Source organism: Strix aluco, chromosome W (assembly GCF_031877795.1).
Source record: "Strix aluco isolate bStrAlu1 chromosome W, bStrAlu1.hap1, whole genome shotgun sequence".
Classification (NCBI taxonomy): domain Eukaryota; kingdom Metazoa; phylum Chordata; class Aves; order Strigiformes; family Strigidae; genus Strix; species Strix aluco.
The window spans coordinates 39,120,335-39,192,423 of NC_133970.1; positions in this window are offsets into that span (position 1 = coordinate 39,120,335).

Consider the following 72,089-nt stretch of genomic DNA (forward strand, 5'->3'; position numbering starts at 1 on the left):
CATAAAGGGCAGAAGGGTGCGTGAACAAGTAGCTTTAGCCTATTAGCAATTAGATAGCGGCATGTGAAGCTTGTGATAGAGTATAAATTGCTGTGTAGCCTTTAATAAAGTGGCATCAACTTGATCAAATTGGTCATCTAAGTTGTGTCTGAGACTTCCGCGTCGGCACAATTCAAGTGCCTCCTTGATTGGGGAAGGTTTATAGGGTTGGCCTAACAATACCAAATCTAAATTTATAGGCTGTTAAAGCTTGGAGATTTTAACTAGGCCCTCTCAATTGCAATAACTGGCTAACTCCCTCTAAGTAGGCATACCACTTACATACTGTGGCTTTCTGAGCTACCCCTTCAGGGGGAGATGATCCTTCAAGAATTGAATTTAAAAGGAGAAAAGGGCCTTGTAGTACAATATCCTGCATGGTACATAAACTCTGTTTCCTTAACTGCCCTAGTAAGTGAGAGGAGTCCCTTCTCCCACTCTGAAAGCTGCTGTTCAGTTTCCGTAAATGAAATGGAAGAAAATAAGAGAGTTCTAACTGGTCCTCACAGTCCCTTCTGGAACACACTGCAATAGGAAGCATGTTCTGCAAATCCCCACTCCACCCTCAATTGATCCTGTGGGTGTAAGGGCCCAAACCTCTGATAGATCTTAAGTTCATCCTTCAAAATATTCAGAGCCTCTGTATGCCCTAAACTACAATCCCATTCTCTGTTTCTCCAAAGCAAATCATATAAAAAGACAAGCAATTACAAAAACCCTGGTATATGTTTTCTCCAATAATCCAACACACACATCAGCTGCTGTAGTTCTACCTTATTACCTGGTATCTGTCCCTTCTCAATAACTGATAAAGTATCATCAGGTACTGCAATTGCTCTGGCCACCCACTGCAGGAGAAACAGACATGCGGATGATCACACTGTGATTATGCAATGCCAATTTTATTATGGTGGAGCAAGCCTTTTATAATGCAGGTGAAAATCACATGATACAATCACATGGTACAATTCTTTCTGATTGGACAGTTAGCTTTGCACATGCTCCTTAGGCTCTCTTCTGATTGGATGAGAACTGCCACATCGACATTGTACAAACTTCTTTCTGCGCCCAGACCCACACCCTGAATTGTTTATCTTCCTGGGTTCTTCCTCATTCTTCCAGGGTCATCTCCTCGTCACATCCTCGTCGAAGCTGAGGCTTTGCCAGTCTTGCTCATATGCAGGATTGCTCACATGCCGATTTCCTAGCAGGAAGTCCTTTAGAATCCCCACATATCCCTCTTTTTGTTTTTGAGCAATCCAAACTCCTTGTAAGCCTTTCTGCAACGATTGTCTAATACAAGAAATTAAGCATGGCAAAATAATAGCAAGCACAATAGTCACAATAATTACAATGATTACTCCTTTTAACAATTCTTTGCTCATAATAAGTTGACCTTGCCAAAAGGTTGTGGCGTTGGTGCCGGCCTGGGTAATTTGAGCAATGTCATTGGCCTGTGAAAATTTCATTTTTGCCCAACTATCGTCTGACACAAACCCAATGAATTCTTGTGAGTCAGAGTAAGGGGTTCTCAATAAACATGTTCTGAATGGGTCCGACGGAGTAGCCATCGAAAGGCAGAAGGATTCTTGACCTGTCTCTTTAGCTATAGTTACCCATATATTTGGTCGGGGAAACACTACTTTTGCTGGATGAGCATTAATCACTGTCAGAACCATCACAAGGCTTAGAATCACAAACTTGATCTCCTTTCCAAGGCCGCACCCAGCGAGATGGAGCCCCTCTAGTGCCGGTATCTGTAATAACGCAGGCATAGCCTCGACCCGTCATTTTTAGTTCCACAGGTCCTTTCCACTCTCCTATAGCAACATCTTTGTACTGAGCAAAAGCACCATCTCTACACCGGCTTATACCGGATTTCAGACCCATACTATGTATTACTACTGGTGGTTCCTCCCTATCACCCGTGAGACGTAATTTAACACATACATCGCTTTTGCAAGTCATTCTGCAACAGCCAAGCTCTCTCCCCCTTTTTGTTTTTGCAAAAGCGCTTTTAAAGTTTTGATGTGCTCTCTCCACTATGGCTTGCCCCGTGGGGGAATGTGGTATACCTGTGATGTGACGTATACCCTAGAGTTGACAAAAAAAACCAAATTTTTGAGAGGTAGAGGCTGGTCCATTATTAGTTTCACGGGTCAATTGAACTAATTTCCCATATTCTCTGGCGCATTCCGCCCTACCGCGATGGTAACTTCTCACAGCTTAGTACTTTTTCGCAGTTCAGAGTTGCAGCTGTCTGCTGTTTTTGTCCGCTACCTTGGCACAACTCAGCAGTTTCTTATCTATCTTCCAAGGCCTGTTCTTCCTAGCTATTGCTCAGAGGCTGTGTAAAGCTGCACCTGCAAGACTTATTTCGAGACTTCATCAATTAAGGGTTAGGCAAACTTCAAAAAAACCACAGCATACTTAAAATAGTTTCACAGAACGCTAGAAACAGTACAGCAGTTACAGTTACTAGAGTAAGCTAATTGCAGTACCCACAACTAAGAGATATGACGAAATACTACAAAAGTAAACAGTAAGGAAAAATATGAAATAGCACACTCACTTAATGGGGTACTAGCATTCAGATCCGCAATTGCTGGGGAACCCTGGATGCAGCGAGAATTTAGAGTGCCCTTCCTCGTAAACCAGAAATCCTACGCGATGCGTCCATCCGTAGGTGAAGCATCCAACATCGCTGCAAGGAGGTCCAGCCTCTAAATCAACAGGCCAAAATAACTGGCAATTTCCTTTGAGCAGAAACATCTGATTTCATCCTCCTGTTGTGTTCCACCCAGAGCCTGGCCAGCACTCAAGGGAGAAAACCAAGGGAGTTTCTAATAAGGTTATACGCTTGAGGTCTTAGTTCTTAATACTGGTAAACAAGGAAAGTTGAATACAGACATTCTTACAGCATTTCATCCTTATTAATAACTACATTTTGTCTAAGCTACATCATCTTTCACTAGTGACTAGTAAGCCTATATATTTTATCAAGGAATTGCAATTACTGTTAGCATTTTCTCTGAAAAGAATTGGCAACGGTAGTGTGATTAAGGACAGAGATATTTTGTCCTATTGCAGTAGCAAGCATTACCCATCCATTCTGCTTAAATGATCAGTTGAAGAGATCATGAACTGTCGGCACAGGGGTATCCACAGCACCCACAGCTAGCTCCTGAGTGTCTACCAACAGCTGCTTCTCACGCCTCAGGTGTGGTTGCACACAGCTTGCTGGTAATCACCTGTGGGGACTGTGACCTGTGAAGACACAAGCATAACCTCTTCCCCCAGTTAATAAAGGATATGGTCCTTCCCAGTTAGCACTTCCCAGGTTTTTTGCTAACACTTGAGCCTTATGACACTTGAAACACTTAGTTCGATCAAATAGGCTGCACCGATGACCCAGCAGGCACTTGGGTGCTCTGTCAGAGAACTCCACACTCCGCAGCTGGATCTGGGCTGCATCTCACACACAGAAAACAATCATAAAAGGAGGCCTCTTACACTTATCACTCACACAACATAAAATGACAAACACTACAAACATCAAAACACCATTAAGAATATATAAAGCCATTGCTAGTTGATTATGTGGTGCGTCCAGAAAATTCCCCCTTCTTTGTTTTATACCGTTTACCTATTTCAGCCCATTTTGCTGGCTCAAAGGCTGTGAGGATATCGGCAGGACAGCCGTGGTTTCTGCACCATTTAAGTAACCTTCGTACAGAAGTTTCATTATAAGTTATCCTTCTCTTAGAGAGTATATGCAGCAGGAGTCTGACAGTGGCCGTCCCCTCTGCGGGCTTGTTCTGCCCCATGCTCTACCGACTGAGCTAGCCGGGCTCCTAATTAATAACTAGGCTCATAATAAGTTGTTAAAAAATGGTGCAACCACTTCACGCACTGCAGCGGCACAGGCCGCAACATTAGCCTGTTGCATTCCTCTGTTGGTTAATTCAATCATGTCAGCTACAGATGCTCCCTGTGGGAGGGTCACTAACAGTCCTTTGGTAGATGGATTGGCATTTTCGAAGGCCATTAACTTAAACATATTTTCCTTCATCTCTTGGGTCATGTCAGGTTGTTGTTCTAGAGACTCATAAAGACGATCTACAAATTTTGAAAAAGGTTCATTAAATCCCTGTTTACTGTTACAAACTTGTCCTGTTTCTTTCCTTCTGTATCATGTACAGACGTTAGGGCCTGACTGGCTATTGACTGTGATAGTCGTAACACCTAATTAGAGAAATTGACCTGTAGATCTACTGCAGCGAAGGGCCCTGTACTTAATAGTATTTGTGCTTGGACAAGATAAAGGGGATCACCCTGTGGGCGCGGACAAACCTGTTCATCGTTAGCTAACTTCGCCCACGCGCTTTCAAATAACATTTTTTGAGATGGAGTTAAAATAACTGCCGCTATTTGTCACAGATGAAAGTACTGACACGGTAATGATTTAGTAAGAAATCTAGATTTATTAATAACTAATAGCAATTTATTATTATTACAAAATAATTCAAAAATGCTGAAAGAAAGAAAAGCAAATTATTCACAGATTCTAAAATGACAAGATTCACACTAACTTACTTAATGGTACCTTAATTTATACATATATACATGCGCATACACAAAATGTACAAACGCACACACAGAAACAAAAGTATCTGGATCCAGTAGAATGAAGTACGTACCCACACACCAATAAGCAGAGAAACAACAGGTGAAAGAGAAGCTAGCTCAAAAGAAAATTTCCCTCTCGAGTTTAGAGTAAATACTCACAATGCCTTGGCATTCCTCAACGGGCGATAATTGAGACTTGAGCGGGTGGACTTCGCCCTGGCCTTCCGTCAGCTCTGGCAGTAGACGACACCTTAAGGGTTTGGTACCTGAGAGGCGTCCCAGCTCAGGGGAGGTGCTAGTCACAGGCCCGCTGCAATCCAGGAGAGCTCAAAGGGTCTCCCTTGTGGTCACCATTTATAGGGTCCAAGATACTTGACTTTTGTCAGATACCATCTGGTGCCTTCCAGCAGTTGCACAAGAATTTGATGAATGTGCAACTCTGTTTTTGTTCCCATTTGACCACATCCCAGGCACAGGTGTGCCAGGCCCTTAAGAGATGATGGGCCATTTTAACCATTTCCGAGAAATCAGGAGGGGCAGGAGCCAGGCTCGTTAACGTTATCAGTCCTTATCTCCACAGATTGGTGTATAGCTCGGGGGATGTGGGTGGAATCACACGTAGCACCAAGCAGCCCAAAAGGAGGGGCGGGGAGGGGTAAGAATTGCACCACCACACTATTTGATCAATATTTTTTGGAATTAACAATGATGATGAGAAGATATAGTTAATGATTTGTTTGGTTAATTGATGATGGAGACCATTTTGTACTACTGAGGCTCTAGCCTTTTCAAGCAGCTTCCAATCTAAGGGATCTCACTCATTGGCACCAGTAACAGTATTCAAAGAAACTGGAAATGCTTGTACGCTTTCTGGGATAAAAGATCCTTCTACTATAGCATCTCTAATAATTCCTTTCCATTGGCTCATAGCTACAGAGGCACTCTGCATCTGTGAAGAGAAAAGATGTGAAGTTGCAGGGTGAGATGGTGGGGGCGCAGTAGCAGGCACGGGAACTGAATACTCAAGCGATGGATCAGGAGGAGCAGATGGCTGTGGTCCCGTGTTTGACGAAAAGGTATATGGTTTCTGCTCCATCTTATCTTTCTGTGTTGCAGCCAATTTCTCAAGGCTGTTTACAAGCTGCAGGAGTAAAGTTTCAATGTTTGAAGAGCCAAGTTGTGAGGCGGGGGTGTGTTCTTCTGTGGTGCTGCCTTGTGAGGGTGGGAGGGGCGGGCACAAGTCCCTGCCCTCATCTGTGTCCCGCCCAGTATTGGAGTGTTTAGTCTCTTTCGGTTTCTCCTCAGTCCCTTTCCGGTTGGCATCAGATACACTTCCGGTGTTTCCAGCCCCTGATTGCGCAGTTTTGGGTTTAGCCCCCGCTGCTCACCGCGGTCCCGGCGGCACAATCGATAAGGCAAACGGATTTTTCGGCTGACCCAGCATGGTGGGAGCCTCAAGCAGCGTAGAGCACCCCCCACCTCCCTCGTCGCTCCGGGGCGAGGGGGCCGAGGGGGGGGGGGCGGACCATCCCTCTGGTCGTGGTGTTTCTGCCCACTTCTTTTGCCGACTTTCCTCCATCACTAACCGAGTCCCATAGCTGTTTCCCTATGGCTTCCCAGGTAGCTGCTTGAAACGCAAGCCCTGCACTGGGGACAAGTCCCTTCTCTCGGTTCCACTTTAATAAGCCTTCTAACGCGGACTTGTCATATTTTATCCCTCTCACAGAGAGGATAAGTTGGAGGAGTTTCACTACTGCTTGCTCGTCTCTAGTAAGCGTAGACCCCATTCATCCCCGGCCGCCACCTTTCGCGGATCCTTAGCCACCTCTCGCGGCTCCTTAAAGGGACAGTGCACTGATTCTCACCTTCAGACACCGGGGCAGTGTCTGGAACAGTTTCGACCGGCTTTCCACCCGTGATTGCACCTCACCAAGTCCTCATCGGACTTGTGCTAATCTGATTGGGCCCCACGTTGGGCGCCAGATGTGGGAGAAACGGACATGCGGATGATCACGCTGTGATTATGCAATGCCAATTTTATTATGGTGGAGCAAGCCTTTTATAATGCAGGTGAAAATCACATGATACAATCACATGGTACAATTCTTTCTGATTGGACAGTTAGCTTTGCACATGCTCCTTAGGCTCTCTTCTGATTGGATGAGAACTGCCACATCGACATTGTACAAACTTCTTTCTGCGCCCAGACCCACACCCTGAATTGTTTATCTTCCTGGGTTCTTCCTCATTCTTTCAGGGTCATCTCCTTATCACATCCTCATCAAAGCTGAGGCTTTGCCAGTCTTGCCCATATGCAGGATTGCTCACATGCCGATTTCGTCGCAGGAAATCCTTTAGAATTCCCACAACCCACCAAGCTCCTAAAAATTTAATTTCTTGTCCAGGACCTTGACACTTAGAGGGCAGAATATCTAGCCCATTCTTAGTTAACAGGTCCCAAATGATTTCAGCCACTTGCCCTACCTGTTCTTTAGTACCTCCACCAACCAAAATATCATCTATATACTGATATATGCAGACACCTGACAGCACCTCCACTATATTGAGAAGCTTGGCCAAAGCATTATGAGCAATAGTGAGGGAATGTTTATATCCTTGTGGGAGTCAGAAGTGTATTGCATCCCCTCCCAAATAAAGGCAAACTGAGGCTTATCCTTATCCCTTAGTGGAATCATAAAAAACATCCTGTATTGCTGTTACTACTGATTATATATTTGGGACAGCAGCTGTTAAAGGTGGGGTATTATTGTTCAATCTCTGATAATCAATTGTTATTCACCACTGCCCATCTGGTTTGCAGACTGGCCAAACTGAAGAATTATAAGGGGAATGTGTGCAACTTATCTCTTTTTTCAAGATCATTAATCACCTCTAAAATACCCTGTTTGGTAGCAGTTGGCAATGGATATTGAGACACACAGGTCACTTTAGATTGCCGTAATAAAGAAGCAACCTGCAGAGTTCTTACATGAGCAACTTCTGTCCCCCTGCCTCCAAAACTCCACACTCTGCCATCTGGTAAACACCACTGTTTACCTGCCAAAACATCAAACCCCAATATATTTCCTTTATAAGGACTTAAAGCCACCTCCAGCACTGTCATACTCTTTACCCCTGGTAGCCAAACCACATTCTCACTACAGGAGATTTTTGTATCGCCCCTGTCACACCTACTATATTTATGAACTTCCTCAACAGTTTAAGTCCTAACTCAGTGTTTTAAACAGACAACAAGCCACTAATTTTGGCCCCTGTATCAATTAAAAACTCTAAACTTATCCATCTAGGACCCACAGGGATATGTAAGTAAGGTTCCTTGTCAGCAGACCATTGGCAGGAATTCACCATGCAGAGTGGGCAGCCCGACCCCCAAACCACAGCTACTAGTTTTTTGACTACCTCAACTCCCCCCTTGATACCACAAAAGGGTTAAGTTTCCCTTCCTGCGGGATAGGTTGTCTGCATTTCCTTTTATTCTCAAGTTTTCCCCTCCAGCAATTCCACCAACATTAAATATTATTGGTGAATTGCCCAGGGGACTCCCAGTGTCAATGCCTTCTGCCAAAGATGATTCCTTCCTGAATCATAAAATCGACCTGACTCATCCCAGGGAAGTTCAAACTCTCTCCAGGGAGGCTTCTGGGGAGGGGGAGTTTCCAACTGACTTGCCGAAACCTCCAGCTTCCATCCCCACCCCCACTTAGGTCAGTCCAGCCCATCTCTCACCCATAAGCAACTAGATCATGTAACACTTCTGCCCACATAGACACACGCACATGAGGGGCAAGGGGTTTTCACTGGTTGCATTCAATAGCTCTTTGCACCCTTTCTCTGAGGGACTGGATGTTTATCTTTAAGGCATCCAGGAGCCCTCTAATAAGAGGTCTAAGGTGGCTGGGATCCACTGGCACAGCAAATGGTATTCCATATCGCCCCATCTCATCCATCACCTAAATGCAAGCCACCTTTAGTACTCCCTCTGCCAGTTCCAACAATCCCTTCACCTTAATGGTAACAGGTTCCCTTCTCTCCTTAGGGTCCACACCCCCAGCCCAGTAAGCCACTCAAGATGTTATTGACTAATTACTGGCTGGTCCGTCACTTCAAAACACTCCAGGACCTTGTCATCACTCAACTGAATTCAAGGGCTCTGAACCTCAAGTACCTTCTCAGGACAACATCCCAAATCAAGTCACTTGAAGTTTCCTTGGGTAGCATGCCAAACCAATGGAAAAATCCTCAACCACAACACACAACTCCAGAAAACAAGTTTAAAATGGCTCCCCTAGGGGACTCCATTTATACCCAGGCTGAATCTGATCTGTAGTCAATAGCAGCTCCTATTGGCTGAAGGCCCCAACTACCGTGAAGCCCTGAGAACAAAGGCAATCAGTAGCTGCTACACTTCAGCAGCCAAAAAGCCCTATTTTCATTGGGTTGACCAAGGACCTCAGAAGAAACACAGCTGCAAATGCAGTTTTAACTCAAATCAAGGCACTGGTGAGTAAAGGCGGCTGTTGTGTGCCTTAGTAGATTAAAGGTGCCTATCAGGGTTTTTTTCTGAAGGATCAGAGTTTTACAATACAACCAGTTTCCAATATACTTGGCATTGTTGTGATAACCTGTCAAAAAGTCCCATTATACCACAAATACCAAGGATTAAGCTCATGTTTTTTATACCTTAGGCCTTTTCAACTCCTGTAACTGGTCATGTTGTTCTTTTTGTTATGAACTTGCAATCTCTTTTTGTTCCTTGGGTTCTGATTTTTTCTTTCCTGATGTTTTAGTTGGGAATATTGTAATATTTTTAGAGTTTATTCAGCTGAAACAAATGTGAGCACAGCTTTGGCTTTTTTTTTTTTTTTTTCAATACAGGATATCATTACTGTGTGTTAAAACATGTGCAGGCAAATTGATGTGCCCAGCTATTTCATTTCTGCTGTGTGCATAAACTACTAAGCAAAAATGCTACTCGTGTTATTGCTTGTTTTAGAAGAAAACACAGTCAGTGTCCATTAGCCTATTAAAGCAGCTGATAGCTAATTCTGATGTCTGCAGAACTCTTCAAAGAACAACTAGCAGTTCATTGATGTGCTAATATAAGCAGAATAGATAACACCTGTGATTTTTAAGTACAGCATGATTAGCCAACTGTGTCCTTAAGTATCTGGTTCTCCAGCTCTGACTTGGAGAAATAGCTTGGGACTTGATTATGTACTGAATAAAATTCAATAATGGAGGTATTACTAACAAAATGAGATGCTAGGTAAGTGTGAAAATACTGTGCAATCTTACTACTCTTTCTTGATTTTAAGAAATACAATTTAAAAGTATTTTCCTATAATAAGCTCACAGTTTGAATAAGCATTTTTACTTCTCTCATCTCTAGATTCTGTTATTTATTTGTTGTATTACAGCAATGCAGAGGCAAGGTGATCTTTCTATACACACACACAAAAATACAAAGCAATTTGAAATATAGATGTACTTCATTCTATTGCATGTGATAGAAACATAGACCTTTGAATAAGCTAGCACACAGAGGTATCTGCCCTTTGAAATTAAATGTTATCCTCAGCTTCATGTGGTCAGCTGGCAAAAGTTTATCAGAAAACAGACAATGAGCAAAAAGATGTGTTAAAAGGGAGGGGAGAGTCACTGATGTGGAAATAAGAAGGGAGTTCCAGCTGTTTGGACACATATGCTGGGTAAAAGATGACTGGAGTGTTAAAGACTGCTCTTTGGCTTGAGAAGAGGCAGCAGTCACCATGGAGGAATAGGTGTCCTGGCTTAGCCAGGATAGGGTTAAGTTTCCCCAGCAGTGCGGGGGGGAGCTCTAGCTGGGTTATTCGTATATCATCTGGACGTCACATCCTGGCGCCGAAGTGAGATGGGTCAGTTAACACGTGTGTTATGCCATTGCGCTTCTCACTGCTGTATTGGTAGATATTTTGCTCTGTTCATTATTATTATTGTTACTGTTATTGTTGTTGTTTGTTGTGTTGCTGTTGTTCTGTTGTATTAAACCTTTCCTTATCTCAGCCCCGGGGCTTTGCATTTCACTCCCTTTGTGGGGGAGGGGCAGCGGCCACGTGGTCTCAGACCCTGGCAGGGACTAAACCACCACAATAGGCTAAGTCATAAACCAGAAAAAAAACAGGGATTTAAAGATACTGTATGTCAAAGAACGAAGAGCAGCTCACTATGGAGCTGGTAGAATTTGTGAGCCTGATTCATGTATAGGACAGGGGATGAAGGTTTATAACAGTGCTTGGGGCTCTTACCACTTGATGTCACACAAATATAGTGTGAAGTTGAGACAGCCTCACAAAGATTATGGTGTTGAAATTAAAAAGCCAAACCCTCAGAATCTCTACTTTATGGATGAGGAACTGAAAAACAGTGGTGACACCTAGATTCCTGTGTTTTCTTGGGCTTGGTCCTGAATTCAACATGAATGCTCAGATGGTCTGAGCTACCTAAATTTTACTCATGTTCTGCTTTGGATGGGGAGAAAGTAGAAGGAGACTCAAAAAAAGGTGAAGATTGATTCCTGCTCTTGCTCTGCCTCTGCACACAATATAGATGCAATGAGCTTGAGCCAGCTAGCTCTGAGGTATTTGATACAATCTCAGTGTACTTGAGCAGTGTGTTTCCAAAAGAGCAGAGAGCCAAAGAGACTAAATCACTGTTCTTTATATTTCAGAAGACACCCTGTTGACTAAGGATGTTTAACTGAGGGTAGTTTTAACTGAGAAACTAACAATTTCTTACTTGATTAACTTTAAAGAGTTAGCTCCAGATTAAAAAAGCCAATGTACATGTAGATGTCCACATGTAGCTCCTGTTATGGTCAGTGGAGATTTAGAGCTCAGTTTTTCACACACAGTTATCCAGAGCTACCTGAGATGTCTTCAGGTGTTGTCTATCTGACTTTCAAGTGCTGCTGAAAAATGGTGGAGGCTCCCACAGGTCCCATATTGTTACCGTAAAGCTGGAACAGGAACTCTCTAAGACTCATTTTGGAGTTTTAGAAAGCAGACATTCTTTATTGCAGCGCTGGGCACACACGCGAATAGCTTCACAAAGGTGAGCGCGCCCCCATATCTATAAGCGGCAGCTAATATACAGAGAGATTATGCATATTCATAACTTTTCCAAGAAATGAGTTACATATGCATTAGATTTCCTGGAACCAATTGCAGTATCTGCATCCTAATTACACATGCGCTTTCTTGCTGGGTGGTGGTCTCGAGGGGTCCCTGGTGGTCATTGGTAGTCTTCATCACCGTGTCTGCTGGTTGACCTCAGTGCTCACACACGCTCACAAAGGTCTGTTTAGGAGGTGTTGTGCAGCTCTGTTGTGTCTTGAGCTGGCTTGTTTTAATTTGTCCCATCCTTGTTCCTGTTATCTTCAAGAACAGGCCCCAGCTGTCTTATTTATTACTGTCTTATCTTCAAACCCCTTTCTTCTTCATGAAAGCACCAACCTTCAGCTGTCTGCAGATTCCAGAAGCTACATTGACGTTGACCTACTTCATTCTCACTAAAAAAATATTTAGCAAGATGAAAAAAAAAAATGTTACCAAGAGGTTTTGGCTTACATTTCCCCCGCTTTGAGACTTATAGGAAAATATAATATCCTGTAAGTCTCATTCCATATCAGTCTACATGTTTGATCCTAACAAGTGTTAGAACATTAAATCATGATACACACTAAAACACAGAAACAGATTATCACTATGATCATTATAAACAAGTTTTTCAACCATGTCCAGTTTGGTAGCCAAGACTTAGATTTTCTTACTACTTGCAAATATTTTTCTCAATGATTCTTTTAGTACAACTTAGATTCCTATAATAGCTATAATTATAACTACACAAATCATCCCTTCCAACAACATGGCTAGCCATCCTTTTAGAGACCATTCATCTAATTGTTGGATCTGCTGCTGCATCCCTGATTGCCCTGCTATCTTCCACTACTTTTTTCATCTTAACTATTTGTTCTTGCAGGTCATCAGTGATGTTTGGGATGTGGATTGTGTTCTTTGTCTAATTCAAGATATCCACAGGCTCCTTGTTTGTGGGAGAGAGGCAAGTCGACATCGGCCTGTCAGCCCTGCGCAGCCCCTGAGAAGCATCAAGGCTTTGATGAGAAACAGGCCTTGGAAGAAAAATAAGAAACTGCTGAGTTGTGCCAAGGTGGCAGGGAAAAACAATGGACAGCTGCAACACTGAACTGTGAAATGTTACCGCTGGGTGAACAGCACGTGAACAAGAAGTTGATTGGTCTGCACAGCGTGTGTTAGAGTAGTCTTATGCTGATAGGAGAAAAGGTAGATAGCTGTCTAATTGCTGATTTGCTAATTATGAAGTAAGAGCTTTAACCATAGCATAAATATGTACTGTTGTAAGAAGAGAAAAAAGAATAAAGAAAAAAGTCAGGTCCCTGCCCTGCAGAAAGAAAGAAGAACACTATGACTTGTTATTTTGGCCGCTACACTTGTTCTTTAACGAATAGCAAGTCTAAGGCTGATCTGTTTTGTAAAGTCATTTTAGTATTAGTTTGGATCTGTTTATTAATAATTTGGAATCCCTTTTGAGTGGCTCTTGACAGAGTTTCCACCTGCTAAGTCAAATTTTCTATCAATACTCGATTTTCTAAAGCCATTGGTCCTGGTAATAGGAAGCTTTGGAATCCCCATTCAAGTTGTACAGCTGTGGAAGGCCCTGTCCAAGTATCAAGGTCTTTTTCTGTTTCAATATCCCTTTTAATGCGTCCCCAATATTGGGCTTTACTTGGACTCCTTTTCCATGTAGGACACAGAGTCAGTAATCCTAAAGTTACTTGTCTAGTTACAGCCATACTAAGCTGTAGCCGGGTAGCCCAATGTCCATCCGATGTGACCCATGTTGTGTAACCTGGGGATGGAATTTCTTGTTCGCGATCTTCATTTTGTTTCTTACAGTTTTCCATCATCATTAGGGTAGAATTTAGGATTTATATTTTACTATGATTTAGGACATTGGGGCACCTCCAATTCCCTCTATTAATGTTATAAGCAGGCTTTGTGCCCCAATTAAAGCACCACTCTACATTTCCTGTATATTTCCAATACTCCTCCAAAGGTCTGGTCCAGGTTCTGAATTTTTCTTTAGGACCATGCATTCCGGAATGGTGGGCACATCAGGCACTTCATTAGTAAGAATGCAGAGTTTCAATAATCCTTCAGCCTGTCCACCGGGGGCAGCTGATGGTATTTGTAAAAACTGGGTGTTTAAGGGTTGTGATCCTCTGGCACATTGTTCTGCTGAACCCCTTCCGAAGACTGTCCTATTATCTCTTGATCTCTAGGAAGTAGCATCTTGTAAGACATCACTACCTCTTTGTCTGCACTTGTTCCCTTTGTCTAAATAATAAGAGATGTTAGCCTGTTAAAAGGCTTTTGTGATGTTATCATATTCCTCCACTAAGGATGAATTCATTGGTATAATACTCCATGGGATAGGCTGACTAGCTGAATGAGGAATTGGGATACATGCTGTAACACTGGTAAGATTACACATTCTACCAAATCAAGTTTTCGTTTAAGTTTTGGTCCCAATTGGTATGTTGAAGTGCTAAGGCTTGGACAATAGGCCCAAGCCAGAGTTGACCTATAGATGAATCCTGTATATTTTATAGCTGATAACCATTGTCCTAACAGGTATTATACTAAGTTATAACAAACCACCTAGTCTGATGTAAAAGGTGGAAGTATTGAAGCCTGAGCAACAGGCCCTGAACCGAAACTGTTAACTCAGTATGTAATCCCTAATGAAATATGCATGGAGGATGTAGCTATCTTGAATATATCTTTCCCTTCCTTTGTATGTGAATAGAATAACAGAGTCACGGAGGCAGGTGTCTGTCTCCGAGGCATGATGTGATGTAGCTATCTTGAATGTATCTTTCCCTTCCTTTGTATATGAGTAGAATAACAGAGTCATGGAGACAGGTGCCTGTCCTCGAGGCCTTATGTGAGACCTTGCGCATAATCCGATCAGATATGCAGAGAAACTCCCTTAGCTTCTTCCTTGAGCCCTGGCCAGGCTCTGGGGGGAACCTAATGTGAAATTTAAACCAGATATTTCCGCTTAAAACAAAGGTGCCAGCTATTCTGGCTTGCTGATTTTTGGGTATATAAGGCTGGACCCGCTCACAGCAACTTTGGAAGCCTCACCTATGGGTGGACACACCGCGTAGGATTTCCCACTTGCCGGGACAGGCTCTCCAAATCCTTGCTGTAACCAGGGCTTCCCAGTGAAGTGCTAAGGCTTGGACAACAGGCCCAAGCCAGAGTTGACCTATAGATGAATGCTGTATATTTTATAACTGACAACCATTGTGCTAGTAGGTATTGTACTAAGTTATAACAACCCATTTATGCTGGTGTAAAAAGTGCTAAAGCATTGAAATACTGCAGCCTGAGCAACAGGCCCCAAGCTGAAGCTGCTAACTTAGCATGTAGTCATTAGTAAAATATGTAAACTCGCTAGTGAAAAACAAAATATAATCAGTAGTGAGGAGAGAATGTATTCAACTTTCCTTCCGCAGCCTTGTTCAAGGCTGAGAACCCAAGTATTTGGCCTTGTTAGAAACTCCCTTGGTTCCCCCGCCGAGCCCTGGCCAAGTTTTGGGTGGAATCCAACAGGAGAATGAAACCAGAAACTTTCCGCTCAAAACAAAGGTGCCAGCTATTCTGGCTTGTCGATCTCTGGTATATAAGGCTGGGCCCGTTTGCAGCGACTTTGGATGCCTCACCTATGGGTGGACGCACCGCGTAGGATTTCCCACTTGCCGGGACAGGCTCTCCAAATCCTCGCTGTAACCGGGGCTCCCCAGCGTCTGCGGATCTGGATGATGATGATAATATATGCAAGTGGTGATGTATTTCTCTTAATTACTATTCTCTCTCTGTCGTGTAGTAATGATTTGATGCATTACCCTGTATTTTCCTGTTTGTTGCTTTAAGTGCACTATTCTGCTTCTTCTTACTGCATGTTCTCCGTATTACGCTGTTACATTACTTGGTTATCACCAGTAAAATACGCCTACTCTTTTCACTCTGGTGTCTGAGTTTAATTGGTATCCTTAATCAGCAAAACATAAATTGGTGTCAGAAGTGGGATCTGACAAAAAATGCCATTATTTAAGTTCAAAGGTAATTTGTTAAGTCCACCTTATACTCCCGGCTGGGAAAATCCTCCTTATAGTTCGCTGGCCCAGGAGTTTGCTTAGGTCGGAGGGCCATGCGAACAATGGGAGAGCTGGCTGAAAGAAGCTGAACCATTAGATGTTCTAAATTGTATGAAAAGGATACCTATTGAAAAGGAAAAGAGACTACAGATTCAAGTAAACGAAGATGGATTTTGTTAACTGCATATAGAAAACACCACCAGAGTAAAGAGAGGCTGTTGTTAGAGCGCTCCCAGATGGAGCGACAGATATGTGATTTGCAGAATCAAATAGTGATGTTGCAATGCCAGAATAAGTTGCTTGCTGATAAGCTGGATACTTATCAGACAGTGGTGGAGAAAGCCACAGTGCGAGTAGCACAACATAAATATAGGAAAAGGAGAGGGCGAGTTAATCACAAAAAGGTGCATGCGGTGATTGCGGATGCTGGTGCACAGTGGGACCCAGAGAAATGGGATGGTGATATCTGGGATTCTACGGATTCTGACGAAGTTGGTTCCACAGATGAATTCGTAGATGCAAAACCTGTATGGAGGCAAAAGATAGAAGCATATCCTAATCATGGGCAACTTGTGAGGAAGGATACAATAGAGGATTATACACAGCATGAAGTAAATGATTTAATTGAAAGATTTAAGCAGAAACCAGGGGAACCCCTGCTTGCTTGGATGGTGCGTTTGCACGATCAGGGAGCTGCAGGCATAATCCTAGATGCAGGAGATTCTAAAAAGTTTTTGATTTTAAGTTCAGATTCTTTTGTGCAAGATGCATTTCGAAACAATGCTCAGGATAGTAATTTGTTAGCATTGGCTGCTCGGGGATGTAATACCAAATATCCTACGGAAGATGATTGGCCAGCCTCTGACCGTCAGTGGTATACTTTGTGAGATTGTATACAGCGAATGAAAGAGGAAGGGATGAAAGCAGCTATTTTTATAGGAGATGCTGACATTATGATGCAGTGTCCTTTGTCAGTCACTATGAGAAACAGGGTGATTAAAACTGCTCCGCTGGCATATAAAAATGTAATTATGACCCTTCTCATTAATGAAATGGGGAACCCCCTCAATGAAGTAATTGAAAAAGTTCAACAGTTACATGACCTTGGAGAGTGGGGCCCCCGGGGAAGTGCAGGGAACCAAGAGAATTCCTACAGAAATGATGACAGCATCTCTCGAAAATAAATGTTTACTGCCTTACTAAGGGATGGTATGCCCTGTGATAAAATTGATGGCATTTCAACCCCAGAACTGTGGAAGATATATAATCAGAGAGGGATGAATAAACCCAACAAGAAAGTACAAAATTCACAGGCCAAGAAGGCAGGGACAACTCAGCCTACGGCACCACCTCTCGAGCCTCGAAGGGACCCTCCATCTGCTCGTGGAGGGGCCCCCGTGAGTAGATCACCGGTTCCGGGGGTGAAGGAGGATTGGGCACCCTTCTCTGACTTGTACCCTTTGCGGGAGGCAAGGGAGGTGAGTCAACATTATGATCAGCACAAATAAATTAATGGCCAAAGTCCAGGGCAGTGGGTATGGAAGGACCGACGGCCTCATGTGGAGCTTAAAATCTTTTGGAACAACTGGTCCCCGCAAACTGTAAATGCCCTAATTGACACTGGAGCAAAGGCCTCTTTAATATTTGGAAACCCCAAGAAGTATAGGGGACAATCTGTAGTTATTACTGGGTTAGGAGGGAAACAAATTGAGGCAGTGCAAACACAAATAGAAATAAAGATAGGGAACCTCCCAAAGAGATTATACCCAGTAATGATTGTTCCTATTTTGAATATATAATTGGTATAGACATTTTGAAAGGTCTGACTTCAAATTTCTCTGACGGTCAGTATCAATTTGGAGTCAGACCCTATATTGGTGCCAGACCTGTTACAGTCAGTAAAGTAAAAATGCCTCCTGTGCAGATCCCGGCTGCAACAAAGTTAGTCATAATGAAGCAATATAGAATTCCAGGAGGACATGAAGAGATATCACAGACAAGTAGAGATTTATTAGATGTAGGAGTTTTAAAGCCGACCATCACAGCATGGGACAATCCGATATGGCCTGTCAAGAAAAGTGATGGATCCTAGAGAATGACGGTGGATTTCAGAGAACTAAACAAACATACTCCACTGCTTGCAGCAGCCGCGCCGGACACTGTCACTTTAATACAGAAGGTTCAGAAACATCCAGGAACTGGGTACACTGTAATAGATTTAGCTAATGCATTTTTTACCATCCCGATTGCAGAAGAGCATTGGGACCAATTTGCCTTCACATGGCAGGGTCAGCAATACGCTTTTACTAGATTACCACAGGGGTGGTTGCATAGCCCCACTATCTGTCATAGAATTATAGCTGAACACTTAGATGAAATACAACTGCCTCCTCACACACAATTAAGTCACTATATAGATGATATTTTGATTCAAGAAAATGATGATGAGGAGGTACAACAAGTTCTTGAATTAGTGGTAAATCACATGAAACAGAAGGGTTGGGAAATTAACCCTGGAAAAAATCCAAGGACCGTCTCAGACGTTGTAGTTTCTAGGAATTCAGTGGCACTGTGGGCATCGAGAAATACTGCCTAAAGCCCGAGAAAAAAATTTTGGATTTTGCTGTACCACAAAATGAAAAGGAAGCTCAAAGATTTATTGGGTATTCGGCTTCTGGAGACAACATATTTCCCATTTGGGACAAATTTTAACGGCTTTGTACAAGGTGACAAGGAAAAAATATGAATTTGAATGGAGAAATGAACAAGTTGCTTTTGAGTTAGCTAAAGAAGCCATTCAAAAGGCTTTAGATCTATGGCCCCTGCAGGAAGGGGAGGTAGAGTTAAATGTGTCAGTAAATAAATCACATGCTAACTGGAGCCTGTGGCAGAAACAAGGGAGGAAGAACGTTCCTTTAGGATTTTGGGGAAGAAAGCTGCTGGAGGCAGGAAACAATTATACTCCTTTTGAGAAACAATTATTACCATGTTATTGGGCATTAGTTGAAACGGGACAACTCACAATAGGGCATGAAGTGGCTCTTCGCCCTGAGATTCCTATCATGCAATGGGTAAAAAGTTCTCCAAAAACTCATCACATTGGGCATGCTCAGGAATCAAGTATTATAAAATGGAAATGGTATATACAAGATAGAGCTAAGGTGGGAGTGGGTAGAGTAGCCACCCTCCATGAGCGAGTGGCTACTACTGCCATGGAGGATCAAGAAATAAACCTGGATTTTACAGCTGAACAGGAATCCCCGATACAATGGGGAAAGGCTTTAAACCAATTAGAACCCTCTGCAAAGGAACATGTCTGGTTCACCGATGGATCAGCGAAGTACAAAGGAGGGAAAAGGTTTTGGAAAACAGTAGCCTATCACCCTCATTCAGGAAAATTTTTAGAAACTACAGGAGAAGGGAAAAGCAGTCAGTATGCTGAATTGTATGCAGTGTATATGGCTTTGAGACAAGAAGACTTAGGAGAATGTCATTTATATACTGACTCTTGGTCAATAGCTAATGGATTAACTACTTGGATGCCAACATGGGTAGCCAAGGACTGAAAAATATATTCCAAAGAAGTTTGGGGAAAGGAACTGTGGAAAGATATTTGGGAAATAATACAAAGAACTAACGTCACTGTGTTTCACGCTGATGCTCATAGTAATACTGACACTCTAGAAGGACTTTAAAACTCTGTTACAGACAACCGGGCAAAGATTTCCCAAGCTGGATTGGAATTCCCTCAGAAGGAGGATCATGAAGGCTTGGCAAAATGGGCACACCAAAAGTGTGGGCACTTCGGGGAAAAAGCCACTTATAGGTGGGCTCAGGATCGTGGCATTGTAATGTCACTTGATATGATTAAAACCATAATTGCTCAGTGCCCCGTTTGCCCGCACACTCATAAACACCCGGTACCACATGTTGTAAAGGGACAATTGGGGAGAGGGAAGTTGCCAGGACAAATTTGGCAAATGGATTATGTTGGGCCCTTACCTCAAGATCAAGGGTGCAGATACATTTGCACAGCTGTAGATACCTACTCTGGATATCTGATAGCTCATCCCTGTAAGAGGGCCACCCACCATAGTATTATTTGCACCATAGACCTAATGATTTTATACTATGGAATTCCACTGCAAATTCAAACTGACAGTGGCTCTCATTTTCGAAACAAGTTTGTACAGCAATATGCTGAACAACAAAATGTTCAATGGATTTTTCATATACCGTATTACCCACAAGCTGCTGGATTGATTGAGCGAATGAATGGGTTGTTAAAAGAGCAATTGAGGAAATTGAGAAATGGGAACCTATCCCGATGGAGGACCCATCTCACAGATGCATTGCACATTCTCAGCAACAGGCCCATTGGGGAGATGGAAACCCCCTTAATGCATATGACTACCCCCAATCTGCAAATAAAACCTTTGACAGTAAATGAGACTTTAACTTACTGGGAAATTGTCCCAGGTGCCCTGGCCCCTTATTGGGCCACCCCAGAGGCTGCAGGATTAGACCTTTATGCATTAAAATTGACAACAGTAAACCCAAAACAGATAAGGGTTATAGATATCGGTATAGGAATTCAGATTCCTACCGGCATTTTGGATTAATAACAGCTTGCTCGAGCCTAGCCCTGAAAGATGTTCATATCATGGGAGGAGTGATTAATGCAGAATATCAAGGTGAAATTAAAGTAATCTTGTTAAACAATGGTGAGCAAGATTTGACTATTCAACCCCGTGACCGAGTAGCACAATTGTTGATACTACCGGTTTTACAAGCAGGGGTAAAGAAAGGGGATCCACCCCCAGTCACCACAGTCCAAGGAAATAAGGAGTTTGGATCAACAGGTAATAATGGAGCCAAAGTATGGGTCCAAAGGCCAGCTGCCCCCCCTGAACCGGCTGAAGTAATAGCTATGGGGAAAGACAATACCATTCTGATTATGAAACCTGGGCAAGAAAAATGGGAATATGTCCCCGCCACAAAATGTTATTTGCGAGAGTAACTAGATGGTATAGAATTTTGTTTCATAGGTTCTACACGATTGAATCTACCTGTCTACCACAACGGCCCCTTCAGGAGAGGATGCTATCCACATCACCTGATCTAAGAAACTGATCTTCATGAAGAACAGAGGATATGAGGACAATGGAACTATTGTTGGTATTACTAATTATATGTTATCACTTTAATCAGATTGCAAATTGGGAAAACAGATTCTTATCCCTTGGGGAAACAATAGCAAACATATTCGTCCTCCACAACTGTTGGGTCTGTGGGAGCCCAACTGGATTTGAGGATTGGCCTTGGATAGCCCAGCCAGTGTCACCTAAATGGTGGATCAGCACATGAAGTGATGTAAATGAAACAACAGGATTTTGGACTGACGATAGCAACCCTTGGCGACTGCACTTTCCCGGAAAGGGTCTTTACTGTCTCAGTCGGACACGAGAACATGGTGTTCAAATGGGCAAAAGTGTTTGTGAATGGACCTTATCTCTAGGTTTTGATTGTTGGACTCCTAATTGTCCTCCCTATGATTGTTTCAAATATCAGAACAGATGGAATCAAACACATGTTAAACTCACTAATGGTAGCTGGGTAAGGTGTTCCTACCACAATTATAAGCAAGATTTTGAAGGTTGTAAAGCAGCAGGACGAGATGGCTTCTTTGACCATCTATTTTTAAGCTGTCTCAGAGATAACTCTACAAGTAAGACCCATGTTGTCCGCGATTATCAGTGGAAGTGGCAACACCAAAATGGCACTTGAGCTCATTTTAGCAAGTTCTGGTCCAAATCTAACAAAACGTCTTGGGGATGCGATTGTAGATGGAAGCCCCATGTGGGAGCCTGGAGATGCACCTATTGTGATTCTTATGGTGCATCCACTGTGGTCGGAGAACCACTAGGCCCAGGAAACACATTATATTTTGACCCACCAATTGATGACGAAACCTGGGAAGGTCCCTTTGCCAATGGAGCTTGGGCTTTAAAGGGACATTATTGGATTGTGGCCAACATGCTTATTGGAGGCTACCCCCAAATTGGTCAGGAATATGCTATGTAGGATACATCAGACCCCTATTCTTTTTACTATCAGAAAATCAGGGAAAGGGGCTTGGAGTCAAAGTATATGATGATTTGGTTAGAGAAAAATGGTCCATTGACACTTCCCTAACTAAGGGGAGTGTGCAAAAATGGGGACAAGATGAATGGTCACCTGAAAGAATCATAGAATATTATGGACCAGCCTCTTGGAATCCCAACGAAATAGTGGCAGGTGCCAGAGAATCCATTTATAATTTAAATCGGATAATTCGGTTACAAGCCATCTTAGAAATAATAACTAACCAAACAGCTATGGCTCTTGACCTTCTGGCTGACCAATCCACTCAAATGAGGAGTGCGATTTTTCAGCATCACATGGTCTTGGATTACCTGTTGGCAGAAGAAAGTGGAGTCTGTGGGAAAATAAATGAATCCAATTGTTGTTTGCAAATTGATGATAATAGAAAAGTAGTAAAACAAATAACACAAGAGATGAGAAAATTAGCTCATGTACCGATCCATACATGGAAGGGCTTGGACCTGGACCTGTTTTCATGGCTGCCAGGGGGTCCTTGGATCAAACATGTCCTTTTCTTTTTCCTTTGTGCTGTCGCTAGCCTAGTGTTTATTCGTTCCTTAATTCCCTGAGGTATACAGTTGATTAGGCAGGCAGTAATGGAAAAGCAATTTGTAGTTGTACCTGATGGGAGATCCTCAATTGATGAACGAAAACTAATGTCACTAACCATAGAAATGGTTTGACAGCCATGATTAACCTATAGGTCAAAGGACCGATTGAAGTGCTAAGGCTTGGACAACAGACCCAAGCCAGAGTTGACCTATAGATGAATCCTGTATATTTTATAACTGATAACCATTGTGCTAGTAGGTATTGTACTAAGTTATAACAACCCACTCATGCTGATGTAGAAAGTGGTAAAGCATTGAAATACTGCAGCCTGAACAACAGGCCCCAATCTGAAACTGCTAACTTAGCATGTAGTCATTAAAAAAATATGTAAACTCACTAGTGAAAGATGCAGCTTAGATAGAATATAATCAGTAGTGAGGATGAAAGGCTGAGAGAATGTATCCAACTTTCCTTTCTCAGCCTTGTTCAAGGCTGAGAATCCAAGTATTTGGCCTTGTTAGAAACTCCCTTGGTTTCCCCCCCGAGCCCTGGCCAGACTTTGGGTGGAATCCAACAGGAGAATGAAACCAGAAATTTTCCGCTCAAAACAAAGGTGCCAGCTATTCTGGCTTGTCGATCTCTGGTATATAAGGCTGGGCCCGTTTGCAGCGACTTTGGATGCCTCACCTATGGATGGATGCACCGCATAGGACTTCCCACTTGCCGGGACAGGCTCTCCAAATCCTCGCTGTAACCGGGGCTCCCCAGCGTCTGCGGATCTGGATGATGGTAAAGTATGCAAGTGGTGATATATCTTTCTTAATCACTATTCTCCCTCTCATGTAGTAATGATTTGATGCATTACCCTGTATTTTCGTATTTGTTGCTTTATGTGCATTATTCTGCCTTTTCTTACTGCATGTTTTCTGTATTACTCTGTTACATTATTTGGTTATCACCAGTAAAATACGCCTACTCTTTTCACTCTGGTGTCTGAGTTTAAGTGGTATCCTTAATCAGCAAAACAGTACAGTAACTGCCTTCCAGTTGTTACCGAAAAACTCGGAATAAAACTTATCGACACCAATTTGATGCAGATAAGCAGACACTTCTTTATTGACGGCCAGGTGCACGAGTGAATGCTTTCACCAATGACGCACACCATGCACCAAAATCATACATCATATATAGAACTTATCCATACATATCCATTAAGTATTCATGCATAAACATAGCAATTCCTGGAAATCATTATCATACTCCCCTCCTATTTCCGATTTTGCGCAGTAGAGTCCATAAGCGCCTGGAAATGGGTCTGGGGTGTAATGTGAGTCGGTGGTCGCGATCTCCCTCTGCCGGAATTACCTATTGCCTGAGGACACTGTTTCTTGGCTTAAACTTACATGTTGCTTCAGTCGATTTCCCCATTTTCCCATTAATCTGGATTCTGACATCTCTCTGCATTCTTTTAGGTTATAAAATACCTTATAAGTAAATGCTATATCCAAATTATCTTGAATCTTAAGCCTGTTATCTATAGTTCTAAATGTTCCTACTAGGTGATTCTGACCAATTCTTTCGACCTTGGTACAGGGCTGTACAGGGGATTTCGTAGTAGCCTCAGTTCCTGTATAGAGTGCAAATGCAGCATATGATTTCTATAAATATCTCCTATAATTCTATATCCCTATTAAAATTAAAGAAATTAATACTACTCTATATTAAATCAATGACATATCAAATCAGTAACACAGTCACTGAATGCTAATGTAATGTGCAGTGGTGCCATTTGGAAATTTAAGTTGGAGTCAATTTTAAAAAAGCCATTTCTTCTTTCTGATATGAAGGTTTCCTTTCAAAATGGACCTATTTGTGTAAATTGAAGACTGAACTGTTTGGAGTCTGACTATTTTACACATTTGAGGGAAAGCAGGCTAGTGCTTTTAATGGAGTGAGCTATCAGGTAGATACATACACATTTGACATAGAGTGCACTGAGTTATCAATTTTTTCCAAGGGCAATCATATATCTTGTGTATCCAGAGCCAAATAATATTTGACATTTCATTTAAAGCCTTAGACATCCTGATGCTAAAGCAGAGCATGAGCGGTAAGAGTAGCAGGGCATTCAGTTTGACTGGATGGATGTTTCTGTTCCTGCTCTACTTGTCTGAGTTGGAGATGAAGTCTAATTGCCTACCATCACCCTATATTTTAGCCATATGAAAATCTCAGATTTAATTCTTTTCCAGTGACACTCCTTCCTATGTTAGTTGTTGCCTGCCGATGTTAAAGGGGACTAATCTGAGCTAGCTTCAGATGGCATCGCAATCAGCATTATTTATGAAGAGGTTGTGAAGATTTCATTGATTATACCCACAACTTCCACATCAAGCCTGGTAGTTTGCAGATGGAAATGCAGTACTTGCATGTCCCAGTCTCAGCTTGTTCAAAATCTTTTTATCTTATTATGGATGTTCCTTGCAATCAATCTTTTCATGCTCTCAACCTCAAATTAGAAAACAGACTTACTGAGGTGATGGATGGGTAAAGTTCAATGGGATGGGTATGGCAAAGGTGGCATTAACCACTTTTATCTTTCATCACAACCATGGAAATATTCAGTTGCTGGGCTAGTTTGTGACATTTATTGAAATAGACTGAAAACTTCTCAAAGCTTACATGGTATCACCCTAGAGTCACAGGATATAATCTATATCTATGAAACTAGGTTGAAATTCTGTGTTTGTTTCACTTTTATTAAATTATTTTCCAGTGAAACCTGGATCAACTTTGATGACCCAGTCCCAACAGAAACATCCACCACAGGAAGAGGCTCGGGATGTAATTTCCTAGGTATTTTACAGCAAAATTACTTCTCTATTTTGTTACATCCTTAGTCATGCCATCCTGGGTCTGTTGTGAATATCATTGTATGCAGCATGATTATTATGAAGGACTATTTTTTCTGATTAAGAATATTGTTCATGGCAGCAAATGCTATTGCTGAGAGTGAGGAGGCCTTTTATATATGCTTGCATTGTTTTCTTCATTACATTTTTATTTCACGTGTCACAAGCAGGCACATCTCATACATCCTAATTTATATGATTATCTTCCAAGATGGAGACATCTTTCCTGCCTCTAAGGTGGGGGAAGATGCAGGGGAAGGAGGATCTTGTATAAACAGGAATAGAGGAAGTCACACCTTATATCAAATTGTTTTCACGTTTTCTTCCCTATTGATTTTCAAAAGATAATTATTGTGTGTGTAGTGTGAGCTGCTCTCATTAGGAACCCATTGATTGTTAGCCACTATTATTGCTTCAAATGTTGTAACTGGGAGAGAATAGATAAAGGGAAAAATTAGGGTCAATATTTTATTGCTTTAATGTTTGTTAATTGCACACTTTGTGCACTTCCTTTACCATTTTTTTTCCTAATAAAAACCCTGGAAAATTAATTATCTTTTTTACACAATGATCTCCTTGCTTTTATTAATCTCAAAGCGGGAATGTATATTCCTTCATACAAAGCAACCTTGGATTGATTGAAGACAAAATCCCATTCAACTCTTTTTATTGCAAAATAGCCAGTCCTCCAATTGCATTTGCACTAACCTGTGATGGAAAGAACAGAAGCACTATCGTTCATTTAGCAACATCACACACCACTGTATAGTCTGTTGGAAAGTGCCTGTTAGTTGTGAAGTTATCCCTTCACATGGTTTCCTAGAAAGATCAGGGAAACCTGTGAAGGGCTGCTAAAATTACAAGTTCTCACTTTTCCTGTGTAAACAAAATTTTTCTGAAGCCTCTCTTTCAGTCTAAGGAATTTGGTATTGACTCACTCCACAAAGCCTTTCTGCCTATTCTGAAGGACTCTCTTGCATTTAAAGGTTTCACTGGCTGTTTTGCCATCATTGCAAAGGACTTGTAGTTGGTAACATACTAGTATTACAACAGATCCTGAGGTAAAATAAAGAAATAATCCCCAGTGCCCACATGGGAAGACAAGAGAAGCTACTAGGCAAAGCCTACACATATACCTAGGAATTATGTGCCCAGCTCCATGGCAGAGTTTGTAACAGGGTTCATCGTTTCATATGAAGGTCATGGGAAGGGTGTCACGTCCCGCTCAGACGAGGGAGACAAGTGACTCAGATTCGTAAATCCCCAATGGAGCGGACAACAAGTCTCCAAGTCCAAACATTTATTAACTACCCACAATGTACTAATTGAACACACGATAATTGGCTAAGTATATAGCAAGTTGTGGCAAGCAATACAATATGCCTTGCATTTCTTAATGGGAAAGGGAAAAGAGGGAGATAGAGGGAATGGGGAAATACAGATCACCGGTCTGGGTTTCTGCGCTGATCCTGCCGACGAGGGTTCCGGGAGGCACAGGAGGCATCTGTCTTTTTCACTTGCATCCGTCTTCTTCACTTCACTGCACTCTCCAGGGCCCCCCCCCCCCCCCCCCTTTCTTCCCCCCCCTTAATTTATACCCACTTTCCTTGGGACCGTCCCCTAGGTTGACCCACATACCTACGTATCCCATGTATGAGGAGGGGTAAGGTGTTTCATGGGATGATGTAATTAGCATGATCATGGTAGCCTTCGTTAGCATATTGAGGGGTGTTAACTCTAATATGCATTTCGTGGATAATGAAGCAAAGGTCATTCACTGGACAGATGGCCCTTGAAATTTGTCCAGGTGCACCAGAGCAGAGCCGTCCTGTCTCCACAGGGCTCCCTCCTCCAGCTGTATCTTGTGTTATTCGGGCAGCCTTATCAGCTTCGACCTCCACAGAATGCACCCTGTGACTCATAGTTTTGTCTTGCGAGTGTTTGAGGCATTTCTTCGATCAGCATCAACTTTTGCTTTCTCAGGCTGTTTTTCTTAGTTTCTCGCAGGCCTGGTTTCTCATCTCTCACAAAGGGTTAGACCCCTACAATCAGGTTTCCTAGCAGCCAGTGCAGAGGCTGAAGACATAAAGGACACCTCATCCATGCCAAAAATATATTTGTGATCTCCTCCCACTGCTGGGTTTGAGAGACAAAGCCTGGAGACCTGAATGAGATCAAGACAGGCTTTCCTAAAATATCCCAGCTCCCCAATTCCATCCCTGACCAGGAGTTGCTCATGTTTTTTTTTTTTTTACCAAAGCATCTCTACATAAATTTGTTTCCTTGCTCACTGACACCTGAAATCTTGGCTTCTTTGTTACAAATATGTACAGAAAGAACAGGCTCCCCCATGCACATCACCTTTTTGATCTTCCTGGGCTTGTCAAAAGCCTGGCATCTCCTAGGAATAAGGAGTTAAGGGTTTGAAGCCCTTCCACAAAAAAAGGCATGGAAGCTCATTTCTCTTCTGTCTGAGTGTGCAGAGCACAGAGCTGGCTCAGTCCAGGAGATTATGCTCCCACCAGCCTCATTAATGATGGAAATTACCGTGGCTACTCAGCTCAGTGCTTGATGCATGCTGGAGGTGTATTCTGAGTCCATCTGCAGGGCAAAGTTTTTCAGTGGATTTAAGCATGAAAAGGTGAAGAAGTTCTATTTTGAGTCTCCTGGTAACCTTTTTCCTACTTTTGTTGGTCACGACAGGAAGAAATGAAATTACCTCATGTCGCGGATGAAAGTATTGACACGGTAATGATTTAGTAAGAAATCTAGGTTTATTAATAACTAACAGCAATTTATTATTACAAAATAATTCAGAAATACTGAAAGAAATAAAAGCGACTTATTCACAGATTCTAAAATGACAAGATTCACACTAACTTACTTAACAGTACCTATATATATACATGCACATACACAAAATGGACAAACACACAGAAACAAAAGTGTTTGGATTCAGTAGAATAAACACAGAACGGACATACACACACAGAAACAAGGGTCCATACCCACACACACACACACACACACCCCAGTAAACAGCGAAAGGACGGGTGAAAGAGAAGCTAGCTCAAAGAAAATTTCCCTCTCGAGTTTAGAGCAAATACTCACAATGCCTTGGCATTCCTCAACGGGCGATAACTGAGACTCGAGCAGGTGGACTTCGCCCTGGCCTTCCATCTGGAGCAGATGACACCTTAAGGGTTTGGTACCTGAGAGGCGTCCCAGCTCAGGGGAGGTGCTGGTCACAGGCCCGCTGTGATCCAGGAGAGCTCAAAGGGTCTCCCTGGTGGTCGCCATTTATAGGGTCCAAGATAATTGACTTTTGTCAAATACCTTCTGGTGCCTTCCAGCAGTTACACAAGAATTTGATGAATGTGCAACTCTGTTATTGTTCCCATTTGACCACATCCCAGGCACAGGTGTGCCAGGCCCTTAGGAGATGATGGGCCGTTATAGCCGTTTCTGAGCAAGCGGCAGGGGGCAGGAGCCAGGCTCATTAATGTTATCAGTCCTTATCTCCACAGATTGGTGTATAGCTCAGGGATGTGGGTGGAATCGAACGTAGCACCAAGCAGCCCAACAAAGAGGGGCTGGGGGGGTGGGGGTGGGGGTGGGGGGTGGGGTGTAAGAATTGCACCACCACACCTCAGTGCTTGTTTACTCGGGCAATTAAATTCTATGTAAAGCTGAACCCTGGACACCTTCTGTGGATCTGGTGCTGATATGTATTTTTCCAAGGCCACAGAGACTACCTGCAATGGATCAAGAGATTTCATCTGGCATTACTCACTCAGCCCTTGTCCTTTTCACAACAAAAGCTGCCACTGCCTCTCTGAAGCTGTCCATTTCACTTCCTTCTTGAAGGATGGCCTGGCTTTTAAGGGCATGTCTACATTGTCAGCTGCAGACAGACACATGCTGTGCTCTGAACTAGAGCTACCTTTCCCTAGGAGCTGTGCAGAGATGTAAATACAAAACTGCTGCCATGCTAATGAACCCAGCTGAGTGACATTGTGTTCTACCAGGCTTTAGGCACATTCATTTCCTCCATGGAAAGCAGTGATGTAGTGATCACCATCCATATGACTTGCAGAAACAGACTCTACAACTCGAATGGAGTTATAAAACAGGTATGTTTACTCTGGCGCCAGGGTGCAAGGGGATTTCTCCACAAAGCTTGCACACCCACCGCACATTTTACCAAAAACTTATAGAGTGTGGATATACATATTCATTGGATTACATAACACAAACATACATATGCATGAGTAAGGCTGGGTTAGTTCGAAAGGCTGATGTCAACAGTTTATGTTATCTCTGCACCTGCGAATTGCCTCCTGGTGGGCGTCTTCGGGGATCTTTAGGAGGAAGGCTCGTAGTCTTTCTCACTTTGTTTTTTTCCCGGAGCATGCGCAGATTCTCTTGGCCAATTTCTTGAACAACAAAAATGTTTTTTCAGCCGGTTTACTCATCCTATCTTATTTAAGGGAACCAATGAAACTTCTACAATCCGTATATGGCTATCTTTACTCATTACCGAGGCCCAACTAGTTAGAGCACCCCTGTTCCTCAAGGACAAAAACATGATATTTTGCTGAACACTGCAGTTCTTGGTAGATTTTCACAGTAAACTGCTTTGTTTTGATGGACACAGTAGTCCTTGGTAAAATTCCACAGAACAGTCTGGGCAAGCAGGATTCTTAGCAATATTCAAAAATACTATAAGTAATACTATAACTTGCTAGAAGTAAGTAAATAACTTGCTAAGCAGTTTTCTATAAGTAAATAAGTAAATAAGTCTTAAAACAAGTAATCATTTCTCTGTATCACATCTTAAAACAACATTATTTTGTTTGGTTTCAGGGAGAAAAAGTATTAGAGAGACAAATAGAATTGTAAAATAATAAACAGCAGTAATATATATTTAGTCTTAGGTTTCCAATTTGGCATGTCACTGAGTCAAGTTAGATAGGCTTTGATTCCACGAATAGAACTTTTTAATGTTCTCACAAAGCACCAATTTTCTTACAGAGTGTAGCTTCTGTCAGTGCTATTCCTGCTAGCATGCACGAGCTAACATTGAAATCTTTAGGTTAATACCTTTAGCATGAAATCTGATCTCATTTCAAAACCAGACTGAGCAATATTGAGTAAATATTTGGAGTGGAGTTGCCATAATCATGATTCTCCATGTTACTGCATCTACAATTTTAGTGTTTAATTTCAGAATTAAGTGTTTTAAAACAAGCGTGGGGTACCCGCAGACCCTGCACTCACTACCACGTGGATCCAAAGTGATTTGATGGTCTGGAGGAGAATGGATTAGAGCTGCTGAGGCTCCTTACTTGGAGTACTACCCCTTGAGTGACTAATAGAAAAAACAGTTTTCAATTTTCACTAGGTAATTCATCTGACTGTTGCCTAAACTGCTCCCTAGAGAGAAACCGTTTTGAGAGAAAAACTATTTGTGAAATACACAGCAATATACTGACAGCTACCAAAACAAGACTCAATTAACGTGACACTTGTCACACTAATGAGCACCAATTCATATTAAGAGTTTGGCACTCATGAATTAACATATTTGATTGGTCTTTTCTTATTATTGTTATTTTCCCCGAACTAACCTTAGCGTACAAAGTCTGCCGATAATGATGGGGCATCTGTTTATAAATGTCTCAGTGTCACTTCTTGGACAAGCGTGTAGAAGTGTCATGTACAAAGCAAAGCTCAGCTCAGTTTAGTAGGAGGATTAAGCCATTAAACAGTCTGTGAGCATAAAGATAAATAACATTCATAACATAACATAAATAACATTCTCTTTTACCTAACCTGGAAGTGGCAGGCTTGACCACCTTTTTGCTCAATTACTTCATTACTTTGACAGCATTGCCGATCGATGATATCATGGTGGTATTGCGGTGGTATCACTGCTCACGCACAGGGCACTCATGTCCCAGGAGAAGAGCTGTAGCACGAAGCAGGTAAGGGCTTAGAGAGGTCAGCAGAGACTGGCATTTCTTTGTGTGAAGCCCTGTAAAAAGGAATGATCATGCCCAAAGAAAATGGAAGATAGAAAATAGCAGTGAGGGTGGGAATTTGCTACAGAGCTCCCTGTTGCAGGCCGCCTAAATAACTTGCTGAAGCACACAACGAATTGGTGACAGAGCCCACATACCAATTTCACCTCTTAACTATCAGTTAGAAGTTGAAATTAGTCTCCTCTCAAAAGATGTAGTCTAGTTTCATACATGGGGAAACTGAGTCACAGTGCTGTAGTGGCCCAGCCATCATCCTGCAGTGAAATCAGTGGCAGCAAGAGATCTCCTGGTTCTGGGTTCCTCTTCTATAATCATCCTACCTTTGAGTAGATTTTGAAGTGGGGGCAACTGAAACCACCTCTCATTTGCTGTGACAACACTTGCTGAGAGCTGTGTATTGTACAAGAAACGATAGATTCAGAAAAGAGAAAGCACTGCCTGAGTGCTAGGGAGATCCATCAATATCTGCTCACATGGCTGCAGAGTTGTCATGTTTCTTGAGTTATTTAGAAAGTCAAAGGAAGGCAGAGGAAAAACTACTCTCTTGACATCCTCGCAGAGGTGCCACAGCCTCTGTCTGTGTGTTCACGGTAGTGACCGTTTCACTTGAACCAGTGCTGGAGAGATTTGGGGGATTTTTCATTCCCATGTGTGTACTGAGCTGGAAAGTCTCAGTGCAGTTCTCACCTACTTAGGATAAAAGTTAAGAGACAAAACAATAAATGGGTATAAAGAATTAAATGTCATCTTTGGAAACCCCTTCAGGTTAGGGGTAAAGCCCATTAAAAATTACATAGCAGTGGATGTAAATATCATTTTCATTTACAGCTTCAGGCACTATGGTAATATAGATGATTTATAATGTTGAATTCTAATAAAAAGTAATAAAATAGCTTTCTTTAGAGGCAGGATTCATAGATTCATAGATCAAAATTTGGATGAACCAGACTATTATAACCAGACTGTTGGTCAGTTTAAAAAAAAAAAAAAAATTACTTTAATTAAAAAGGTATTTTGTGATCAAAAGGGAAGTTTAAAATATTCTCATCTTGATTCAAGCCATTCTGTATTTTGATAAACCAGGATCCATATGTTTTCTGGGTATTTGTCAAATACTCACTGTCTGTAGAAACCACTACCTTTATGCATTTATACTTATCAATTGCTGTATTATGTTCTTGAAAGAAGTACACTATGTTTCCAAAGTCTCCCAAAGGATGCTCTTTCTTCAGCTTTCCAAGCAGCAGTATCAGGACTTTGCTGAACAGCTCAAGCCCAAGAAGATGTGAATGTACCCAAGTGCCGTATGGTTAAATAGGCAAACACAGTAAACAATGGTGTCCTTTGCAAAATAAGCTGCATTCCCAAAGTTTCTGCCTCTGGACCACCCAGCAAGCCAGAGAGGCTCTGCACGTCCCCTCTGCCGCCACCCCTGAGGGAGGCTGAGCATGTGGGGCTCGATTCCATCCTCACAGCAGTTGTCACTCCTGTTTCATGGTGGCAGTAAGAGCTAGTAATCCACCTTCCACCGAGGCTCTGGGGTTATATTACATCTTCACTTCTGCATCACCAGGACTTGGTGCAATGTTGGTCTGTCTACATGTTTGCACATGCATCCAAAATTCCTCCCTGAGCACCCCAAGCAAAAGGGCTCTCCAAGCCTGACAGCATTGGTCTAACTTGGTAGCGTGCTGAGGAAGACTTATTAGGGCAAATGTTTTATTGGAAACAAGCAAAGAACAAAAAAAAAAACCACCAACGCAGGCAGTCTCTCAGGTCTACAAACCTTTCATCCAGCCTGAAATAGCAGCAGATGTCAAAGGTGCCTACCAGTTAAGAGCAATTGCTCTGAGTTTAACTTCATTATGTCAATCAGGCTGAGAAAAAGGTAGCTGGTCCGTTCACAGCAGAGAAAGGCATTAATAAGCAGAAAGGTGGTAAGGATGCCAGCCTCTACGGGGTGGTGAGAGACAAGTAATACATTACTTGCAGAATATACAGGGAGATCTTAATTTAATTTAGAAATCGCAAAAGTTTCTCTCTATTGATTGTCCAAAAAAAGTTCTTACAGCATTGGAAGTAGGTGCTCCAGATCATTTGTATTTCTCAAATTCTTTTTTTTTTTTTCATTTTTCTTCTAGCAAAGTCCTGCTATAAATTCAAGACTTGCTTGTAGTAAGATGAGTTATTGGTCCAAAGGAGGTGTGGTTCACATCTGAGGAACAATTGTAATGTAAATGCACAGTATAGCCATACTAACACAACATCAGTAAAAGGGAATTTTATGTCTTACTGAAATTGCTATAATTGATGCTGTGAATTACCCAGTTATTTAAAGTCAGACAGAATGATCTCAGAACGATGCATTGTAAAGCATTAACTCCAGCTGTGGGCCAGGATACAGTGTCTGTATGCAGGAAATACACAAAACAGAAGGATGGTGTCTGTCTCAGGGTTTTTGCAAAGCATTTGTAAATGTTTTGGTCCAACTGTAAATAAAAAGAAGGGCATGTTCTACCTGAATCAGAATGGATATGCATATGAAATACAGGTATGGTAGACCTAATGATGATTGCAGGTATGGAAAGGTGATTTTGGGAGACAGGGAGAGAGAAGGGAAGGTTGAGGAGCAAGCACTGTGGCTTAGCATTAAAGCATCTATTTGAAAATCACGACACACATGTGTAATCTGACCTTGCCTGTGCCTTGTTCTTCATGTTTGTAAAGTGGAAATAATGATACTGACCTCTTCTGCCAAGTATTTTGCTTTGAAGATGGTACTGTGTATCCTTGGTTATAAATTTCCTTGAAATGAGTGGGGATATATGGGGGAAGAGTATAAATATCATGGTTTGGCCTTTCTTAAATAGATGGGATTGTTTTTCTGGTTTGGGAGAGGAATTGACTCAAAAGATGTCTGAGGCTGAACTTTGGAGTCATAACCTTGTTTCAAGTTCTGCCTTAGACCAGCAGCAAAACAGTTTCACAGTCTCAAGTGAACCTGAGAGACACAGTTTTTGCTTCCTGTCCCCAGCAGAAAATCTTTTTCCTGAGCAGATCCCAAGATGCCAAGATAATTCAAAGCTTTGCCTTTGGTCAAATTCAATTTATTTATCTATTTTTAATTCCTCTCATGAACATAGGCAGGGCTTTATTAAAACTGAAGCACAGGGGACTATTAAAACTGAAATGCTGTGGGTTTATATATTGTTTCTGTAGTATTAAGAAGTTATACTTCCATAATTTCTTTCCAGATCACTTTGCATGGGGTCCCAAATCTGGCAGCCTGGCTTTATTCCACCTTTTTTCTTGCCGGTCTGAATTCTTACTCTCCCTCAAGCCTTTTCTTTGATATGTTTGTGGGGTTTCTTCCCCCTTCTCCGTGCTTAGCTCTTCGATGATTGTTGTGTTTCACGCCAGAGGAATTTTCTTTTCTGTGGAGTTTAAGTGATATTTGTGTAAAAGGGCCAACCTTGCAGATGCTTGTTGCATCTAAACAAGTTCACTTCTGTGCGACTGTACTGAAAATATCCTTGCATTAGAGCCTGAACTGGTGGTCCTGCATGTGCTTTCCCATTGACTTAATTGGGAACATTTCCGATGTAAGATGCATTTGTGAACTATAACTTTGATACTTTTTAAAAGCACTTCCTTTAGTTTCTGGGTTTTACAATCTGTCTTTCAGTGAAGAAAATGCTTAGAAGTGTTCATAGCATTTCTTGAGCTCAGCCTGACATTGCTTGCACCATGCAATGAGGTCTGCATTTTGTATCAAGGATAATGGAGTGTTTAAAGACAGGACTGCTCATCACGAGTACCCTATGAGTGTCTTTTGATAAACAAAAACTTTTCATCATCAAATTTTAAAAGAATCTTACAAATAGCAGTCAACCTCAATAGACTGATGAGATCTCATTTATTCCAGACTCTTTACATATGCTCTGTAATATTTAAATTTCTGCATGAAGTAGGTTTATTCAGGAATTTTCTAGTAAAGCATTATAACCAGAGAATTAATATTCTCAGAAAATTAAATTAATAATGCTACTCTGGTTTGAATTATTTTATCATTTATATTTCTGAATAATTGAAATACCTGTTCACCTATTGTGGGTTGTGTGGAGCTCGGTAGGTTTTTGGTGTAAGAGAAGGCAAATTTTGGGTGAATCAATACCAAAATGTGCCCTGAGGCAGCCTGTCCCTGCGTGGCAGGGGGAGTGGAAGGATTTGGGCAGATTCCTAGGACAGTTATCACCTCCTGTAGCCTGGGATCTTACCCCTGAACAGGCAAGCAACCCCGCAAAATTAACACAACACCTGATAGAAGTGAAAACCAACAACTTCTAGCGCTGTACTGGGGCCTGGCCTGTGCTTATCGAGCTGCAGTTCAGTACTATCAAAGGACTGTGGTTGAGATGGGAACTCAAACAATAACAACAGCAGAGATTGCCCCAGTAGTTAAAAAGAAACAGTGGACAAGGAGAACAACAGGCCCATACATTCGATTAATAAGGAAGGAGAAAGAAGAGGAAGAAGCGGGTCCTTCAGCAAAGGGATTGGAAGAGGGAATAACAGAACTCAAACAGGAGGCAGAAACTACCCGGTCCCTGACATCATCAGAACTGAGAGATCTGCGGAAAGACTATAGCCGCCAGCCGGGTGAGCGGATTGCTGCCTGGCTGCTTCGATGCTGGGATAATGGGGCTGATGCTCAGCAGCTGGAAGGTAAGGAAGCCCAACAGCTGGGTTCCCTTGCTAGAGATCGAGGAATTGAAAGGGGAATTGGAAAAGAAACAGGAATTTGCAGTCTGTAGAGACGGCTCCTTTCAAGTGTTAGAGCAAGATACCCTTTCAAGGAAGATCTTACAGACAACTCCCCAGGGAAGTGGGCTACTGCAGATGAAGGTGTCTAGTACCTGAGAGAATTAGCAGTGCTGGAAGTCATCTATGGTGATCCAGATAATGATGAAGCCCCTAAAAATCCAGAGGATGTCCTGTGCACATGGGCCATGTGGAGGAAGGTGATTAAAGGTGCACCATCCTCTTATTCTGCCGGCTTGGCCGCAATGTACTATCCAGAAATGGATGTGGGAGAAGGACTAGGACGTACACCAACTGTGGAGGCAGTCTGTTCCTGGCTTCAGAACTTTGAGAGAGTCTTGGTACCTCCTCATCTCTACGGGCGAGCGCCCTGGATGTCAGGAGCACCCCAAGAAATCAGTTCTCTTCCACCCCAGTCAGAGGGAAAGGGAACCGCAGGTGTGTGACACGTGGCGAACTTTGGTTCTTCCTGCGTGACCAGGGGGAGGACATGAGGAAGTGGGATGGTCAACCCACCTTCAAATTGGAAGCTCGTGTACAGGAATTGCGAGGAAAGACCCCTGCCAAGAAGAAGACATCCAAGAAGGTTGTTAATGTAGCTGGTGTGAAACCACAAGAAAGTAATCAGCGATCTCCCAGATACAGGAAGACTGAGATCACCTCCCTTGGCCCTGATGAAGGAATCTCCGACCTGGCACGGCAAGGGTCAGACAGTGAATACTCTGACCAAGAACAGGAATAGAGGGCCCCTGCCTCCAGCCAGGAGGAGGAAAGGGATGATCGGGTGTATTGGACAGTGTGGATTCGATGGCCTGGCACATCAAATCCACAGAAGTACCAGGCTTTAGTCAATACCGGGGCACAGTGTACATTAATGTCATCAAGTTATAGAGGGGCAGAACCTATCTGGATCTCAGGAGTGACAGGCAGATGTCAAGAACTGTCAGTACTGGAGGCCGAGGTTAGCTTGACCGGGGACAAGTGGGAAAAACATCCCATTGTAACTGGCCCAGAAGCCCCTTGTATCTTGGGCATTGACTACCTCAAGAGGGGGTATTTCAAAGACCCAAAAAGATACGGATGGGCTTTTGGTGTGGCCAGTGTGAACACAGAGAAGGTCAAACAGTTGTCTAATCTGCCTGGTCTCTCGGAAGATCCTTTTGTTGTAGGACTGTTGCGAGTTGAAGAGCAACAGGTGCCAATTGCCCTGTGGATGTGGTTGCAGCAATGGAAACAGAACAACTGGCAATGCAAGGGCAGACCCGTGTGGGCCGCTGAAGTATGGCAGGACATTGCAGCCCGGGTGGAGAACCTCGTTGTGAAGGTGCGCCATGTGGACGCCCATATACCCAAGAGTTGGGCCACTGATGAACAGCAACACAACCAGCAGGTGGACCAGGCTGCTAAGATCGAGGTGGCTCAGGTGGACTTGGACTGGCAGCGTAAAGGTGAACTGTTCATAGCCCGGTGGGCCCATGAGACCTCGGGCCACCAAGGCAGAGATGCAACATACAGTTGGGCTCGAGATCGAGGGGTGGACCTCACCATTGATACCGTCGCAGATAGCATCCACGGATGTGAGATGTGTGCTGCAATCAAACAAGCCAAACGGGTGAAGCCCCAGCGGAATGAAGATCGATGGATGAAATATAAGTATGGAGAGGCCTGGCAGATCGACTACATCACACTGCCACAGACCCGCCGAGGCAAGCGCCACGTGCTCACAATGGTGGAAGCAACCACTGGGTGGCTCAAAACTTATCCAGTGTCCCACGCCACCTCCTGGAATACCATCCTGGGCCTTGAAGAGCGAGTCCTGTGGCAACATGGCACCCCAGAGAGGATTGAGTCGGACAACGGGACTCACTTCCGAAATAACCTCATAGATGCCTGGGCAGAAGAACACGGCATTGAGTGGGTCTACCACATCCCCTACCACGCACCAGCCTCTGGGAAGATCGAGCGCTACAATGGACTGTTGAAAACTACATTGAGAGCAATGGGGGGTGGAACCTTCAAACACTGGGACACACATCTGATAAAGGCCACTTGGTTAGTGAACACAAGAGGATCTGCCAACCGAGCTGGCCCGGCTCAGTCAAAACTTCCACGTGTTGTAGACGGGGATAAAGTCCCTGTGGTGTGCATGAGGGACCTGCTGGGAAAAATTGTCTGGGTTAGTCCTTCTGCTGGGCAAAGGCAAACCCATCCACGGGATTGTTTTTGCTCAAGGACCTGGGTGCACGTGGTGGGTGATGCAGAAGGATGGAGAGGTCCGATGTGTACCACAAGGGGACTTGATTGTGGGTGAAAACACACCATGAATTATACTGTGCTTTTGTTAATTTTTCTTTGTCAATGCTAATTGCTAAGTGGCAGCTGGATGTGACGCACATGGTATAGAATAAAGGGGTGGATTATGTCCTGGTTTAGCCAGAATAGGGTTAAGTTTCCCCAGCAGTGGGGGGGAAGCTCTAGCCGGGTTATTCATATATCATGCTGACGTCACATCCTGGCGTGAGCGCGGGAAGAATCGGTGATCACGTGGGTTGGCAGAGCCGGTTCTCTCACTGCTGTATCGGTATATACTTTGCTCTGTTCATTGTTATCGCTGTTATTGTTATTGTTATTTTTTGTTGTATTGCTGTTGCTCTGTTGTATTAAACCTTTCCTTATCTCAGTCTCGGGGCTTTGTATTTCACTCCCTTTGTGGGGGAGGGGCAGCGGCTGCGTGGTCTCAGACCCCGGCAGGGGCTAAACCATCACAGCCAAGACCTCCCAAGACTTCTCTCCCTTTTTGTTTTTGCAAAAGCGCTTTTAAAGTTTTGATGTGCTCTCTCCACTATGGCCCCCGGTGGGGGGACCTGTGATGTGACGTATACCCCAGAGTTGACAAAAAAGCAAATTTTTCAGAGGTATAGCCTGGTCCATTATCAGTTTCATGGGTCAATTGATCTAATTTCCCATATTCCCTGGCACATTCCGCCCTACTGTGATGGTAACTTCTCACAGCTTAGTCCTTTTTCACAGTCCAGTGTTGCAGCTGTCCGCTGTTTTTTGCCTGCCACCTTGGCACAGCTCAGCAGTTTCTTATCTATCTTCCAAGGCCTGTTCTTCATCAAAGCCTAGCTATTGCTCAGATGCTGTGTAAGGCTGACAGGCCAATGGCTCCCACATCTCCCCTTTCTTTGTTTTGCAGCTGCAACTGCAAGACTTATTTCGAGACTTTATCAATTAAGGGTTAGGCAAACTTCAAAAAAACCACAGCATACTTAAAATAGTTTCACAGAATGCTAGAAACAATACAGCAGTTACAGTTACTAGAATAAGCTAATTTCAGTACCCATAATTAGGGGATATGACTAAATACTACAAAAATAAACAGTAAGGAAAATACGAAATAGCACACTCACTTAATGGGGTACTAGCATTCAGATCCGCAATTGCTGGGGAACCCTGGATGCAGCGAGAATTTAGAGTACCCTTCCTCGCAAACCGGAAATCCTACGCGATGCGTCCATCCGTAGGTGAGGCATCCAACATCGCTGCAAGCAGGTCCAGCCACTAAATCAACAGGCCAAAATAACTGGCAATTTCCTTTGAGCGGAAACATCTGATTTCATCCTCCTGTTGGGTTCCACCCAGAGCCTGGCCAGCACTCAAGGGGGAAAACCAAGGGAGTTTCTAATATGGTTAAACATTTGAGTTCTTAATTCTTAATATTGCTAAACAAAGAAAGTTGAATACACACATTCTTATAGCATTTCATCCTTATTAATAAATACATTTTGTCTAAGCTACATCTTTCACTAGTGACTAGTAAGCCTATATATGTCATCAAGGAGTTGGAATTACTGTGTGATTAAGGACCGAGATACTGTATTTGGTCCTATTGCAGTAGCAAGCATTACCCATACATTCTGCTTAAATGATCAGTTGAAGAAATGGCGAACTGTTGGCACAGGGGCATCCACAGCACCCACAGCTGGCTCCTGAGTGTCCACCAAAAGCTTCCTCTCACGCCTTGGGTGTGGTCGCACACACCTTGCCGGTAACCACCGGGGACCGTGACCTGTGGAGACACAAGCATAACCTCTTCCCCAGGTTATTAAAGGATATGGTCCTTCCCAGTTACCACCTTCCAGGTTTTTGCTAAAACTTGAGCCTTATGACAGTTGAAACACTTAGTCCGAACAATCAGGCTGCACCGATGACCCAGCAGGCACTTGGGCGCTCTGTCAGAGAACTCCACACTCGGCAGCTGAAGATGGGCTGCGTCTCACACACGCAAAACAATCAGAAAAAGAGGCCTCTTACACTTATTACTGAAGTGCTAAGGCTTGGACAACAGGCCCAAGCCAGAGTTGACCTATAGATGAATGCTGTATATTTTATAACTGACAACCATTGTGCTAGTAGGTATTGTACTAAGTTATAACAACCCACTTATGCTGGTGTAAAAAGTGCTAAAGCATTGAAATACTGCAGCCTGAGCAACAGGCCCCAAGCTGAAGCTGCTAACTTAGCATGTAGTCATTAATAAAATATGTAAACTCGCTAGTGAAAGACAAAATATAATCAGTAGTGAGGAGAGAATGTATTCAACTTTCCTTCCGCAGCCTTGTTCAAGGCTGAGAACCCAAGTATTTGGCCTTGTTAGAAACTCCCTTGGTCTCCCCCCCCGAGCGCTGGCCAGGCTTTGGGTGGAATCCAACAGGAGAATGAAACCAGAAACTTTCCGCTCAAAACAAAGGTGCCAGCTATTCTGGCTTGTCGATCTCTGGTATATAAGGCTGGGCCCGTTTGCAGCGACTTTGGATGCCTCACCTATGGGTGGACGCACCGCGTAGGATTTCCCACTTGCCGGGACAGGCTCTCCAAATCCTCGCTGTAACCGGGGCTCCCCAGCGTCTGCGGATCTGGATGATGATGATAATATATGCAAGTGGTGATGTATTTCTCTTAATTACTATTCTCTCTCTGTCGTGTAGTAATGATTTGATGCATTACCCTGTATTTTCCTGTTTGTTGCTTTAAGTGCACTATTCTGCTTCTTCTTACTGTATGTTTTCTGTATTACACTGTTACATTATTTGGTTATCACCAGTAAAATACGCCTACTCTTTTCACTCTGGTGTCCGAGTTTAATTGGTATCCTTAATCAGCAAAACAATTACTCACAAAACACTGTTAAGAATATATAAAGTCATTGCTTATTGATTATGTGGTGTTGGTAGACAAAGGGCGCTGCATCCCAGTGTCAGCAGCTTCTGTAAAAACTGCCGCTTTTGGTGTTCATGGGAGGCAGGACGGACGATCACGCGGTGCCAGATGGCCGCAGGCAGTCGCTCCGCGGCGGGGGGGCTTGGGGAGGCCTGGGGCCACCGCCCCCAACTCCGTGCTTTAAGAGTGTCTGAAACCAACTTCCAAGCGGTCGCTAGCTCACTGGTATGCTGATCCCCCTTGGAAATAGCTTCCCACAACTGTTCACCTATTTCAGCCCATTTTGCTGGTTCAAAGGCTGTGAGGGTATCGGCAGGATAGCCGTGGTTTCTGCACCATTTAAGTAACCTTCGTACAGAAGTTTCATTATAAGTTATCCCTCTCTTAGAGAGTATATGCAGCAGGAGTCTGACAGTGGCCGTCACCTCTGCGGACTTGTTCTGCCCCATGCTCTACCGACTGAGCTAGCCGGGCTCGGCCGCAGGCAGGTAAGAGACTTAAGACTTTCTTAGTTTTCTCATTAGCATTATCATAAGCAAGCATATCAAGAAATTTAACTTTCATTTCATCATTTAAGTCAGGATTAGCATTAATAGCGGCATATAGTGTATCAATAAATTTTGGACAGGGCTCCGTGGGCCCCTGTCTTAATCCTGTAAATGCTGGAGCCGCTTTTTCATCATGTACGGCTAAAATCGTTTTTAGGGCCAATTCCTTGCTTGCCAATCTGGGTTGGCAAAAGGGCCTGCATCCATCAGCATTTGAGCTTGCACGCCATATAGAGGATCTCCTTGCTGACTGGGTGTGGCTGCTGCAGCCTCGCAGGCCACTTGCCAATGTTGAAGAAATTGCAATTGTTAGGAAGCTGTTAGTAAGGTTTGTATAATCATGCGCACGTCATACAGAGTTAATAAATTTGCTGTAAGAATATGCTGAATTACTGAATTAGTATATGGTGATTTTAACCCATATTGTGTTACGGCTAATTTTGCGTCCTTATCATTTTCCAGTCTCAGGCCTCCCACTCATTGCCTTGTGGGGTTACTATTACCAGAAACAGCACAGGTCCAAGATCGTTAAACTGCCCCTTTATCATTGCATCCGAAATAACTCCCCGCCATCCGTGTGCTGGATTACCATTACCACCTGCGCCTCCCAGTGCCCCCCCTCCCCTTTGAGCCGACGATGGCAGCGGCCCAATTGCCACTGCTTCCCCCTGACCAGCCCCCCCCCCTCCAGTGTCGTGAAAAAAGGGGTTAATGGGAAAAGGGAGCGGCGGCGGTGCCGGAGGAATAGGCCGAGCCACTTCCTTCATGCGGATTTCAAGTTGCTCTAGTTGTCTCATTAGTTCTCGCAAGTGTGGATCTTGTAAACCATAACGAGATTATTCCTGCACTGATCGGGGTGACGGAGGCAAGGACGGGGGCAGGGCTGGGTCGGCGCCTTCCTCTGGCGAGTCAGGGGTGTGTTCTTCTGTGGTGTTGCCTTGTGAGGGAGGCAGAGGCAGGTACAAGTCCTTGTTACCCACGCCCTCATCTGTGTCCCGTCCACTATTGGAGTCTCTTGACTCTTCCGGTTTCTCCTCAGTCCCTTTCCGGTTGGCATCAGATACACTTCCGCTATTTCCAGCTCCTGATTGCGTAGTTTTGGGTCTAGCCCCTGTTGGTCTCCGTGGTCCCAGCGGCACAATCGATAAGGCAAACGGGTTTTTCGGCTGACCCAGCGTGGCGGGAGCTGCAAGCAGCGTAGAGCACCCCCCACCCTCCTCGCTCTGGGGAGAGGGGACTGGACCGTCCCTCCGGCCGTGGCCGGGGCAGTGCAGCAATGGCGGCAGCGGCGTGGCTGACATATCAGAGTTAGAAGCTGCCCTGAGAGCTCCAAAGGCAGAAGCAGCAGCCGCGTGCTCACTACTCATCTCCTGTAGTGTCTCTCGGATCAGTTTCCATAGCGTGGTATAACCGCTCACTTCTTTTGCCGCCTTTCCTCCATCACTAACCGAGTCCCATAGCTGTTTCCCTATGGCTTCCCAGGTAGCTACTTCAAACGCAAGCCCTACACTGGGGATAAGTCCCTTCTCTCGGCTCCATTTTAATAAGCCTTCTAACGCGGACTTGTCATATTTTATCCCTCTCACAGAGAGGATATGTTGGAGGAGTTTCACCACTACTTGTTCATCTTTAGTAAGCTTGGACCCCATTCCTCCCCGGCTGCCGCCTCTTGTGGATCCTTAGCCGCCTCTCGCGGCTCCTTAAAGTTACAGCGCGCTGACTCTCACCTTCAGACACCGGGGCAGCTTCTGGAACAATTTCGACCGGCTTTCCACCCGAGATCGCACATCACCGAGTCCTCATAAGACTTCTGCCAATCTGAGGGTCCCTGTTGGGGTTCCACTTGCGGGAGATATGGGCATACACACGATCAATGTCATCAAGCAATGCCGATTTTATTGTGGTGAAGCAAGCCTTTTATAATGTTGGTGAGAATCACATGATATAATCACATGACATAATTCTTTCTGATTGGACAGTTAGCTTTGCACATGCTCCTTAAGCTCCCTTCTGATTGGATGAAAACTGCCAAATCGACATTGTACAAACTTCCTTGTCTGCCCAAACCCACACCCTAAAGTTGTTTAACTTCCTGTGTTCTTCTTCATTCTTTCCGGGTTATGTCCTTGCCGAAGCTGAGGCTTTACCAGTCTTGCACATATGCAGGATTGCTCACATGTCCATTTCCTTGCAGGAAACCCTTTTGAATCCCCACATCTCCATGCAATGATAAAGGAAAGACCCTTTATTATTATAACAGTACACATTTATGCTATGGTTAAAGTTCTTACTTCATAATTAGCAAATCAGCAATTTGCTAATTGCTGAGTGTGGTGGTTTGATCTTGGCTAAATGCCAGGTACCCACCAAGTCGCTCTATCACTTCCCCCCCTTCCCCTTTTTTTTCTCAACAGGGCAAAGAGGGGAAAGAAAATAAGATAGGAAAACAAACAACCCTTGTGGGTAAAACAAAAGCAGTTTTAATATAAGCAAAGCGAAGCAAAGGTCCGCGCGTGGAAGCAAAAAAAAGAAAACAGATTTATTCTCTACTTCCCATGAACAGGCGATGTCAGGCGTTCTCAGGAAGCAGGGCTCCAGTACGTGTAGTGGTTGTCTCGGAGGACCAAGGGTGACCCCACCCCCTTCCTCGTTTCTCCCAGCTTTATACTGAGCAGACATCATATGGTATGGAATATCCCTTTGGTCAGTTCGGGTCAGCTGTCCTGGTTGTGTCCCCTCCCAAGATCTTTCCCACCGCGTCCCACTGGTGGGGGGGGAAATGTCGGAAAGAGCCTTGGTGCTGTATAAGCACTACTCAGCAGTAGCCACAACACCAGGGTGCTATCAACACCCTGCCAGCTCCCAACATAAAACACAGCACCATGAGGGCTGCTACAAGGGAAAACCAATTCTGGCTCAGCCAGACCCGATACAGTCTCCACCCCTTATTCCATACCATTTACGTCATGCCCAGGTCCCACATAACACTCATTTATCCATTCTGCAAGCTTTCTTCACTCCTCCAGATGTTCAGTGATTTGGCTCCCATCTGTCAAGATGGATGTTGAGGACAGAGCAGTATGTTTGACTGTTGGACTCCAGCACTGGCTAGGTTTGGGTCATCATCGCACGTATCTGGTTCACTCTTGGTCGTTCCTACTTCCTCCATCACTTCCTGCAACATACAACTCAGCCCACAGATTATTTTCCCCCCAAGGTTAAATATCCTTGAGGCACACACTGAGTAGCCCCATCCTCCCGCATTACCCACCAAGTACATCCAGGTCCCTGAGCAGAAACAATCCCACGAGTGGGCTTGCCTTTTCCCAAGGGAGGAGCAATCCACACTGCCTTCCCCAGCCATTTCCCTGTGTGTACTACAGCAAACTTATCTCCTCCCACAGTATGAAGGGGTTTTGTTTGGGCAGGACCAGGATGGTTAACAGATCCTCTGGTGTTAATTATCCAAGTGGCTTCTGCTAAATTTATATCCCAGTGTTTCCATCCCCCATTATCCAATGCTCTCAACATAGTCTTCAACAGTCCATTGTATCTTTCAATTTTTCCAGACGCTTGTGGGTAAGAAGGGATGTGATACACCCACTCAATGCCGTGTTTCTTTGCCCAGGAGTTTATGAGATTATTTTGAAAATGGGTCCCGTTGTCTGATTCGACTCTTTCAGGAGTACCATGTCGCCATAAAATTTGCCTTTCAAGACCTAAGATGGTATTTCGGGCAGTGGCATGATTTACAGGGCACGTTTCAAGCCAACCAGTAGTTGCTTCCACCATGGTGAGTATGTAGCGCTTGCCTTGGCGTGTTCATGGCAGTGATCCAATATTTGCCACACCTCACCATATTGAAAACTCAGCCATCGCCCTCTGTTCCAGGGAGACTATATTTGTGTGGCTCGCTTGATTGCAGCACATGTTTCGCATTCATGAGTGACCTGTGAGATGGCCTCCATGGTCAGGTCCACCCCTCGATCACGAGCCCATCTGTACGTTGCATCTCTCCTGAGATGCCCGGATGTTTCATGGGCCCATCGAGCTACAAATAGCTCACCCTTGCACTCCCAGTCCAGGTCCAGCCGAGCTACTTCAATTTTGGCAGCCTTGTCTACTTGCTCATTGTTTTGATGTTCTTCGGTGGCATGGCTTTTGGGCACGTGGGCATCTACATGACGTACCTTTAGAGCCACGTTTTCCACTCGGGCAGCGATGTCCTGCCACAGTGCAGCAGCCCAGATGGGTTTACCTCTGCGCTGCCAATTGGTCTTCTTCCACTCCTGTAGCCACCCCCACAGGGCGTTAGCCACCATCCAGGAGTCAGTGTAGAGATACAGTACTGGCCACTTTTCTCGTTCAGTAATCTTAAGGCTAGTTGGATCGCTTTTACTTCTGCAAACTGACTTGACTCGCCCTCTCCTTCAGTGGCCTCAACGACTTGTCTGGTGGGACTCCACACAGCAGCTTTCCACTTTCGATGGTTTCCTACCACACGACAGGATCCATCAGTAAACAGAGCATACCGCCTTTCATCTTCTGGTAACTCGTTATATGGCGGTGCCTCTTGGGCACGAGCCACCTCCTCAGGCAGTGCTCCAAAATCTCTACCTTCTGGCCAGTCCATGATCTCTTCCAGGATCCCTGGACAGTTGGGTTTTCCCAGTCGAGCTCGTTGCGTGATTAACGCTACCCATTTACTCCAGGTAGCACTGGTTGCATGGTGCGTAGAAGGGATGTTTCCTTTGAACATCCAATGTAGTACAGGCAATCGCGGTGCCAAGAGGAGCTGTGCTTCTGTACCAACAACTTCTGAAGCAGCTTGAATCCCCTCATATGCTGCTAGTATCTCCTTTTCAGTCGGAGTGTTCCGACTCGAGTGACCTCGAGTGACCTCGAGTTTCACCTGGTATCTTCTGCCAGAGGCTCCATGTGAGGCCATGCTCCCCAGTTGATGTGTAAAGTACATTTTGCACAGCTGGTCCTGTCTGAACAGGCCCAAGAGCTACCGCCCGAGCTACCTCCTGTTTGATGTGCTCAAAGGCTTGTTGTTGCTCAAGACCCCACTCAAAATGGTTCTTTTGGGTTACTTGATAGAGAGGGCTCACCAGCTGACTGTAACCTGGAATATGCATCCTCCAAAATCCCACAAGTCCTAAGAAAGCTTGTGTTTCCTTCTTGTTGGTCGGTGGAGACATAGTTGCTATCTTGTTGACAACCTCCATAGGCACATGGCGGCGTCCATCTTGCCATTTTATTCCCAAGAACTGAATCTCCTCTGCTGGTCCCTTGACCTTGCTTTTCTTTATGGCAAACCCAGCTCTCAGAAGAATCTCAATTACTCTTTGTCCTTTCTTGAACACTTCTTCTGCCTTGTTGCCCCACACAATGATGTCATCGATGTACTGTAGATGTTCAGGGGCATCACCCTTTTCCAGTGCAGTTTGAATTAGTCCATGACAAATAGTGGGGCTGTGCTTCCACCCCTGGGGCAGTCCATACCAGACCTAGTACAGACAGCTATCTACCTTTTCTCCTATCAGCATAAGACTACTCTAACACACGCTGTGCAGACCAATCAACTTCTCTTTCATGCTCTGTTCATGCAGCGGTAACTTTTCACAGTTCAGTGTTGCAGCTGTCCATTGTTTTTCCCTGCCACATTGGCACAACTTGGCAGTTTCTTATCTTACTCCCAAGGCCTTTTTTTCATCACAGCCTTGCTGTTTCTCAGGGGCTGCACAGAGCTGACAGGCCGATGTTGTCATGCCTCTCTCCCACAGCTGTCAGGAGTGGTTTATGAATAGTTTGCCTGCTTTTGAATAGAGGAATGGACCAGTCAGTCCCTCGAGGGCCCTTGCAGCCCTGTAGTCACTGACTGATGGGAACTGATATGCTTGCAAGCAACTTTCTTCCAGTTCAAACAGGCTATATTTGGTGCCTCCTCCTGTTCTGTGAAGCTCATAGCTGTTTTGCCACTGTCTGCATTAGGAGAGGGTCAGATCCTTAATTAAAGCTATGTTTGGCTGCAAATATATTTTCCTGGGACTAATGAAGGGTCTGCAACTTGTTAGTAGCAATTTCCATGTGGATGTCTTCCCATTAGAAAAAAGAATGAGACCCAGTGACTGCAAAGAAGGCACTGATTGGCCATTAAATAATAGAAATAAACACATCTCAGTATTTACAGTTGCCTGGGGTTTTGCCAGATTTCTGGAGGCAGAGGAACGGGGGTGTGGGTGTGTGGGTGTTCCCTTTTGTCTTTATGAACTGTTTCAAATTATCCCTAGGTTCCAATCAAGCCTTAAGAGAAAAGAGCACTTGAATAAATATAGCCCAGCAACAGACTGTCAGTGTTAAATGCAGTGTCATGGCTGTGCCGTAGAGCTGAGATTAGCTGTGCTGCTGCCCAGTCTAGGGTCTGCAGTAGCTACTTTGGAAAACTACGGATGTTTATTTTCCATCTTAAAAAGAGACACTCCTGAGTTTTGTTCTTAAGCCTGCTGGAGATTAATTGTGCCTTGAAGGTCTTCTTCCAGAAACCTCGTCACACGATAAAGCTCCTCTCTATATCAAAATGCCTTGGCCAAACTCAATCTTGGCAGAACTTTGTTTTTTTTAGGGAAGCTACTTCTGGTGTAGATATGGCTAATTTCTGTTCTCTATCACTCAGAGTACTGCAAAGAAAAGAAAAAGAAAGGAGAGAAAGAGAGTCAAAGAAATCCAGTCACCACCCCTGGATCCAGTGTTGTCTCAGGTCCGGTAATCTTGGGTGGTGGGTGCACACCCAGCAAAGTTTTCTGTCACCTTTTAAGTTCATCTTATCATCTGATTAGCATACTAGTCGAAGAGAGGCAACTCATTTCCATGTGAGACGGGGAAAAGGTGGAGCATGGGTTCTGTGCGTGCATTGAGGGGGAATGGGGTACATTAACCCTTTTGTCAAATTGAATCGGTGGTCACGGTCTCCCCTTACCACCTTTACCAATTCCTCAGTTTTTGTTTCTTGGGCAATTATAACTCCATCCGGTGTCAGCTGCCCATCTCTCTTATCAGTCTTCTAGCTCTTCTTCGAGGCCATAGTTGTAAATGAAGGTGTAGGCATTAACCCGAACATATGGTTTTCAGTCTATGTCTCCTCCGTTCAAGGCTTATCTAAGGAATTTGGCTATACAACTGCAAGGGAGAGGAGCAATGCACCCTTCGATACACTCTGTGCTTCCCTAGGCAGATAATTCATTCCTTAGACTAATCACAAAGGCCACAATTTGTCCTTGAGGTTTTCTGTGTCAACAAATGTTTGAGGCATCAATACCTTCAGTTCCTTACAGCTACCCTGGCACAAATCTTAATAATCTTAATTGCTGTGGGTGGGTGAAATACCCCATCTTGTCCCGTAAGGGTTTGTTACTTCTTTAGCCTGAACAGTCTGCATAAAAACTCAGGGCTCCTGAGAGAGAGATTCACAGAGGTTTGTTTTCTGCTGAGTTTTGTGACTGTGGTTGGGTGCATATATTTCATTAAGGAGTTGCAATTACTGTTAACATTTTCTCTGAAAAGAATTGGCAACGGTAGTGTATTTTGTCCCGTTGCAGTAGCAAACATTACCCATACATTCTGCTTAAATGATCAGTCGAAGAGACCGCAAACTGTTGGCACAGGGGCATCCACAGCACCCACAGCCGGCTCCTGGCTGTCCACCAAAAGCTGCCTCTCATGCCTCAGGTATGGTCGCACACACCTTGCCAGTAGCCACCGGGGACCATGACCTGTGGAGACACAAGCATAACCTCTTCCCCAGGTTATTAAAGGATCTGGTCCTTCCCAGTTACCACTTTCCAGGTTTTTTGCTTAACGCTTGAGCCTTGCCCTGGACTTCTTGTTGATCTGGTATCTGTGACGAGAAGTGATGCAATATTGGTGGCACCTGTTAGACAGGGGAAATGTTTAAAAAGTTCATGGCATATAATGCCTTATTTAGCCTTTCGTGAGGTGTAGATTGATACCCTCCATCTCCCCCTTTTTGTTGTTGTAATAGACGCTTTAGCGTGCCATGCGTACGCTCCACAATGGCCTGTCCGGTCGGTGAGTGGGGAATGCCGGTCAGATGCTTGACTCCCCACTGTTGAAAGAAAGAAGAAAGAGAAGCAGAAACATAACCAGGTCCATTGTCTGTCTTAATCTGTCGTGGCACGCCCAAGGAAGCAAATGCAGCTAAAAAGTGTCTTCGCACATCGCGTGCTTTTTCACCCGTATGGCAGGACGCAAACACTGCTCCAGAGAAGGTATCAACAGACACATGTACACATTTTAACATTCCAAATGCGTGACGGGCTGTGTACTAAAAGCTGTCCAGGGTAGTCACAGATTGCTGTCTGGAATTCTAAAGACATTTGTATTAGCCATGTAACATGTGCATAGTAACCAGAACAATGATACACACAGGTTCCTGACCAGCAAGTAATAGTAGGCGCTGCCTAACTTTCATGATCAGTTTGTCAAACATTTCTGGACGAGTAGTGACCGTCTTGTGCATTTGGTGTGACAAAAAAATCCATTCCATAATAACAAGAGGGTCCCTAAGTGTTTCATCCCACTGAAACAGCAGAGCATAGGGCTGCCCTGAAGGATTAAACAATATCAGTTGATACGGATGGCCGGGCACACATCGCGATGCTTGTCTTTCTGAGATGACATTAGCTACCCGGTGGAGATCTTGTTTCGCTTTCTCTGTAAGTACTCTGGGTGATGTCAGTGAAGGATCTCCTCGCAAAATATCAAACAAGCTATGCAGATCATCATTAGTTAGGCCCAACAACGGCCGTATCCAATTTATGGCTCTCAACAGTTTCTGTAAATCATTTAAAGTCTTAACATCAGTTTTAAGTTTAACCTGTTGCGGGACAATGGTCTGTTCACAAATTCTCCACCCCAGGTACTGCCACGGTGATGATCTCTGTACCTTTTCAGGTGCTATTTGTCACCCCATTTGAGATACTGAGTCTTTGGTTAAAGCAAGAGCCTTTTCCATGATCTCCTGTGTTTCTGCTGCTATAAGGATGTCATCCATATAATGATATATAACAGCCTGAGGGACCTGCATTCTAACAGGGCTCAAAGCCTTTGCAACAAACCACTGACACATCGTGGGGCTGTTTTTCATGCCTTGTGGCAAAACAACCCAGTGGTACAGTCTTGCAGGTTCACTAACATTAATACTGGGAACTGAAAAGGCAAATTTGGGTGCATCATCTGGATGCAAGGGAATGGTAAATACCAGTCCTTTAGATCAATTATTACAAGATGCCAGTTTCAGGGAATCATTGTTGGGGAGGGCATTCCTGGCTGTAACGTACCCATATCCTCACAACTTTTCCATTGGCAAAGGCCACTGACCCACCCACACATGTGATTCTGTTTTCCAGGTTAGTTTCAGGGTGGGTTTAGGGGTGGGTTGTGCTGCAGTGGCAATTAAGACAAATTTGATCCAATTTGAGTTCCCCATCGAGCCATACAGTCACGACCCCATAATGTAAGAGGGGTTTCTAATATAAATGGACAAATAGTTGCTACCCAGTTTACTGGGCCCCTTACATGAATGAGATCTTTGCTTTGAAATATTACAACAATTCAAGACAACAATTAACACAGAATTACTGCCTCCCGCTAGAGGAGATATTTCACCTATGACACTTCAAACACTTAGCCCGAACAAACAGGCAGCAGCAGTGACCCAGCGGGCACTAAGGTGCTCTGTCAGAGAACTCCGCACTCCGCAGCTGCAGCTGGGCTGCATCTCACACCCGCAGAACAGTCACACAATCACACAAAGAGGCCCCTCACACTTATTACTCACACAAAATAAAATGACAAATTCTACAAACATGAAAACACCATTAAGAGTATATAAAGCCATTGCTTATTGATTATGTGCTGTTGACAGACAAGGGACGCCACATCCCAGTGTCAGCACCTTCTGTAAAAACTGCCGCTTCTGGCGTTGGGGGGGCGCGGGCCGAGAGCACGGTGCCGGGCTCGGCTGCAGGCGGTTGCTCCGCGGTGGGGGAGGGGGGCTCGGGGAGGCCCCGGGCCGCCACCGCCAACTCCGCGCTTGGAGGTGTGGGGGCGCAAATGCTGAGTACAGAGATCCACACACTCGGTTTCCAGATAGAATACTGTGCCGGAGTTAGTACCATTTTTAAAAGTGCCAGCCAATTCCATGGGACCAATCGATACCCATGAGCGATTGCCTCCAGCATACCTGTTGTAAATGAGTTTCGAAGCCCGTCCTCATTAACCCTTTTCTGTAGTTCTTCAATAACAGAAAAATGCAGTCCTTCCCAACGTGGCTGACATCCTGGCTCATAAATTACAGGAGCAACAATCTTTCTCGCCATGTCCATATCCCCTTGCGCCAAGGCTTCTTGCCTCACTTTTACCCACGGATCATCCCCAGCTAAGGGAGGACACAGGCCAGGTTCTCTTTTAGGATTTACAGGGTCAGGGTCTATAAGATTATCACAGTCTAGAGACCCAGCATATAAATCTTGCTCCCAAGGTTCAAAATATGCGTCCTCGCCCTCTGGGTTCTCATTTTCTGTGTTAACAGCTTGGCTGCGTTCATTATTTTGTCTTTTTATTATCTCAGAAAGAGTTCTCCATGTCGGTAAGAGTTCTGCTGCAACCTCATTCCCTCGGGTTGCACAGTCCCACAATCTTACTCCTGCTTTATCCCATATCGGAACAGTGAATATAGTAACCGTGGCTGCTACCCAGTTTAAAATTCTCTTCAAGGCATGCGAGTTAATATGCACCTTATATTTAGCTAACAGTCTTTCCATCAGTGAAAGCACTGACTTTTCTTCCGAGGATATTAGACTACCCATCGCTTCCCCACAGCTCACCTTGCTCACCCTGCAATGGTGATTGATGCCAGCTTCTGCTTCCTTTCAGCAGCTACTTAAGTTCTGTGGGGTTTGCCACCGGAGTGATCCAAGTTGGTCACGCTTATTTCCCGCAGACATGGGGCACCATTTGTGGCAACTGAGGCACGGACTCCCGAAGAAATCCAGAGAGAAAGAGAGAGTTTATTGTTACAATGATACATACTTATGCTCTCGGATGCTGTCGGTAAAGCTCTTACTTCATAATTAGCAAATCAGCAATTAGACAGCTATCAACCTTTTCTCCTATCAGCATAAGACCACTCTAACACGCGCTGTGCAGACCAATCACCCTCTCGTTCACGCGCTGTTCTCACGGCAGTAACTTCTCATAGTTCAGTACTTTTCCACAGTTTAGTGTTGCAGCTGTCTGTTGTTTTTCCCTGCCACCTTGGCATAGCTCAACAGCCTCTTATCTTTCTTCCAAGGCCTGTTTTTCATCAAAGCCTAGCACTTTCTCACAGGCTGTGCAAGGCTGACAGGCCAATGCCTCCCACAGTTTTATAGAGGTACTTTGTACTACACCCTATATATTATTTGAGAGAGGAAAAATATTTCTGTCTTACAATTGTTTAGCATAAAAATTATACTCAGTTTCCCTGGCCACACCGAATGATCTTTCTCACATTCAATGGTGTTATTAATTTTAATGAGACATGTTTAAATTTGCCTTTGCTCATCCTGTTTATTACTTGTATTCCCATGAGATTCCCATAACAGTATGTCTGGCTCTTTTTATGGCTAGGGAATCCAGATCTGTATTAAATACCAGCCAAACCCAACAAGGGAATGAATAAAGCCAGGAAATGGTAAAACTGAGGAAGATATAATGAAGGCTGCAGGAGAGGGGGCTGAGTGTCTGCAAGCTCCTTGGGGACGGCATGTTCCCCACAGAGGAGTGTCTCATCCAGTGTCTTGCCCCAGGTTGAGGTTGATGCCTAGAGTTGTGTCCTGCTGAGGATACAGACTTGTCAGTGAGGCCCTCCTGACTTAAGAAAACAGGCTCTTTGCCTTAAATGCATCCAGCAGCTACATAATGATTCAAAGCCCATTATAGCTTATTTCCATACAAAATTTTATTTCCATAGTTCAGCATCCCCCAAGAATCATTCTGGTGGGTAAATTCAGGTCTGTTCTTCCACTAGGCTGTTCAGGGGTTCAGCCCTGTTGGCGGTTGACCCTTCTGCATGATGAATGCACTAGATGCCTCATCTCAGTTGGAAAAGCCACTTGGCAGCTGGCCTCCCACATCTTCTCCTCTCTTCTATACATTTTTGCATTAGGTTTTCAGATTCTTAGAAACATGTCAATTAGTTCAACCCTTCTTAATGGCAACAGGTCGTGCATGGACACCTGAAGTTGCAAGGTTACCTTAGAAATTTCAAAAGCAAAAGGTGCCCTGCAGCATAAAGGGCAAACATATTGAAAAGTCTTTAGAAATATCAGTATTCTTAAGTACATAAAAGTACTTATTTGAAATTCTATCAAATTTGGGAATGATACTGTATGCATGAAGAACAGATGATTTATGAAATATGTTTAGGAAACAGGAAAAGCAATCCATGAAAAAAGACCACTTGGTCTGATTTTAATAGGCTGTGAGGCTTTCTTGGAGGAGAAAATCATCCATACTCTGGAAGCGGAAAATGGCAAAGAGAATTTCCATGGGGGTCTGCAATAAAAAGTAAGAAGTATAGCATTTACTTGACCTAGGAATTAGGACTGATGGGAATATCCTACAGGGAAGCCGCAGTGCAGTTGAGCACAGAAGGGATAGAAATGTAATTGCAATGTTGATGTGCTAGTGCAAAGAGTAAGGCTGTGAGTTGGGAGATTTATAACAAGGGTTTCTGCCCAAACCTAGTGACTCAGCTGGAGAAAACCAGGGAGAACAAAGGGGAAGACTATTAGCCAGCAATGTGGAAGGGCCATGAAAAATGCCAGTATGATCTGTCAGTGTAAGTAGACATAGGGAAATATTAAAGACATTGTACAAGGCACTGAGACATCTCAATGGGAGTTTGTTTTGCTGATTAGGGATACCAATTAAACTCAGACACCAGAGTGAAAAGAGCAGGCGTATTTTACTAGAAATAACTAAATAATATAACAGAATGATACAGAAAACATACAGTAAGAAAAGACAGAATAGTGCACTTAAACAAATAGGAAAATACAGGGTAATGCATCAAATCATTACTACCTGAGAGAGAGAATAGTGATTAAGAAAGATCCATCACCACTTGCATACGCTACCATCATCCAGATCCGCAGTCGCTGGGGAGCCCCGGTTACAGCGAGGATTTGGAGAGCCTGTCCCGGCAAGTGGGAAATCCTACGCGGTGCGTCCACCCGTAGGTGAGGCTTCCAAAGTCGCTGTGAGCGGGCCCAGCCATATATACCTAAAAATCAGTAAGCCAGAATAGCTGGCACCTTTGTTTTAAGCAGAAATATCTGGTTTCCATCTCACATTAGGTTCCCCCCAGAGCCTGGCCAGGGCTTAAGGGAGAAGCTAAGGGAGTTTCCTTGCTTATCTAGTTAATTTTTGAGCAAGGTCACAAGGCCAGACAACTGTTTCTGTGGCCTTGTTATCTTGCTCACACATAAAGAAATATAAGGATACATTCAACATAGACATGTTTTATGATGTTTAAGCTACATCTTCTATGCATATTTCACTAATGACTACATACAGAGTTAGCAGTTTCAGTTCAGGGCCTGTTGCTCAGGCTTCAGTATTCCCACCTTTTACATCAGAATAGTTGGTTTGCTATAACTTAATATAATACCTATTAGCACAATGGTTATCAGTTATAAAATGTACAGGATTCATCTATAGGTCAACTCTGGCTTGGGCCTATTGTCCAAGCCTTAGCACTTCACTATCCAAAATCACTTTTAAACCCATGCAAAGTTTAAACATCCATAATGTCCATAGTAAATAGGTGCAAAGCTTAGCCACAGTAGTAAAACAGTTATCATTTAACAGTCCTATGTTACAGTTGCCAATAACAGTCACACAGTCATGGGGTTTAATATGGAAGGCAAGGTACAGAAAATCAGCCTCACACTCCACCAGATTTTAACAGATACAAGAACAACAATAATTTGCACCTCGGGGAAGTGTGCTGAATTGGGGTGTGCTAGGAGTCCAACTGCAGCACCACGCACTTTGCTCTAAAAATTAGAAACCCCAGTGAAAAACTCTGTAAAGACCCAGTGTTTTGTACTAGGTGCAATTTTAAAGTACAGTACTTTGCAGGTCAGCCTGAGCTTCACTGCCACCACTTCAAAAACTAGCTGAGATCTGTCTAGAGGCAATGAACTGCATGCAGGATAGATACATTCTCAGGAGGAGGAAACCAAGGTTAGATTTGGGCCATCGCTCTTACATTGTAAACTCTGGTCTACTGATAACTGGAACTGAAAACATTCATTTGTTTCAGTTAAATCACCAAAAAGATATAAGAAAAAGTAATAGCACACATGTAACACTGACCCAAGTCCCATTCATTTTGGCAACATAAAAGCAAAAGGCTTAAAACATATTAATCTATGATTCTCAGGCAAGAGTGCCTGAAACATCCATGCTTAGGAACATGAAGTCGATGGCTGATGTCTTGTCAATTCTGAATCAGAAATAATGAGGTAAATCAGTTACACCTAGGTTGGTGCAAATCTTTTTTTTTTTTTTTCTTCTCTTCTTTGGAACCAATTATCAAAGTAACTCTGAAACACCTAATGGGATATACAGTCTTTCCAATCAGCAGATTTTCCAGGAGCATCAATCAGTCAGGTGTCTGCAGCTCTGAGATGGAGCTTAATACTCACTAAATGAATAAAAAGAAATCATCTGGAAGACAATTTCCTCCTGAGCAAGAAGTAAAGATGTGCTAACTGTTAGCTGGTGTCATTGCAGAGCATTTGCAAAACTCCAAGAGCAACGGAGGTCATTTCACATATTTACCTGTGTACTTGCAGCCTGTGAGAGACGAGAAACCAGGCCCGCGAGAAACTAAGAAAAACAGCCTGAGAAAGCAAAAGTTGAGGCTGATCAAAGAAATGCCTCAAACACTCGCAAGACAAAACTATGAGTCACAGGGTGGATAGTGTGGAGGTTGAAGCTGATAAGGCTGCCCCAATAACACAAGATGCAGCTGGAGGAGGGAGCCCTGTGGAGACAGGACAGCTCTGCTCTGGTGCACCTGGACAAATTTCAAGGGCCATCTGTCCGGTGAATGACCTTTGCTTCATTATCCACTAAATGCATATTAGAGTTAACACCCCTCAATATGCTAACGAGGGCTAACATGATCATGCTAATTACATCATCCCAGGAAACACCTTACCCCTCCCCATACATGGGATATGTAGGTATGTGGGTCGACCTAGGGGACGGACCCAAGGAAAGCAGGTATAAATCAAGCAGGGGAAAGAAAGGGTGGGGGGCCCTGGAGAGTGCAGTGAAGCGAAGAAGATGGATGCAAGTGAAAAAGATGGATGCCTTCTGGAACTCTCACCAGTGGGATCAGTGCAGAAACCCAGACTGGTGATCTGTATTTCCCCATTCCCTCTATCTCCCTCTTTTCCCTTTCCCATTAAGAAATGCAAGGCATATTGTATTGCTTGCCACAACTTGCTATATAGTTAGCCAATTATCGTGTGTTCAATTAGTACATTGTGGGTAGTTAATAAATGTTTGGACTTGGAGACTTGTTGTCTGCTCCATTGGGGATTTGCAAATCTGAGTCACTTGTCTCCCTCGTCTGAGCAGGACGTGACACAGCCCCTAATTTGAATTTCATTACTATCTTTGTCTCCCGTGAATTTCTCCTTTGCTGGACTGGAAGTCCTACCTTGAGAAGTAGCAGAAGCATGGTGCAGAGGACTCAGCTCAGATGCAGGGAGGTCACTTCATGGCAAATCCCAGCTCTGTCCATTCCTGAGCTGCAGGGAAGCCACCACAGGATCCTCCCTGCTCAGGGCAGACCAGTGATCCCTGGTAAAGTCAAAAGCAAAGAAACTCTGAACAAAAGCAAGAAATAAGGGAGGAAAAATGGAACAAGGGTGACAGGGCATGAGTAACAATAATGCAGAAGACAGACCCTAATTTCTAGATGCCAGAGTGACAGACATAAGATACATATCTGGGCAGACAAGTAGGGGTTGTTCACCTGCTAGTCCATCACGAAATAAGGCTGCACTAATGGGAAAGAAACTTTTTCTGAAAGAGTTTCTTATGTCTCTTGCCTCTGGATGCAACAGCAGCCAGGAAACTCAGCATCCTTTTTTGAGGAAGAGGGGCAACTGAGAAAAAAAATTTTGCAGGGTTTTCCAAGGAAACTGAAAATATACTAAACTACTACCTACTATGTATTCCCACAAGGTTTAGTTTTATTGCCCTCATATAAATGTGTATGTTTTCATAGGCACTTTTTTTCAGGCATTTTCTAGAAAAAAATATATTCTTCTATCAAAACATGCCAGAAATGAGTTTGCTCTCACAGTTCTATCAAGAAGCTAATTTTGCTTTGAGTCAGTATGTTCAACAAAAAATTAATTACCACTGCATGCAACGCAGTAGAAAAGCGGTGAGACTTTCACTGTAAAAGCTCCTGAAGTAACATAAAATGGACGAATGTTCCTATTAGGCTTATCACACTTGGAAGATTTCAAAGAGTCAGCGTAGATTGATTTCCTCTTGGCACTTATCCTGGATATTTAAAAGGCTTCACAATTGAGACAGTTTTAAGACTCCTCAAAAAAAAAAAATATATATATATATGACCGTAGGTGGATCTGTTTCTAAACCAAGAAGTTCACTGAGCAGTTTTATTTGACTATCCTCTATATTCATAGAAGCTTCTCATATGAAAGTCATATAAATGACATTGTAGCTAGCTGTCCCTCAAAAATTATATTTTCCTCTTAATTATGTGTACTGCAGTAGGCACACTGAAATCATATTCTATATTTTAGCTATCTTTCACTTTCTGTTACAAAATAACATAGAATCTACTCATGGTAGGAAAGAAATAATTAGTCTAAATTGCCTCCTTTAAAAGTGAGAACAATCAATGTTTTTCACTAAGAAAAAAAATCATCCCTGCCTAGAGAGTAGGATGCAGGCAGGATGCTATAATGTTCCATTTAAACACATCCCACTACTGAAAGTGATGCACAGGTTTTAAAAACCCTCCCAGGTCAGGTTGGTTTCTAAGGCCAGAAAATCTGGGTTTTTTTTGCTACAGCCTAGCCTAGTCTATGGAGGGCCAAACTCCCAATTTGCCTTTGAACCTCAGTGAACCCCAAAGTCATTTGCTGATCCTCTGCTCCAACACAAACTACAGTCTTAAGAACATGAACTTTTGAAAAATACATTCTTCATATCCTTTTTGCCTTTTCTTCTTAGAGGAGATGTTTCTTCAACACAGGAGGCTGGAAAGTATTTTCATTCATTGTTTTCTAGATCACTGTTTAGCTAACTTTCACAAATCTCCAGTTAAATGGATTTGCTGCATACAAATCTTCAGTTGCTAAAGGTTTTTTTCAGGAGGAGAGGTTTTGCTTTTTCCTGAATTGTTTTGCTCACTGCTGTTAAAATGTACCTCAGGAGTAAAGACTGACATAGTTTCCAGAAGATAGATGCATAATTAGAAACACTGACCCAACCAATGTCTTCTATGGTGTTTTAGAGGGAATGACCACATCTGATTTATACCCATACTTTCTTGGTTATCACTATGATCAAACTTTTTTTGCCAAGAACTCACCCACTCTGATTTTCCTCCAGATGTTTAACCAAGAACCTTTTCTGCAGGGCTGTAAATGAAACATTTCTCCTTGCACAGTACTATAACTAAAGTCAGCAAACTCTCAGCTGTAGCAGATTGTGCCTGGTCTGTATAATTGAGTTTGATTAAGAGTTTTGTTACCATCACTGGTTTTATTCCCTTCCCATGTAAACATTTTATATCTTCCCATTGTTAAATATTGTTTTGTTTATTTAGTAGAGCTGCCACAGAAGATGAACATTTGAATATAAAATTAATGAACATTCATGTCATTGTGTTCAAAGGAACATAAGGTTGGGAGGGGGAAAAAAGACATTCTAATTATTGGAGTGTTTGGTGGGAGTTTATTTTACAAATGTACCGGGTCTGGCTGAGCCAGAATTGTTTTTCCCCTATAGCAGCCCTCATGGTGCTGTGTTTTATGTTGGGAGCTGGCAGGGTGTTGATAGCACCCTGGTGTTGTGGCTACTGCTGAGTAGTGCTTACACAGCACCAAGGCTCTGTCCGACATTTTCCCCCCCACACAGTGGGACGGGGTGGGCAAGATCTTGGGAGGGGACACAACCAGGAGAGCTGACCCGAACTGACCAAAGGGATATTCCAGACCATATGACGTCTGCTCAGTATAAAGCTGGGAGAAAGGAGGAAGGGGGTGGGGTCACCCTTGGTCCTCCGAGGCAACCACTACACGTATTGGAGCCCTGCTTCCTGAGAAGGCCCGACATCGCCTGTTCATGGGAAGTAGAGAATAAATCTGTTTTCTTTTTTTTTGCTTCCGCGCGCGGACCTTTGCTTTGCTTTGCTTATATTAAAACTGCTGCTGTCTTACCCACAAGGGTTGTTTTGTTTTCCTATCTTATTTTCTTTGCCCTCTTTGCCCTGTTGAGAAAAAAAGGGGAATGGGGGGGAAGTGATAGAGCGACTTGGTGGGTACCTGGCATTTAGCCAAGGTCAAACCACCACAGTCTTTTTTGGTGCCCAACGTGGAGCGGGACAACGGCAGTTTTATATTAATTGTGCTATAGCTATAGCAGTTAGTAAGCGACAAGCTCTTGTGCTGGTCACGGGTTTGTTTATTGCTCTGCTTATCTTTATTTTGCTAAGCTCGGGAACATGCTGGAAGAAATTGGGAACATCATGAGTGGTTTTATTCTGCAAGCTCCCGAAGTACTTATTCATCATTATGTTAGCTCTTTGATAGTATACATTAATGCTGTTCGCCTATTGTGGGCTGTGTGGAGCTCGGTATGTTTTTGGTGTAAGAGAAAGCAAATTTTGGGTGAGAGAATACCAAAATGTGCCCTGAGGCGGCCTGTCCCTGGGTGGCAGGGGGAGTGGAAGGATTTGGGTAGATACCTAGGATGGTTATCACCTCCTGTAGCCTGGGATCTTACCCCTGAACAGGCAAGCAACCCCGCAAAATTGACACAACACCTGATAGAAGGGTGCCTTGTCTATCCCGATGAAAATCAGCAACTCCTAGCGCTGTACTGGGGCCTGGCCTATGCTTATCGAGCTGCAGTTCAGTGCTCTCAAAGGACTGTGGTGAAAATGGGAACTCAAACAAAAACAATAACAGCAGAGATTACCCCAGAAGTAAAAAAGAAAACAGATTTATTCTCTACTTCCCATGAACAGGCGATGTCGGGCCTTCTCAGGAAGCAGGGCTCCAATACGTGTAGTGGTTGCCTTGGAGGACCAAGGGTGACCCCACCCCCTTCCTCCTTTCTCCCAGCTTTATACTGAGCAGACGTCATATGGTCTGGAATATCCCTTTGGTCAGATCGGGTCAGCTCTCCTGGTTGTGTCCCCTCCCAAGATCTTGCCCACCCCGTCCCACTGGTGGGGGGGGGAAATGTCGGAAAGAGCCTTGGTGCTGTATAAGCACTACTCAGCAGTAGCCACAACACCAGGGTGCTATCAACACCCTGCCAGCTCCCAACATAAAACACAGCACCATGAGGGCTGCTACAGGGGAAAACCAATTCTGGCTCAGCCAGACCCGATACAGTCTCCACCCCTTATTCCATACCATTTACGTCATGCCCAGGTCCCACATAACACTCATTTATCCATTCTGCAAGCTTTCTTCACTCCTCCAGATGTTCAGTGATTTGGCTCCCATCTGTCAAGATGGATGTTGAGGACAGAGCAGTATGTTTGACTGTTGGACTCCAGCACTGGCTAGGTTTGGGTCATCATCGCACGTATCTGGTTCACTCTTGGTCGTTCCTACTTCCTCCATCACTTCCTGCAACATACAACTCAGCCCACAGATTATTTTCCCCCCAAGGTTAAATATCCTTGAGGCACACACTGAGTAGCCCCATCCTCCCGCATTACCCACCAAGTACATCCAGGTCCCTGAGCAGAAACAATCCCATGAGTGGGCTTGCCTTTTCCCAAGGGAGGAGCAATCCACACTGCCTTCCCCAGCCATTTCCCTGTGTGTACTACAGCAAACTTATCTCCTCCCACAGTATGAAGGGGTTTTGTTTGGGCAGGACCAGGATGGTTAACAGATCCTCTGGTGTTAATTAGCCAAGTGGCTTCTGCTAAATTTATATCCCAGTGTTTCCATCCCCCATTGTCCAATGCTCTCAACATAGTCTTCAACAGTCCATTGTATCTTTCAATTTTTCCAGACACTTTTGGGTAATAAGGCATGTGATACACCCACTCAATGCCATGTTTCTTTGCCCAGGAGTTTATGAGATTATTTTGAAAATGGGTCCCATTGTCTGATTCAATTCTTTCAGGAGTACCATGTCGCCATAAAATTTGCCTTTCAAGACCTAAGATGGTATTTCGGGCAGTGGCATGATTTACAGGGCACGTCTCAAGCCAACCAGTAGTTGCTTCCACCATGGTGAGTATGTAGCGTTTGCCTTGGCGTGTTCGTGGCAATGGTCCAATATAGTCAATTTGCCAGGCCTCACCATATCGAAAACTCAGCCATCGCCCTCTGTTCCAGGGAGACTTTACTCGTGTGGCTCGCTTGATTGCAGCACATGTTTCGCATTCATGAGTGACCTGTGAGATGGCCTCCATGGTCAGGTCCACCCCTCGATCACGAGCCCATCTGTACGTTGCATCTCTCCCGAGATGCCCGGATGTTTCATGGGCCCATCGAGCTACAAATAGCTCACCCTTGTGCTCCCAGTCGAGGTCCAGCCAAGCTACTTCAATTTTGGCAGCCTTGTCTACTTGCTCATTGTTTTGATGTTCTTCGGTGGCACGGCTTTTGGGCACGTGGGCATCTACATGACGTACCTTTAGAGCCACGTTTTCCACTCGGGCAGCAATGTCCTGCCACAGTGCAGCAGCCCAGATGGGTTTACCTCTGTGCTGCCAATTGGTCTTCTTCCACTCCTGTAGCCACCCCCACAGGGCGTTAGCCACCATCCAGGAGTCAGTGTAGAGATACAGTACGGGCCACTTTTCTCATTCAGCAATCTTTAGGGCTAGTTGGATCGCTTTTACTTCTGCAAACTGACTTGACTTGCCCTCTCCTTCAGTGGCCTCAATGACTTGTCTTGTGGGGCTCCACACAGCAGCTTTCCACTTTCGATGGTTTCCTACCACACGACAGGATCCATCAGTAAACAGAGCATACCACCTTTCATCTTCTGGTAACTCGTTATATGGCGGTGCTTCTTGGGCACGAGCCACCTCCTCAGGCAGTGCTCCAAAATCTCTACCTTCTGGCCAGTCCATGATCTCTTCCAGGATCCCTGGACGGTTGGATTTTCCCAGTCGAGCTCGTTGCGTGATTAACGCTACCCATTTACTCCAGGTAGCACTGGTTGCATGGTGCGTAGAAGGGACGTTTCCTTTGAACATCCAATGTAGTACAGGCAATCGCGGTGCCAAGAGGAGCTGTGCTTCTGTACCAACAACTTCTGAAGTGGCTCGAATTCCCTCATATGCTGCCAATATCTCCTTTTCAGTCGGAGTGTAGTGGGCTTCTGATCCTCGATATCCCCGGCTCCAAAATCCTAATGGTCGACCCCGAGTTTCACCTGGTATCTTCTGCCAGAGGCTCCATGTGAGGCCATGCTCCCCAGTTGATGTGTAAAGTACATTTTGCACATCTGGTCCTGTCTGAACAGGCCCAAGAGCTACCGCTTGAGCTATCTCCTATTTGATGTGCTCAAAGGCTTGTTGTTGCTCAAGACCCCACTCAAAATTGTTCTTCTTTCGGGTTACTTGATAGAGAGGGCTCACCAGCTGACTGTAACCTGGAATGTGCATCCTCCAAAATCCCACAAGTCCTAAGAAAGCTTGTGTTTCCTTCTTGTTGGTCGGTGGAGACATAGCTGCTATCTTGTTGACAACATCCATAGGCACATGGCGGCGTCCATCTTGCCATTTTATTCCCAAGAACTGAATCTCCTCTGCTGGTCCCTTGACCTTGCTTTTCTTTATGGCAAACCCAGCTCTCAGAAGAATCTCAATTACTTTTTGTCCTTTCTTGAACACTTCTTCTGCCTTGTTGCCCCACACAATGATGTCATCGATGTACTGTAGATGTTCAGGGGCATCACCCTTTTCCAGTGCAGTTTGAATTAGTCCATGACAAATAGTGGGGCTGTGCTTCCACCCCTGGGGTAGTCGATTCCAGGTATATTGGACACCCCTCCACGTGAAAGCAAACTGTGGCCTGCACTCTTCTGCCAAAGGAATTGAAAATAATGCATTGGCGATGTCGATTGTGGCATACCACTTGGCTGCCTTTGACTCCAGTTCATATTGGAGCTCTAACATATCTGGTACAACAGCACTCAGTGGTGGCGTCACTTCGTTCAGGCCACGATAGTCTACTGTCAACCTCCACCCTCCGTCAACAAACATTATCATTATGTTGACAACACTGTAGCAATATGTTCCACAAGGCTTTTGTTACTTCCAGGAATGGGAAGACGGAGCACGGATGTGTTTTTTTTCATAGCAGTAATTCTTTCTTTGGGGTCACAAGCAGACCTAGCTGCCTGCAAACAATGGGGAAACAGAGTTTCTGCTTCCTGGTATCTCACCACCATTTGGATGACAAATCGAGTGGAAACAATCCAGATCAGGAGCATGGCTACTTTGAAGTTTGCAGCCTTGCAGGATGCAAGCAAAACAGAAAGGCATTCAGGGCTCTGTGCAGTCACCCTCATGTATGTGCCCACTTCCACATCAGATGCAAATGTCATAGTGCCACAAATCTGACCTGGGGTGCAGGGGAAAGGAAGACCTCTTGGAGCAGCATCCAGAGGCCAGATGCCTCTGTTCCCTGAATTTGCTGCAACAGAAAAGGGTGTTGGACCTCTTCTAGTTGGTGAAGAGAGGAAGATGCATTTGAAAGCATCTGTAGAAACATCCTTAGACTCCTAAACTTAAGAAGATAGCATTTTAGCTTAAGACTTTGAAAGCTTTGTCTTCCTTGAAAGGGGAAACACTTCCTCAAAAGAGTTAATTTATCAGCAGTTTACTTACAAGTTGTGTGACTTGGTATCACAGAGAGGAACCCACCCAAATGAGAAACATTTCTTTCAACAAAACTGCTGTGCTGTTTTTTATTATAGAAAAAAAAAACCCTGAATAGCCATTTGGGATTCCTTGGAAGAAGTAATGTTTCCTTTTTAAAGTGAAAACATTAAAATACATTGAAAAAATTGCCAAGGCTGTGTCTAATTTACTTTTTTTGTTTGTTTTTAATGTGTGTCAGGAATTAAAAGATCTCTAACAAATATGTGTGGAAGAGAAACAAAACACTCAGTCTTTAAATTTTCTATCAAAAGTACTCAACAGCTGTTTTCAAATTAATTACTCTTCAGTGATGTATGTGCCTAGGTCACCAGAGTCTGTTTTCTACCCTACTGAATTATGGCCAGGTCTAGCAAAATATAGTCTGTTAAACACCCCACTGAAGTTCTAGGAATTATTTGCATAAATTGATCCCCATCTCTTTTTGCATTTAATAAAAACTAGGTATACTATAGTGCTCTAAAACCAAACCTTACCAAATTAACTCCTTTAGTATTGTGGTTGAATAGCACACTTACCTTAGTGATAGCTCTATTACACCTAGGTTGGGATCATACTTTCTCATTAATGAGGTGCCTATAATAGGGCCCAAAACAGGATAAATAGTGAGGGAGTCTTCAATCAGCTGAATTTTGTTCTCATATAAGTACACTGCAGGCATATCTAGTTAGCTTTCCATTAGTGTTAATCAAGCACGTTACTTGTACATCAGCTGGGAGTTAAACATTAGCCTGCACTTTTGTACCATATAGAGTCTTTGATTTAATTTCTTACACTGAGTATCAATTCACAGATAGGTCTAAATTGATTTGTAGTTATAGTGCTTAGACCACTGTAATTGACATATGATTAATCAATAGCTATGCTGTAATTCATCAATGTCACATTTATGAACTGCATGCGAATTAGTTTGTTCTCTGCCTTGATGTTTTAAGCATATGAGGGTTCACATCTTGATTATTATTTGTATTTTTAACTATCATGATGTAAACCCAGGCAAGCATAGTATGACTAGGTAAGACAACCAAGGATGCCCAAAGGAAACCCCCACAGGGATGACAGGTAGGAGCGGTTTGATACTCCAAGATGTTCTCTGACTCAGCTACTACTTACACTAGTAACAAGGCAGACCCAGAGCTTTCTGAAGGGAAAGTGCCAGACGTGTGATGAAGGGCCAGCTCTGGAGCAGCCAGAGTGAGGGTCATGGGATTTGGCCCATTGATGCCCGTTTTCCAGCCCTCTGCACTTACTTCTCAATGGCAAAGCCACCTCGACAGCAACAACCTGGGCAGGTTTTTTTTTCCCTGCTTCCCATGACAGTGACATCTATAAAATTTCTTTCACTGAACTCCATGAAAAATCATTGTTTCACTAAAATAATAATCCCTCCTTTGGAGCTCTCATTACTGAAATACCACAGATTGCTGCTTTTACGTGCAGCTCCTCGGAGGGCAATGAGTGTAATCAGCCGAATGCACAGGGCTTGCTGGGATGAATCAGTTAACAGCACACAGCCAAACACCTAAATGAACTTTCAGGTATTGATCTGGGAGTGCACGCAGCAGATTTGCCTGCTTGCTTTTTGCTCCAGGAGCCAGAGGAGTTAAGTGTTTGCAGTCAAAACCACAAACAGTTGAAATCCCCTATCAGGAGAGCAGGAAAAGACATCAGAGAGGGACAGGGACTAGACGATTTTCTTTATTGTTTTGCAGCTGGCATTGCTAACGCTGTGGAAATGCTCCCCCTTCGTGTCTCCCTGAATTGTAAGGGGAATAAGTGGTATTTGGGGGAGAAGACCTGAATGTCCTCCTATTTTTGCAGTATATTGCCTTGCTCCCTCCCATCATTTATTTTAAAAGGAGCATAAATCAACTGATAATGTTTATTTGGAGTAGAAAATAAAGCCCAGTAGTAAATCTTGTTTGGACTCCAAAATCCTCCAAAGAAAAGCCTGAAAGAGCTATTTTTCTTTCTTTGCAAATGTTACATATCACACACACACACACAAAGGGCAGTTTTTTAAACCATTTGCACTTTCTCTAAATTTAATACTCACCACACTTCAGTACTGCCCCAAGACAATTCGGTGCCCTGACATTGGATTTACAATAATACATGAATACAGTTTAATTGTTTTGTTGAATGTCTAGAAGGAAACAAGAAGAAAAATAATAATAAAAAAAAGAGACTGTTTTGAGGGGGAAAAAAAAGCACTGGTGGGAGAGGGAGAGCAAATTAATCTGGATTTACCTCCAGAGAGGAGGAATTGATCTCATTTGTATCCTAATCACTATGCACTGTATCTGGCTGGGATAAATATTTTTAAAATATAGATGCCAACTTTTGCTGTGTGACTGAAATGCAGTGTTTGCCACACCAGCACTGACTTGATGTTGCCAGCCCATCTCCATGGCCCTACATCCACAGGCCAGCCCTGACCACATGGTCCAGCTCCATGGCACTGGGCTCTGCCAGACAGTGATTTGAGTCTGGAGTAGTATATGTGTGTGAAAATACAACCCTGACAATTCCAACCATTGCTATATTGCTTTCCAATCTGAAGATTATCCATCCAAGCACTCACTGGACATGGCAGATGATACAGCAATACAATCAAGCACTGGAACAGGCTGCCCAAGGAAGTGATTGAGCCACCATCCCTGGAGGTATTTAAAAGATGTGTGGATGTGGCAGTTAGGGACATCGTTTAGTGGTGTATTTGTCAGTGTTAGATTTACAGTTGGACTTGATGACCTTAAAGGTCTTTTCCAACCTAAATGATTCTATGATTATATATATATGATATACATATGATTCTCTTTGATTGAAGGATTGCATTTCAAGCACAGAGAACTGGCGATATAACACTTCATCTCTTTGACAACAGATGGTGTAAACACCATGGACACAAAAGAGTACTTCGGGCTGTCATGGTTTGAGCTCAGAGGGCAACTGAACACCATACAGCCGCTCACTCCCCTCTCCCCCCCCCCCCCCCCCCATGGAGGTTCCAACCCTCGCCTCTGCGAATCACGTATTTAAGAATTGTCATTAAAACCCACATTCACTACACAAGACAATATTCACATCAACACACTAACAAAAAACAACACACACAAAAAAACTTTCCCCCACCAAAATAAAAATAACATTATCACAAGACCAAGACACAATACAAAAATCTACCCCTCGTCCCTCCACCACACACAAAAAAAAAAACCTTTCCCACAACTACAACAACAGAAATTCCAAAGATCATTCCTCTAACGGAATTCAGTCTGTGTTTTGCCTGTTACCACTCCCAATTACTATCCTTATCAGCTCGTGTTCCTTGAGCCCCAGCTTGGGCGCCAAAAAGGACTGTCATGGTTTGAACTCAAAGGGCAACTGAGCACCACGCAACCACTCACTCCCCCCTTCCCCCCCCAGAGCTGGGAAGGAGGAAAGCAAAAGATCCAGGAAATTGAGATAAGGACAGGGAGGGATGATCTCATCCATTAACGCACAGGCAAAAAACAGGCTCGATAGGGGAGGAAAAGAAGAACATAAATTTAATACAGACAATAACAATAGCAACACTTAACAGACAGAGTAGGACCATGAGAAGCATTACCACACCTTGAAAACACCTTCCCCCATCCCTCCCTTCTTCCTGAGCTCAGCTTTGCTCCTGAAATCTCTTCCTTCCCCCCGCAGTGGCACAGGGGGCAGGGAATGGGGGGTGTGGTCAGTCCTGCTGCTTCTTCCACCTCGGTGAGGGGGGAACTTTTGGCACTCTTCTCCTGTTCCAGGGCAGTTCCCCTCTCACAGGAGACAGTCCTCCACAAACTCTGACATGAGTCATTCCCATGGGCCTGTGGGTCACCCCTGCATGTTGCAATCCTCCCAGCGCCAAACTACAATAGCAGGGCCTTCTTCCAATAGGGTCCCAGCCTTCTTCGGGCACAGTCATCTTGTGGTGGTGCAATTCCTTTCCCCCTCCTGGGCCAGTAGGTGATTAGTGTGATTCTAACCCCCTCCTGGGCCACATACCAGCTTGAGGAAATAAGCACTGATAATGACAGTAAACCAGAGTAAACCAAATCATCCGACAGAAGGCCAGGGCGAAGTCGACTGAAGTGCTAAGGCTTGGACAATAAGCCCAAGCCAGAGTTGACCTATAGATGAATCCTGTACATTTTATAACTAATAATCATTGTACTAATAGGTATTATACTAAGTTATAGCAAACCACCTATTTTGATGTAAAAGGTGGAAATACTGAAGCCTGAGCAACAGGCCTTGAACTGAAACTGCTAACTCTGTATGTAGTCATTAGTGAAATATGCATAGAAGATGTAGTTTAAACATCATAAAACATGTCTATGTTGAATATATCCTTATCTTTCTTTATGTATGAGCAAGATAACGGAGCCACAGAAACAGTTATCTGACCTTGTGACCTTGCTCATAAATTAATTAGACCAGCAGGGAAACTCCCTTAGCTTCTCCCTTAAGCCCTGGCCAGGCTCTGGGGGGAACCTAACGTGAGATGGAAACCAGATATTTCCGCTTAAAACAAAGGTGCCAGCTCTTCTGGCTTACTGATTTTTAGGTATATAAGGCTGGGCCCGCTCACAGCGACTTTGGAAGCCTCACCTACGGGTGGACGCACCGCGTAGGATTTCCCACTTGCCGGGACAGGCTCTCCAAATCCTCGCTGTAACCGGGGCTCCCCAGCGACTGCGGATCTGGATGATGGTAACGTATGCAAGTGGTGATGTATCTTTCTTAATCACTATTCTCTCTCTCTTGTAGTAATGATTTGATGCATTACCCTGTATTTTCCTATTTGTTTAAGCGTGCTACTTTGTCTTTTCTTACTGTATGTTTTCTATATTATTCTGTTATATTATTTAGTTATTTCTAGTAAATACACCTGCTCTTTTCACTCTGGTGTCTGAGTTTAATTGATATCCCTGATCAGCAAAACATAAATTGGTGTCAGAAGTGGGATTCGACAAAAATGCCGTTATTTAAATTTAAAGGTAATTTGTCAAGTCCACCAGAAATCCCTGGCTGGGAAAATCCTCCCTATAGTTCGCTGGCTCAGGAGTGGGCTAGGGTCGGAGGACCTTCCGAACAATGGGAGAGCTGGCTGAAAGAAGCCGAGCCATTAGATGTTTTAAATTGTATGAAAAAGATACCTATTGAAAAAGGAAAAGAAATTACAAATTCAAATAAATGGGGATGGGTTTTGTTAACTCCATACAGAAAACAGCACCAGAGTAAAGAGAGGTTACTGTTAGAGCGCTCCCAGATGGAGCGACAGATGTGTGATTTACAGAGTCAAATAGTGATGTTGCAGTGCCAGAATAAGTTGCTTGCTGATAAGCTGGATACTTATCAGACAGTGGCGGAGAAAGCTGCAGTGCGAGTAGCACAATATAAGTACAAGAAAAGGAGAGGGCGAGTGAATCATAAGAAAGTGCATGCCGTAATTGCAGATGCAGGTGTGCAATGGGACCCAGAGAAATGGGATGGTGATATTTGGGATTCTACAGATTCTGATGAGGCTGGTTCCACAGATGAATTTATAGATGCAAAACCTGTGTGGAGGCGAAAGATAGAAGTGGATCCTAATACTATGCAATCTGTGAGGAAGGATACCATAGAGGATTATACACAGCATGAAGTAAACGATATAATTGAGAGATTTAAGCAGAAACCGGGGGAACCCCTACTCTCTTGGATGGTGCGTTTGCATGATCAGGGAGCTGCAGGGATAACCCTAGATGAAAGAGATGCTAAAAAGTTTTTGATTTTAAGTTCAGATTCATTTGTGCAAGATGCATTTCGAAACAACCATCAGGGTATCCATTTGTTAGCATTGGCTGCTCTGGGATGTGCTACTAAATATCCTACAGAAAATGATTGGCCGGCATCTGACCGTCAGTGGTATACTTTGAGAGATTGTATACAGCGAATGAAAGAGGAAGGGATGAAAGCAGCTATATTTTTAGGAAACACTGACCTTTTGATGCAGTATCCTTTGTCGGTCACTATGAGAAACAGAGTGATTAAAACTGCTCCACCAGCATATAAAAATGTAATTATGACCCTCCTCATTAATGAAACGGGGAACCCCCTCAATGAAGTAATTGAAAAGGTGCAACAATTGCATGACCTTGGAGAATGGGGCCCCCGAGGGAGTGCAGGGAATCGAGATACTCGAGACAGCCCTAAACGCAGTGAAAATAGGATTTCTCGTAAGGAAATGTTTACTGCTTTATTAAAAGATGGTATGTCCCGTGAAAAAATAGATGGAATTTCGACTCCAGAAATGTGGAAAATATATAAACAGAGAGGGATGAATAAACCCGGCAAAAAGGTGCAATATTCACAGGCAAAAAAGGCAGGGACAACTCAACCTACGGCGCCACCTCTTGACCCTCAACGGGACCTTCCATCTGCTCACGGAGGGCCCCCCATGAGTGAATCATCGGTTCCGGGGGTGAAGGAGGATTGGGCACCATTATCTGACTTGTACCCTTTACAGGAGGCAAGGGAGGTGAGCCAACATTATGATCAGCACAAATGAATTAATGGCCAAGCTCCAGTGCAGTGGGTACAAAAGGACCGACGGCCTCATGTGGAGCT